At 36.0% G+C, this 72,089-nt stretch overlaps 2 protein-coding genes and 2 pseudogenes across 2 annotated transcripts; 3 read left to right on the top strand and 1 right to left on the bottom strand.

The window, feature by feature from the left end:
• The first annotated feature begins 14,437 nt into the window (after positions 1 to 14,437).
• Positions 14,438 to 16,648, top strand: LOC130737887 (UDP-glycosyltransferase 74G1-like). The gene is made up of 2 exons (XM_057589743.1): positions 14,438 to 15,227; positions 15,826 to 16,648. The coding sequence occupies exons 1-2, from the start codon at positions 14,571 to 14,573 to the stop codon at positions 16,543 to 16,545; spliced, it is 1,377 nt and encodes a 458-aa protein (XP_057445726.1). The 5' UTR covers positions 14,438 to 14,570; the 3' UTR covers positions 16,546 to 16,648.
• A 13,722-nt stretch (positions 16,649 to 30,370) lies between these two features.
• Positions 30,371 to 31,090, top strand: LOC130735342 (uncharacterized). Its single transcript, XM_057587381.1, has 2 exons — positions 30,371 to 30,686; positions 30,771 to 31,090. The coding sequence occupies exons 1-2, from the start codon at positions 30,387 to 30,389 to the stop codon at positions 30,837 to 30,839; spliced, it is 369 nt and encodes a 122-aa protein (XP_057443364.1). The 5' UTR covers positions 30,371 to 30,386; the 3' UTR covers positions 30,840 to 31,090.
• A 1,203-nt stretch (positions 31,091 to 32,293) lies between these two features.
• LOC130736338 (uncharacterized) lies at positions 32,294 to 45,697 on the bottom strand (annotated as a pseudogene).
• Positions 45,698 to 47,932: 2,235 nt separating this feature from the next.
• On the top strand, positions 47,933 to 62,428 carry LOC130736337 (uncharacterized; annotated as a pseudogene).
• Positions 62,429 to 72,089: the final 9,661 nt, after the last annotated feature.

Raw genomic sequence — 72,089 nt, 5'->3', positions numbered from 1 at the left:
CATCTCAATCTCTTTAGATCTACAACTAAAAGTATTTCTTAAGAGTCATATCAACTTCAATACTTTAATTTGTAGTTCATGTGCTTAGAAACTTTCTACTATCACTCTTGTGAGAACAGAACTTTGTAGAAGAAAACAATTTTAAAAAAGATTGTAGGAGAAGTCCTTCATAATACTTGTTTAGGATAAGTCCATGAGAGTACTTGTAAAGGAGAAGTCATTGATAATACTTGGATTAGAAGAAGTCCTTGAGAATACTTGTAAAGGAGAGGTCCTTGATACTTGGTGGTAGTGAAATCTTGGTAAAGCCAAGGACTTGACGTAGCCCCACTGTTTAAGGGTGAACCAGGATAAAAAGATCGTGTCTCTATCGTTTACTATTATGTTATTTTATCCACTATACTAAACGTTTTCCAAAAGATCTTTAAAACTGATAATTGTTTGAAAACCAAAGCTTTAACACAACACAATTCAAACCCTCATTTCTTGTGTTATTGTAGTACATCTCACTCATGAGTCTGAAACCTTTGCGAAAATCTAAGTCTTAGATTCACCAAAGCCTAAACTTCATGAGCTATCACCGAATAATGAAGTGGTTTTCTAAACTCAATCTTTTTGGAAAATAATACAATTTCAAACTGCATTTCAAAAAACAATTGCATATGAGAACTAATAAGTCACTAAATAAAAAGTGTCCACACTTCAAGACCTTATCTAAGTCCTAGATTGATCTTTGGATCCATTTGTTTGTGCAGAAAGTACATGGTGCAATTTTCCCGCATAAACAAATGCCTCATACCCACCAACTCTAAGACCCTCAAGCTACAAATAAAAGACTCTAACTCATCATCTGAAGTAATATTGTCAAATGGATCATCATTTTCACAACGATTGACTAAATTTGAATGATTAGTATCAATTTTCTATCCTAGTAATTAGCGTTGGACTAGCGATGACTTCACGCATGATTAATCAACTTCGACCTTAAGGAAGACACTAATATGTTCGTTTTGACTAGGTTAGGGTAAGCCATGACACCGCACTAAATATTGCGTTTTGCGTCAGATATTACCTCATCAGCGTATGAGCTGAAGCTAATGGAACTTATATAATGCTAACAAGACAGTCTTTTAAAAATTCTCCCAAACACACTTCATGTGATTGGTTTATTTTGAAATGTTAACATTTTTTTAATAAATGAGAGAAAAATGTTAGTGTTTTAAAGAATAAATCCATCACATGCAAAACCATGAAGAAAATGTTTAAAAGAGTGTATAATAGCACTCATTGGAAACATATTCTTGTAGTGTGTGCTATCTATCTATATATTATATAAAAGTAAAGTTTGGCAACAAGGGGGTAAAATAGTCATGCAATAGACTATGACTCATGAATGAATATTTTACCATGGATCTTTATGTAATTTTGTAGAATAATTTTCTGGAAATCAATCATGACCGTTGATTAGTTTTGATCTTGACCGTCCTTACAATTTTAAATGTACTTATTATTATGTAGATGTTATTAGTTATGGAATTTCATAGGGCAAACATACTTAGTTTTCATTTATTGAATTATTAATTCAATCTTAATTAATATTAATAATCCTTTAGAAGAGAAGTTAGAGGATTTTTTGCAACTTTAAGGATAAGATAGTAATTCAATGAATCAATGCACATGAGTGAATATTTTTTCATAGGCATATATGTAGATTTGTGAATAATTAATTATGAATTCAATCTTGACCGTTGTTTGCTTCTTATCCTAACCGTGCATCATTTTCTTACAAAACCCTTTGAGAAACCTTTTCACATTCTTGGTTGTTTTCTTTATTGCTTTTGTAACTATTGAATGTGGTTACAAAAATATCAAGAGTCTCTTCCTTTTTCTCACATATATGAAACACATTTTCATTCCACTTTCATATTCCTTTCATCTTTCCCATCTTGATCTTCATAACCTCTATTCATTTGGAAGAAATCTCTCACATTTGGATTCTCCAACAGCTCCATCCCTACACAAGAAGATCTTCTGTCAGGTTAGAAAATTTTCTACTTCATCTCTTCTTTTTTATAAGCCACTTCTTCTTCATCATCATTTTTCATTCTTAAGCATTGATGTTCTTCTCCATCATCATCGTCCATCCGGTAAGAGTTCTCTATGGATTAATAACATTATTATGATATTTTCTTAACTTCTATTCCGTTTTCTCCTTTTTCATTTCTTTATTTGTGTTTCATTGTTTTTCATGCACAATTTTAGGATGTTGCTTCCATTTCTTTGACAGTTCAATCTTCAGTTAAAGTAAGTTTCTTACTTTTTTTCGCATTTTCATTATCAACTAAATCGACCAAATGATTTTTTTTTTCTAATCTAACACAATGAAGTATTTGTTCTTATTTTACATTTAATTGATTTCGTTTCAATTTTTTCTTCTTTCATGTTTTATTGTTATTGTTTCTGTTTTTCCAATATACTATCTTTAAAATATGAAAGTTTCTTGCATCTGTTGTACTTTTTAATTGTTTGATTGTCAACTTGGTCTACTGAATGAGAGTCATCTTTATTTTATTTCACTTTATGTGGTGTTGTCATCTTCATCGTCCTTCTTCTCTTTCAATACATTAGGTTTAATTTATTTTTTGTCATTTTTAGGTGTCACTTACACTACAATGCACTAATTTTACATTATTTGTTTAATTTTCGGTTTTGTTCTGCCTTCTTATTTCTTTTATCTATCAATTCTATTGGTCGATTGTACTTCATTTTTTTTCATTTCCCTATTGAAATGAAATCCTTAATTTTTGATTGAAATTGAAGGATGAATGACATTCAAGTTAAATTATTTGAATCTTAATTTTTTTATTCTATAACTCAATCATAAGATAAATAGATTAAATGTTATTTAAATACTAACTTTCGGTTTCAATTTAAATTCATTTCTTCGTTATTATAGTTTTAGCAGCTTTAAAAATAAACTTTATAATTTTTTATTGGTGATTATTGTTGTTTGATATTTCATTTTCAATTTAAATTTTGTTTCTTTCATTTCATTCGTAATGAATTTAAACATGGATCTTATTATTCTTTAAATGATATTGTAGTTGTTATAAGACAATTAGTAACGATGACTATTTTATATGAGTAAGAAAAATGTTAAAATATTTTTAAGCACATTATTATCTGAATTGTCTATCTATATCTAAATCTATATCTACATCTATATCTATATCTATCTATCTATATCTATATCTATATCTATATCTATATCTATCTATATATAATATAAAGGAGAAGTTTAGCAGCTTTAAGGGTAAGATAGTTAATTAATAAATAATGTTTCATGTGTTTGTTTTTAACTATGAGCTTTTAAGTAATTGTGAACATTATTTCATATGAGGTTTATTACAGTCTTTCAATATTCAGCAAACTTTTAATCTCAACCGTCCTTTATGAAAATTATTTCAAATAAATTTATTATTATGTAATTCATATGAGCTATGGAATGCTATAGGACAAAATTGTTTAGCAACTTCAAGGGTAAAATAGTCTATCAATAAATAATGTTTCATGTGTTTGTTTTTAATGGTGAACATTATTTCATATGAGATTTATCAGAGCCGTTCAATATTCAACAAACTTTTAATCTCAATCGTCCTTTATGAAAATTATTTCAAATAATTTTATTATTATTTAATTCATATAAACGATGGAATGCTATAGGACAACATTAATATTAAATATGATATCACTAAAAAAGCATAGGGAATTCTATGAGACACATACTATTAGTTTAGCTTTGTTCAAACATTAATCAACTAATAATTAATATTAATATAAACCTTAAAAGTTAAATGTCATTCAATAAACAAAAACTCTCATATATCCCTTCCTCTTTAACTTCATTCATCAATGTAATTCTATGGACTTCGACTATTAACTTCAAAATTATTTTAAATATATTTATCATTATTTATTTCTTATGAGTTATGAAATTCAAAACGAAAAACTTAATATTAAATAAAAAGATACATAATTACACAAATAAATATCTCAAACATGCGATGAAAAAAATATAAAAACCATCCCTATTAAACTCATCCATCAATGTTATTTTCAAAATATTTATTACTATTTAATTCATATTAGTTATGAAATTTCATAAGACAAAATTAATATTAAATATAATATCACTAAAAAATATAGGGAATTCCATAACATACATTTTATTAGTTTTGATTTGTTTAAGTTCTAATCAACTAATAATTAATAGTAATAATAAACCTTAAAAGTTGAAGATTATACCATAAAAAAACTCCTCTATCTATATACTTCTACTATTAACTTTAAAAATATTTAAATAAATTTATTATTATTTATTTTTTATGAGTTATGAAATTTAAAAAGACAAACTTAATATTAAATAACATCTTAAAAAAAAACTCTCACTAACCTTTATCTCTACAAGTATATAAATAAGACATGTGCTATTCATATAAGCTTTGTTTATGTAATTGCTTTTATTTTTTCAAAAGTTCAAGCTTCAAGACATTTTTCCAGGTACATATATTCAAATGGTAACTATTGATGTACTAGCCTAGAATGTTTACATGTGTTCTCACATGTTTTTTTTCTATGATGATCTTCAACTTGATTTCATCATGTAAAATTGAAACGCCTAACAAAATATTTCCTTTTTGATATTCTCAACATTTTGTTAAGTAGGATGGCCCAAACTTTGCATAAGGTGTCCGATATTTTCGCAGGAAAGATCGAATGAAAGATCAAAGTTTGTGTGCTCCATGTGTGAGAAATAAGAGATTTCAAAAAACATCAAGTTGTTAATAGTGTTAAGTTGCTACTGATGAACAAGTATTCTATTTCCATAGTTTTTTCCATTTCCATGGTACCTAATTCAAATTATTTATTGTTACCATAAAAAACATGAATTTTTATAATTGAAATTTTTTGTTTTGAAAATAAAACAGCACTCGAAGATCCATGCAACCATTAGCCGGAGTCAAATGACACAGATTAGTGATACATTGTGTGAATGACAAGTTTCTGTGATTCAGAATTTTATGGTTCAAACATCTGCGAAGAAATGTAGAGTCATGAAGCATAAATACAAGATTACTTTAATGAGCATCTCAAAAGTTTAAGAGACTACAAGTGACACAATTCCTAGAGAAAAATATGATTTTATACAATTTCCTAAAATTCAGACTTGCTAATGACTAATACTTGCTAGGTTATTTTTCATACATTGATTGATTATATTAAATTTTTTTGGGTTTCCTAAAACATTAGGCTTACTTTATTAAAATTAGAATAAAAATTGCGAAGACAATCAACTGGTGTGTACACTTTGAGGCTTATACGCAGACCCGATGGTGGCGTACTTAAGCCAAGAAAATAACGAAGAAAATTTATTTATGATAGTTCATCTGTGTAAGACCAAAAACTTGGGATGCTGATGATGAAGATTGAGATTGGGTGCACAGTTGAAAAGAACCGTGTTTGATGGAAGCATACTAGGAATTGAGCGTTAAGTAGCTTAGCTTACGTGTAAGTTGTGAAGACCTTGCAACTAAGAGCAATTCAATATGCAACGATGGAAATATCAAGTGTACAAATTATTTTGGGACTCGGCCAGTCAAGGGCGCCAATTTGTTCTAGGTTAGCTCTTCTTTCCTCTGTGAGATTCATATACATACTGCATAGTAAAGTTATTTGAATATCTAAGTAAAAACCTTTTCTTGACTTAAAAAAAATACGCAAAACCGATCCGTCAAAACTCCAAGATGCATAAACTCCCAAAAACCTCCACTAAACTCATCGGCTTCAGGCATGATAGCACCGGTGTGAAGCAGATTCAACAATTCTTATAATTAAAATGAATTTTATTCTTTTAATTTATTATTCTTCTTTTATTAAATCTATAAAAAATAACTAAGAATATGAAAAAATACACATTACGAACAAAAATTAATATCTCCGTGTATTTCACGGGTCACAATACAAGGACTTGAATTGAAACTTTCCGAGTCAAAATCTGGTTATATTTTCCATTTTTTTATGTTTTTGTGCTCAATAAACAATTATTCTATATGAAAACTATTGTTACCTCCATAAAAATGAAAATTATTTTCTTTTTGGATGAGATGTCTTTCTTTGAGGGAAATTATGTTCGAGTCGTGAATATTCATGTTATTGTGAGGTTATCTCTCTTAAGGGGGAAAGTTACTTTCATTCCACATGAAACAAAAATTAAAAATCTATATGAAAATTACCTAAATACACATCAAATTTACCTCACATAATTTGCAGTTTAAAACTCTCACGTATTTTCATTTTTTTTTACTCCCTTTTATTTCTTCGATTTCTTTTTATATGTTTATTGATTAAAAAAAATAAGGATGAAAAGACACACACACACATATATATATATATATATATATATAATAGTTTCCTTTCTGCAAAACAAAAACAAACACATTTTTCATGAAAAAATACTTACAAACTAATATTTTCTTATATCTAAAATTAAAATTTATCCTTTATTAATTCGTAAATTATCTTTGGCCATTGTTAAATATACTACACACATCGTTATTAATACCAACCACCCTAATGTGTAGCGGTAGTGAAAATCTAACACACTTTAAAGTGTGGTATACCTTGGGGGATGATAATGATAGGTGTGAGTGATAGTAATATGAATGTCCATTATCTTTTAATACATATAATAAAAATAACACATATTTTAAAATTTTACGCAAAAAACAAAAAATGAATATCCCCCGTGCATCGCACGGGTAAAAAGTACTAGTTTTCAAATAAAAAACAAAGTACACATATTAAAATAAGGAATCAAAAGGAGAGATAATCTACTTTTGGAGCTAAAGATATATATTTATATCTATAATTTAGGTATATAGGAATTTTTTTATACACATTTTTTTTTTTTTAGAATACAGGAGATATTTTTATTCATTAAATAATAATTTAAAAATATTAAATTCTAGTAGAAATTTTTACACTACCCAGGTTTTTGGTTAATTCTAATTTATTTCTTAGAACAAAAGAAAGCTTTAAGAAAATAAATTTTCACATGTTCATACTCATATTACTAGGATTATACCCGTGCGTTGCACGAAGGATACCGGGATTTCATTTTGAACATGATTATTTTGATACACACGACTTAATAGTTCATTTATTGGAAAAAAAAATAATGTTACGATGAGTGAAAATTAAGTTGAAATGGATTAGTAGTACAAGATTGTTAAATGGATCAAAATTCTAAAATTGTTTCCTAATTTATCCGCATAAGATATTTATTCCAAATTGGCTTAATTATGTTTTTGGTTCCTCTAAAATTAGGGTCTTTTGGTTTAGGCCCCTCTAAATATTTTTCTTTGGTATACACCCCTAAATGCAAAATAATACTGAGCCCTTCCCGTCACCTTACGTCATTTAGAGGGGCCCAAACCAAAGAACAATAATTTTAAAGGGACCTAAGACACGATAACAATTGAGTTTTAGGTCCCTCCAAAATCACGATTCTTTGGTTTAGGTCTCTCTAAAATCATGATTCTTCGGTTTAGATGCCTCTAAAATATGTCACGTCAGCGTCCGTTAACGGCAGAGGCTTATCCCTCTATATTATTTTCAAAATAAGGGTGTATTCTAAAGAAAAATAATTTGATGGGCCAAAACTTAGAGGGAACAAAAACATATTTAAGCCTTCCAAATTTAAGTATCTCTAATCTATATTTTAATCAGCAATTGATTTGATCAATTTTAAAAAAATGGTTTTTTTTTGGTCAAGAATTTTAAAACACATGCTTCGTAACACACAATTGAAATTAGAAGCTATATTATATTAAAAAGTTTCATGTATACTCAAGTGTCCTCTCACGTGCCTGTGCTAAATTACTCATCCACAACTAATTTTCATTCATCCCATTGCACTTGCTTTTTTTTTTTCAGTTGGGATCTAATCCAATAAGCCCATGATCCAATCACACAACCCAAGCAACAAATAAGATGCAAATTTCGAAAGCTTCTTACCTGCATTATTTCAAAGACACAACCCCTCCACTGAAGAGAATAAGATGGAGAAAGGGTGAGGTTTCCAAGCAGATGGAGCAGGAATGCCAAAGATAGAAATTTCAGTTGTAGTTGGGACATAGGTTGTACATAAGATATCATTTGAGACTCATCGTAGGATAGGAACAGATTGCAATAGCAGGTGTTGATGACCAAAGTGAAGGATTCCAATTATATTTAGTCTATACCACATCTAAATTAAATTGAAACTCCCAGGTGTGTTGATGTTCGGGAAGATCAGTGTTATCACGAGTTTAATATTCCACAAAAAAAATTGTGCACTTCCATCTTTGTTTACACACATTACTAAGAAAGTTTCACATTTTAAATTTTAAATAGTTAAATCATAGTCTTTTAATGAAGTGATAATAATAAAAAACCAAAATATAACATTTTATACCTTACTCTTATTAATGAAAAGAAAATTTCAAAACAGTCTCATCCAACCCTCTTTGATTCGTATCTTCTAGTTGATAACTCCACATAGTTAAAGTAAACATTAAAATGCCAGCCCTTGAGTGATAAAGATAATAATGAGGCTATGTCCTTCCATTGAATGCTTGATGGAATTGTCACCACATTAGTTGAGAAGCAAACCTACGATTATGAAGGAAAAGAATGAATAAAGGAAACTAAACTGCAAAAAAAAAGTGAATGGAGAAAATGGAAGATACAAGGAAAAACACAAGAAATACTGAGTAGGAACAGTAACAAAATACAAATCAACGAAGCAAATAGCACATATTCTCTACCTTCTGCTCCTCTACCTTCTGCTCCCTCTTTCTCAAGACCAAGCATAAGGAGAATGAGGATAATATGAGCCATTTAGCCAGTACTCTTAAAGAAAACTCAAAATAAAGCGAAACATTGATGGTCGTACCTTCAGCCAAGCCTCTCTCCTTTGAAATTGGAATTTCAAAATCAGGTCGAGACTTCAAAGTTCAAATCATCAAAGACTGGACAGCAACAGGGAATAAAACTCAAATCAGAGTAATAGAAATAATAATGTGAAGAAAAATAAGGAAATGATTTAAAAAATAGTGAGCTATCAAAAACTATTTTCACATCAGTAGCTGCATCCAAATCATCATACAAAGGTTTCTTACTGGATTTAGTCTACCGTCTATAAAGTTTGAACTGCATTTAGAATCATGTCATTAAATAATATGATTTTTTTTTCTGGTTCCACCACCTCTTTTCTCAAGATCAAGATTGGTGTTATACGCGAAGGATTACCCTTAGCAAAATTGAGACCAAAGAGCCAATAAATTTTCAGCCAAAAGCAACTACGAATAATAATAACTACCAAAAATAGGAGTGATAATCCCAGCCTTATCTTGGAGACAATGAAATCTAAAGTCACTGAAATAACACTTTACTACATGGTCCTGCTAGAAATAGAGTGAAGAGTGAAGGTCTCCCAAGCCAAAATGTGTAGAAGAAGTGATTTTTAGATAAGGGATAAATAGGTACCCCCAATTGCAGCACATACCAAACATTTCTGTAGTTTAAAATCTAGAGGAACTTGAAAATGACACAATCATACTAATTTATGATGTATTTAATTTGTTCTTAGAGTATTTAAATGTTTTCCCTGAATTAGAACCCTCAAATGTTGTTAAAGCTTCAGAAATTACATGTAAAGGCTCTATTAACCATACCACCCAACAAACTTAAGACTAAGAATCAATGAATGCATTAATGCTAAACAATGTAGAACAAAAATAATTCATTCACATGATATGAGATACGAATGTTGAGCAATAGCATAAAGTGGAGAATATGATAGAGCACTCTCCCTTCCAAGTTCTGAGTCTCACAAAAATTTCTGAAAGGAATGCAGAGATTTTTAACTCTGGCAGCGCCCACACTGTTAATCAAAATAATTTCTCAAATAATCAGAACTTCTTCTAGGAACATATATTTGCAGGTCACAGCAACAATCAATACACAAAGACAATCAATCAAATAAAGTATTAATATTATTATACCTAGCACTGCTTCCTTTGTACTGATGCTCATGAACATCTACTTGTTTGAAATCCACAGGTACTTGTGGTAATGAGAAACCTGTATTGGCTCAGTGAAACCTGTACAAAGAATGTTTAAAAATGACTGACCATGACAAAAGAGAATAACAGTAATGGACGATAAGCAAGCACTTTAAACTAAGATAACAACAACTTTTTTTACTAAAAACACAAAAGATAAATGTCAAAAACCAACCTCAAAGCCAAAACCCCACCAATCACTATCTATTTGAGCAAGCACCTCACCATTAATATCTTTCAAGGTGAATGTCCAATTCCATAAGCCAGGATTCTCAACCACCGCAAATTGCTTATTCTTGCAAATCTTATTCTTTTAGACTTGCATTTCATACAAAAGGCAAACTTATGAGAAAATAAAAGAGAGTGAATTTAAGAGAATAATAAAAAAAAAGCCAGGATCACTTGTGCATGCATGTTCAAATAAATGTTTATATACATCATCATATCTATTCATGAGCACAACCACATATTAATAGAACTGCATAATGAATTGAACCTGTCAAGGAGAGACTCAGACCAAGTGATAAAAATATTAACTATTTGATGATCTCTGTGTTACTTTATGGATGCAATAAATGGTTAAAGAAAGAGAAAATTAAAAAAACTTAGTGAAACAGGAAAAAAAATAAGGATGCTAGAATAAAACTCTTAAGGATGCCTCTGCTTTAATAGTTGATACAGAACACTCAATATCCTGATTATGTAAAAGCATTCACACAGCCCTTGAAAAAACTCTTTCACAAAGGTACAAGTGATAATGAGAAACCTGTATTGGCTCAGTGAAATGCTCTGATTTTCCATATAGTTTGCAATTCATTCTTCTTTTTCTTCTTCCATTTTCTTCCAATTCCTCTTAGTAGCTTTTGACTCACCCTCCAAAACCTTAGCTCTTCTTCTGGTGAAATACAATATGCTTGGACCTGAGAAGAATAAGACAATCTTTCATACACAAATAACTTTTGGTTATTACAGCTATAATAGATTAAGAAGTCCAGACATCTCAGCCATATTTCTATAACTCAAATCTACAAATTCATAACTAAAAAACCACCCCCAATTATAAGAACTACTCAGACTTCAGACTGCAGGAAACCAACCCAGTAAAAACCTAAGAACTCAGAAACATGACTAAAAGAGGAGAAAGTGAAGGAGGAAGGTTCATGACATCGGAGATGAGAATTGCAAGAAGGGAAGAGAAGAAAATTCACTCACCTTGTTCTGATTATGACAACGATCTTTCCCTTCCTCACAGACAATGGTTAAATTTATAGGCACAAATTTCTCCCTGCATCAAATCAGTGAAGCTGTAAAGCAAAATGGACAGTTGGCTTTGAGAGCTTGAACGTACCTTTGGAAGATAGAGGAGAACAGGTGCTAGATAACATTCTAGGGGTATAGATCCAACTTTATGCGAGAATTCAGGTAAAGAAGATATGGAAAGTAACAAACATGTAACTTGATGCTCATGGGCATAGATCATAGATTCTCTTTTAGGGTTCAAGCATCAAGAACAACCATGAAACAACTGGAGTATGTAGCTGTCAATGACTAAGAAATTGCTGGAAATCACGTGAAGAGACAGACGGAAATCATGTAGCCAAGGAGGTAGTAGATCAACTCCTTAGGGATCGGCCTTCGATGCACCAGCCTCGCAACAGCTGGCCGGTGGGACGTCTGAGCTGCTACCTCGGTGACAGAGGGCTATGGAGGGAAATCACGGGAAGAGGGAAGGAGGTTTCAAGTGGCTACTACTCCTAGCCATACGCAGCCCACGAAACCAACAGGCCCAACAGCAAACGCAGTGGTAACGAAAAAAAAATGGCACGGGTGAACAGTAAAAAACCTTGAAACTTAAGTTAGAAGATTCAACTCTAACTAGTATGGATAGCCTAAATGGTACTTGATGGATTAAAATTTCCCAAGTCCTGGGTTCAAATCCTACTGGTACCTAGATACCAAAAAAAAAAAATATTATTCAACTCTAAAGCATTCACACATTTCTCTATCATTTCAATTTCAAATATTTTTTTCTTTTTATCTTTTTCATTTTTAATCATATTATTTATCTTATTTCTTATTTCTCTCATTCATTTGTTTCTCACTTTTGGATTTGGATGGAAATAAAGTGTGAAAATATAACTAGTGCATTTTGTTTTCATTCCAAGTTCATTCTTTTATCTCTTAAATTTTTCTCATGATGTCATTTCTCACATTTTACATCCAAACTTTGATAAATATTTACATCTTCTTTCTCTTAGATCTTATTTCCACCAACATTTTCTTTATACCTCTCTCTTCTTTTCCTATGACATAATCACATCTTTCTTTTTTCTCTTTTATATTCTTATTGATCTCATGTGGGTGAAGGTGAAATGAGTGTTAGCTAATTATTTTTCTTTCTAATCTTTATACTCTAATGCTCTATTTTGATGTAAGGTTAAAAAAAGGTAAAAATTAGATGAAAGAAAATAAGAGGAAAGAATATGAGAGGAAATAACATAAAAGAAAAATGAGGTTATTTTTAAGTCATTTAGATTAAAAGAAAAATAAGTAAGTATAAAAAAAGTGAAATAATGATTAATTTTTTTGGTGCACCGAAAAATTAACAACTAGTAACAAATAATCTAGGGGACCACGAGAGAGTCTTTCAACAACAAAACCTCATTCCTTGACCACTTCAAGACAGATTGATCTTATTAAGAAGATCATTACTTACTTCCCAGTAGCCCATATGAATCTCGTGACTATTGGTATGTTTAGCGGGTGGCAGCCGTTAGGTCACCTATTTTTAGTTATGGACACAAAAGACAAGGCCAAAACATGTGTGTCGGGCGTGCGCCCCAACAATGGCGGAGAAAACATAGTATGTCGCAACACTTGATTCAAGGCGTCAGCAAAACATTACCATCTATAGCGATGAAGCTCTATGCGCAAGTCAATCCGCTGAAGCATTTCCATCTCTATTTATTATGTTATCCTTTATATATACTTTTTTTTAGATAATTTATAGAATTAAAGGGACGTGCACGGTCAATGTAAAGAGATTTTACACAGTCATCCAATTGAATTCCGTCAAATCAGAAAATATATTTTTGTTTTAATTAAAATTTTAAATGAAATTTATTATTCCTCTTACCGTCTTACGTGACATGTTGTGATTCGTTGTCAATGTAAAACTATTTTACACTTACCGTGCATATCTATTAAACTCTAATTTATATCTAAAATTTTAAATATATATTAAACTTTTGGGTTGTCTAAATGACCCAATAAAAGTTTTGGTTAAATAACCCATCATCCAATCACATTGAAAATATGTGAGTTAGAATTTTTATATTTTATTTATTAATTTATTTCAACTCACTTATCTCCAATATGATCGGATGATGAGTTATTTAACCCAAACTTCTTATGAGTCATTTAGACAACCCGAAACTTTTAAGCGATTTTTAAAATAAATTTAATAAAATAGTTTCTTAGAGTATCGTTCCATCGGAGAAAAAACCAAATCCGTCTTACAACCTGCTTCAACAATAATAGAATATTCTTAAATTATATAAATCTGAGTCAAAAGCATCAAAGATTGGTTCTCGTGGGATGCAAGCTAGTTAAATTAAAAAATGTTGTTCAGTACTGCCGGAAAGATATCTTTGGTGACATAATTGCATACGGCCATATGCTAGCTACTTGTCAATAATATTAACACTTGTCAATAATATTAAGTTATTAACACGAGATCTCTCAAGATTTTCTTTACAGAAAAAAAAATTATTACTATTGAATGAAATAAAATTCATGCATACAACCCTCTCATAATTGACGCTAATCAACCCGTGAAAGAACACACCTAACAATCGTGTCTCGTTAAAACCTTTGTAAAAAAAATACAGTATGAAAAAGAGTGCTACAATCACTAAGATGTTCCCGAGGGTTAGCTCAAGTGGTAAGAACTAGGGACATAAGGGTGGGGAGGGAAAAGTCCAGGGTTCGAATCCTGAAAGGGAACTTTGAAAGGAATTTTTAACTTACTAACAACTAACCACTAATATTTACCTATAAAAAAAAAAACTAAGATGCCTTTACATATTCTCCCTTTACAGTTTACATACTCAAACCAACCCAAAAGAGACAAAACAAATCAATACGACAAGACACCCTTACTAATGCAGCAACAGCACCTCGAACCAATACTAGCACCCTTGGGTTCCAACACCTACATTTGTGACCATTTTAATGTGTTTTAATGTAACTTTCTACTTTATGACACTTTAAAACATGAACAAAAGTGAGTATCCTAACACCTTTATGTGTGTATTTCACACATCACCACTACATCTATAAATATATCATTCCACAATTACAGATTCTGTCAGGAAAAAGAATTCATACAGAGAAATCCGAGAAATGGAGGTGAAAAAGAAAAATAACCATACACCTCACTATCTGGTCCTGCCTTATCCAGCACAAGGCCACATGAATCCCATGATCCAGTTCTCAAAGCGGTTGGTGCAGAGAGGAGTTAAAGTCACACTGGTGACTATAGTTTCCCTTTGGAAAACCATCACCAACAAAAACCTCACTTCCATTGAAATTGAGAGCATCTCAGATGGCTATGATGAAGGAGGGTTTGCAGCAGCAGAGAGCACAGAAATTTATTTAGAAACCTTCTGGCGTGTGGGGTCACAAACTCTTTCTGAGCTTATTCACAAGCTTTCAAGCTCAAATAATCACCCTCCAATTTGTGTTATCTATGATGCTTTCTTGCCTTGGGCCCTTGATGTTGCCAAGGAATTTGGCCTCCTTGGTGCTGCTTTCTTCACCCAATCTTGTTCTGTTAACAACATATACTTCCATGCTCAACAGAATTTGATTGAGTTGCCTCTTTCACAGACAGAGATTGTCATACCAGGGTTGCCAAAACTAGGACCTAGGGACTTGCCTTCTTTCTTGTATAAGTATGGATCCTACCCAGGGTGGTTTAATGTAGTTGTGGATCAGTTTTCCAACATTGGTAAAGCAGATTGGATCCTTGCAAACACATTTTATGAACTGGAACAAGAGGTAAGTTACTCAAGAGTATGTTTGGATCAGTTTCTTTTTTCTTCAGAATCACTTATGACATCTAAAAGCTAGTCACAAAATCTTCTCACTAAAATTGATTTTGCTTTTTATATCAAATATAGAAAAAATTTCAAAAACATGCACTGAATAGCTGGAAATTTCATTGCTGAATCTGATTTGTTCTAATCTATTGTTACATATGGTTGAAATTTGAAATTAAATTCCAATTAGGTGGTGAATATTTTGGTGGATTGCTGAAAATCAGATTGATTAATATCATGTTTGGATCAATTTCTTTTTCATCAGAATCAATTTTGAAAATAAAAAGCTATTATGTGCATGTTTACGGTGGAAGCCATGGACCATGTTGTGCCAAAATCACAAAATAACTTCCCTTGACTTTTGGGGTTGTTCACCGTAATTTTAGCTTCGCTATTGTTTTTTACTGTATATCTAAACATAATCTAACAAAAGCTTTTTACTAAGAATTTATTCTGGCTTTAGAATGAATTATAAAATGATTGGTAACCATACACTAATATGATTTGTTCTTATCTTTTGGAACATATGATTGAAATCTGAATGAATTTCCAATTAGGTGGTGGATTGGTTGGTGAAAACTTGGCCATTAAAGACAGTAGGACCATCCCTGCCATCAATGTTTTTGGACAAGAGACTCCAAGATGACCAGGACTATGGTCTTAGCCTCTTAGATCCCAATACAGAAGCTTGCACCAAGTGGCTTGATGAAAAGCCTAAAGAGTCAGTTGTGTATGTCTCTTTTGGGAGCATGGCAGGTCTTAGTGAGCAGCAAACTGAGGAAGTAGCTTGGGGTTTGAGAGATAGTGGTAGCTATTTCATATGGGTGGTTAGAGCTTCTGAACAAGATAAGCTTCCAAAGGGATTTGTGGAGACAACAGAGAAGGGTTTAATAGTCACATGGTGTCCTCAGTTACTGGTCTTGAAACATCAAGCTTTGGGGTGCTTTCTCACACACTGTGGTTGGAACTCCACATTGGAATCTGTGAGCTTAGGGGTTCCAGTGATTGCAATGCCACTGTGGACTGACCAAGTCACAAATGGGAAGCTGATTGTTGATTTGTGGAAAACTGGAGTCAGAGCTGTTGCTGATGAGAAAGAGATAGTGAGAAGAGAAACAATTAAGAATTGCATAAAGGAAATTATTGAGACTGAAAAGATAAATGAAATAAAGAGCAATGCCATCAAATGGATGAATCTGGCCAAGGATTCTCTTGCTGAGGGAGGAAGATCTGATAAAAATATTGCAGAGTTTGTTGCTGCACTGGATCACTTCTGAGCTGCTTTATATTAATATATTCTGTTATGCTTATATTCTGTTCAGAACTGTTCTTGGTGGCTTCTGAATCTGTGTTACTATCAATAAATTGTTTAATTTTCAATTATGTTTCTTTGAAGTTTGCATCAGTTGAGTTTAATCCATCTAAATAAGAAGAACTCACCTTTCATTTTCCGCTTTCATATTTTCTGGTGGATTAGCTTTTGAATCTTCCTAGAATAACTTACAGTGGCTGTTTGGGTGCAAGTGCACTCTAGGTCTTGCACCATGCAAGAGCAAAAATCACCCATAAAGGTTTAGTGACCTGCTGTTAAAAAAATTAAAAAATTAAGATTACATGAATATCCCTTTTCATTCTATCTTCTCTCTACCTTTCCCTCTCCTTTCTCTCTCCTCTCCCTTGTCCCTCGCCACCACCGGCGAAGAGGACCATCGGAGACCTGGATTTTTGCAGACTCAAGCGAGGTAATGGTGTTCGGATCTGATGGTGGTTCAGCGAAAGCGTTGAACAAAACCTTGCTTAGCCTTTGATCTGGTGGTGGTGTGGTTTATATCAGATCCAGTTTATTTCAGATTCGGAGAAACGCGATTGAGAGAGGGATCCAAGAGGAAGGGGAAGAAGTGTCAGCGGCATGGTGATACTCAACGGGTATATCATCTGCAATCCATGAAATGGCAGACATACATGAGTTTTTCCCTCCGGCGGTTTAGGAGAAGTAATCGACGGCGGTGAGCCGGTGATGAAAGCGTCTTCGAGAACCTTATTCCCCGTGGATGAACCAGAACCCAAAGGTAGAAGGAGGCTGAAATCGGTGGAAGCCCCTTCCTCTTCCTGTTTTGATTTTCCTTTTCCAGTCTGATTCAGGTTCTCTTCAATTGACTCTTCCTAATGGTGATTTTGTCATCTTATTCTGATTTTGGTTTCTGTTCTGATTTTTGTTTCCTTACTCTGATTCTAGGTCTTTAGCTTTCTCATATGTGGTTTGGAGACCTGTCGCCCACCACTGCGCCAGGAACCTGCGTCCGCCGCCACGGTGGCTAGCCGTGGTGCGGCGGATTGCTCGAGGATCTCTTTACGCGATGACAGAGGTTCAATGCTTGAGAATTGAGAGAGACTTCTTTCATCAAGGGCTTAAGTGTCATAACAACAATAAAATTAAAATTAAAAAATTAAAGAATTAAACAGGATCTATCGGTTCCCATTTCTAGATCCCACCGACTTACTTGAATCCAACGGTCAAAACTGGTATGGCACGGGTGCATGACCTAGAAGGTATTGCACCTTAGACAGCACCATAACTTACCCTCCCAAAAGTTACTCCTGATCATTTCTTTCAGAATTATTTTTCGTTCAAATATGAATAAAATGATCAGGAATGATTTATTCACACTTCAGTTTCTCTTACATTTCATTTTCACACTTTTTTTTTTCTTATCTCTCTGTGTTTTCTGTCACATCATATATCATATTAATTACTCATTTTTCTCTCTCCCTTCAAAATTCATTAAGGTTGAAGTGGATTTGGATTGTAAACAAGCAATTATTCTAACATTATAGTCTATAGAGATATTGAACAGGTTATTAGTGCAGCGGTGAAGGCTCTAGGAGAATACCAAGCAGGAAGATTACGGGAGTAGTGTGAGTCAGGAGCTCAAGGTAGGGACACCTAGCAACCTTGTCATATGGAATGGAAGCCACCTGCTCATCGCTTTCTTTTCTGATTTCTTCAGAGAATTCTTCTTCCTTCTACTTTCCTTTGAAATAAATAAAAGATAATACGAGGTCGATTTTTGTTATAAAAGTATAGAACTTTTTATAAAGTGAAGAGATATTCTTGTTTTAACAATAGCAAGTGGTGAAAGGTGACTAGGCCGGAAGCAAATTCTGAAAGCAAATACAAACTATAGAGGTTTAGGTGTTTAGCAACTGGGTGCAACCTTCAGAATTTTAACCGCGGAAAAAAACGAATAAAAAATACTTTTACCTCGAGATAGATGTTAAAAACAAAAAAAATATGACGAGTGATGTGATATAAATAGAAGTGAGAGAAAAAAAAATGTAAAAAAAGAATGAAAAGAAATAAGATATGAGTGAATTAAAACTCTATGAAAAAATTAAGTTGAAATGTTTGATCAGATATAGTTCAGCTTCTCTTTAAGGTTAGTAATTAATTAAAGACGGAAAATAAAGCAAATGAATAAACAAGATTTTTATACGAGTTTACCTCAAACCTTGGGCTACATCTAGTCTCTTACTCCTTAAGGAATTTTCACTCTTACAACCATGACTTTGCCTCTTTAGAGTAACCACTGAATAGTTCTTGAATTAGGCTTTCCAAGGTAACTACGAGTGGTTCTTTGAATAAATTCTCAAACTATATCCTTTATCAATAAAATATACAGAGACAAACTTCACCAATAAGATGCAAAGAAAAAACTTGTTTAGATGAAGCGTCGGCCAAATTGACGCTTACTCACGTCAGCTTTCTACAAATAAGCGTCGTTGCAAGTGAACACAAAAGTCACCGAAAATCATAGTGTTAGTCTTCCAGTGTTTAGCGTCGGTTGATGCTCAATGTTAAAATCATTGGCTAGCTTAGCGTTGATGTGAGACGACTCTAGTTTGTTAGAGTACGTGCCATTTCACAAGGCCTGAGGCATAGTGTCGGTTGATGCTATGTGTCATTGATTTCACCGCCCTTCTGTTAAAACAATCCCCTCTACCCTCATTCTCTCCATCCTCTGCAACCTCGCTCGTCCTTTATAACTGTCATTTTCGCCGCCTATCTTATTTTTAGCCATCACAACCCTCTCATCCCTCGATCGACCCTTATCTCCTCCTCCTTTGCCACCTTCATCCTCTTCTTCTTTCTTGCCCCTCCTTCCTCATCCTTCTCAGATATCAACCCTCGCTATCTCTCATCCACTTCTTCATACCTCTGTATCTGCCTCTTTCCTTTTTGTACCGCCCGATCTACTTGTTAAGTTCAAACGCTGAATACATCGTCTATCATATTTTGCATGATAACAATTTTCAAGAGCATAAGTGAATTGGTTAAATATTTCATGTAAACTGCATTTCTAGAATTAACCTCGACACTTCACATCCCCATTGTCTGATGATAACAAGACTATACCAGAAGATGCCAGCAAAGCATAGCTTGAAGACGGTCAAGGCACACTACACAAGCAAAGAATGCCAAATCAGCCAGATCGTCTTAACAAGAGAAGAGAAGACTGATCAAGATAGAAGGCAGTCCAAACAAGACAAGAAAGGTCAAAGCTGCAAAGACGAACCAAGCAAATAAAATGTCAAAAGTTGTCTGATGAAGAAAAGAGAAGGATGTTTGAAGAAAGAAGGAAACTCAGAGCTTCAGAACCATAAATGTGCAAGATATATCCAAGCTGACAGGTCGTCTAAGAAGACCTCGATTAAAGAAGATCTACATCGTCGATCTTAAAGGAAGAAGCAATGTCTAGAGAAAGAGCGGCATATTAAAATTGAAAGCTCTCTAACATTGTTGAAAGAGAAAGTCAAGTGCCAAGAATCACGTGATATCTCAGAAAGCACATTGAACAAGGAAACAAGTACAACATTGTCACCATCAACGTTTCATCTTTCTCTCACTAAAGGATTGGACCGTTGCTGCTTATGCTACCAACCAACTGAAAAGATACATTTTGTAGCAATTGGGTTCAGCAAAGGACACAATGCATTAATGCACCTGATAAGAATATGGTTTGATCCAACAACTAGTACTCAAGAGACTCTACACGCTCCAACGGTTCTCAACATATCCAAGAAGCTCTTGCAGTATAAAAGGAGAATGTGAAGATTTTCATATGTAAGAAATTGAGCTAGAACTTTCAACCAAGTCAAAAATCTTCTTCAGAAAGAAGCAACCTGAAAGACAAGCTTAAGAGTCAAGCCTTTAGACATCGTTTGCTTCAAAAAGAGAGATATTCTTAAGAGTCAAATCTTTATATCTCACTATCTCTAGATCAAGAACACAAAGTATACCTTAAAGTCAAATCCTCAAAAACTTTATATTTCCAAAGCTTTGTAATTTCTACTAGGCCTGTCCAAAAAGACCCGGCCCGATCCGGGCCCGACATAACCGAAGCCTTTTTTATCCAGATGGGACGGTCGAACCAGATTTCGGGTTCAACGGTTCATAAAAAGAGGTTTTGCTTGGTTTGGTCTAGTCGGTTTCGGTCTGGGCTCTATTCAAGTAAAAGAGATGGAAAAAAAACTTAGAACAGAAGGCCCAACCCACTCAAGTAAAAGAGAGAAATCCCACTTAACCCTAGCCTCCAACATCCTACCCTCATTCTCTCAACCGCCGCACAACAACCACAAACCCTAGTCCCTCTCCTTCTCTCTTTCCCGGTCGCAACGCCTACTCTCCCCCCACCAGCCACCAGCCATAAACACCAAGCCCCACCTCCTTCTCTTCTTTGTCCTCTCGATCATCCCCTCCGCCGAAGAAGACAGACTTTTCTTGCATGATCGACTTCATCCTCCACAGCTTCCTCGCATGCTTCATCGTTTACATAATCCCATGCGCAAGAAGAAGAAGATGAAGATGAAGCATCGAGCGCCAGTGAGGCTCCTCCGAGACTTGGATATGCTCGATCTCTCCTTTCTTACATCGCATGGTTCCTCCTCATCATCTATCTACTCCATTGTGACTTGAAAATCGCATCATAGCCTTCGATCTGCTCCACCGCCACTTGGAATGTCAGCAACCAAACTTTCTCACTCATCTCATTTTTTTATTTATTTATCGCATCTGTAATTTTTCATTTGAACGGAATTTGATTATTGAGAAGATTTTCTCTTTACCTTCTCTATTTCTCTATTTCTGTTTTTGCTATTTGCGATTTTTTTACAAAATATCTGGCTGTGTAACCGACTGAACCCATCTGACTGAACCCGAATCCGTTCAACTCGCAACCCGTCAAAACCGATATGTTCAACGGACGGTTGCGGGCTTGAGTTTGATGCATTTTTCACCCGCCGAAAATGACGTCGGTGGTCCGAAACCGCCCGATGGACACCCCTAATTTCTACTATCCCTCTTGTGAGAAGAGAACCTTGTAGAGCCAAAAGATCTTAGGAGAAGTCCTGAAAAATACTTGGTGAAGGAGGAATCGTGTTTAATATTCGTTAGGAGAAGTCATGTAGAATACTTGTAGGGAGAAGTCCTTTTGAATACTAGCTTGTTGGGAGAAGTCTTGTCTAATACTTGTTAGTGGAAATCTTGGTTAATTCAAGGATTGGACGTAGCCCCATCGCTTGTGGGTGAACCAGGATATATCGTTGTGTGCACATCGTCTACTCTTTCTCTTTTTATATCCGCTACACTAAACGATTGCAAAAACTTTTTCATAAACTTATAATTATTTGGAAAAATTATTATTTTAACCGAACACAATTCAAACCCTCTTTCTTGTATTACTTTTCTGATATCACTACTGTTGTAAGACCTGAATTTTCAGAACAAGCTAGTTTCCGACTCACGCGTAGGATCAGTGTAAGCGTGACAGGAGTTTGATATTTGAGGAAGATTAATGAAGAAGAAAGTTCAGGAATTGCTTGAGGAATGTTGCGTAGTCGTTTTCGGAGTTAGTGCGAGTCGTCTGCACACTTGCCTTAGGGCGAGCGTGTCCAGAATAGGCTATTTCGCTCTTAAAGCAACGTTTTAAGTGAGATTTCGAACTCTGGGAAAATTTAAAGATTCTCTTTATTTTTCCATCGACCAGCGTTTCATTTCGGACCTCTGGACTGTACGCACGATAGGTTTCACTTTTCGGATGTCCGCCGACGCTAATTTCTTTGCTTCGAAACCCTAGTTTTGAGCGATGGATGAAGACTTTTTCTATTCGGGACTTCTAACGAAGATTCCGTCCGCGCTGCCAGACTTGTTTCGACATTTCCAATCTTTCTTCAGTAGGGAGTTTTGTCGTCTGAGCATCACAGCAAAAAGTAGTTTTTCGGGGCAGATTAACCGACACCGCTTTTGAGTTTTTCGATATCGTTTTTCCCAAATCTTAGATGTTTGTTTTGAGTTCTGGAATTCTGACGCCAGAATCTCTCTTAGAATTCCACGGTGATCGTGCTGCAAAAATCGGAATCGCGAAATTTTCATTTTCCCGCGATTTCACCCGCCTATAAATAGGCGAAAAAGCAAAAATCTTGCCATTTCACCCATTCAAGGCCGCGGTTTGTGGAGAGAGAGGGAGAGGAGAGATTTTCGCGAAATCTTGACCAATCTTCGTGCAGTTCGTCCCTGCTTCTAGGTATCGAGGTAACTATCATGAATCCTGCCTCTGATTTCTGTTTCTGCTGAGTTTCTGAAGTCGTTTCTGTGCTCTAAGTTTTGAGCTTTTCTAAAATTGTCTGATTTCTCTGATTTCTCGCTTGGGTTATGTTCCTTATGTTCCCCTGAGTCTAAAACCTCTGTCAGTAAACTCTGATTGCGATTCATTTGTCCAGGATCTGAAAAATTGACTCAAAACTCTTTTTGTCTCACATTTCGAAACTTTATTGTCGAAAAGACTTAATCTGACTTCGTGCCTTTAGGATTTGTTGTCACGAATGTCATGAGGATCGTTGCTGTCAAATTTGTTTTCAGAACTGATAACTTTGAAGTTTTGAGCCTTTATTTTGGACCAAAATGCCCCTGGATAGTCATATTTCGACCCGATTGTCCGAAAATTGTTCCGACAGTTTCTTTGCCTTAGTTTTATCCTAAAACTACCTTGTGAATTGATTTGATCAAAGAAAAAGAGCCGAAGCCCTTTTTCCTTTGAGGCCGTGGACTATTTCCTTTAGGGGGGAGTTTTTCGGTTTCGAAAACTTGTCTTTTCGTACCTGATTGTCCTATTCTGAAGCTTTAATGCTTTGTCTATCGTTTATGTATTGTTTTGCGATCGAACTAATCGATTTTGTTTGGATTCTGCTTTGTTTTTCTCCGAGGTTCAGTTGAAGGAACTTTGGAATACTCAGAGCAATTGTTTGAGGAGAACTTTGTTTGCGAAGCTGGAACAGCTCGAGGTTAGGGCAACTTACATATATATTAGCTATGATTGCATGATAGGCATCGATAAATTCGACTTATGCTTTGCTATGATATTGATTATGATGATGGTTTATTGTTATGAATGTTTTCATAACTTATGATGTGATGTTGTGTTGAATTGAGCGTTTTGACGCGACTTCGGAGTGGAGATTCATTGATCTGGTGATCTTTGATATTTTGGGTTGGATGAGCAACCCTAGGCAAGTCCAAATGAGGGGTTTGAGACCTAGCCTGGTTGGTATTTGTTGGTTTACTTAGACTTTCCCCGGGAAACTTCTTTTGGGTGGTTGGTTTTCGGAAAACGTAGAAGGATTAGAATTTCGAAAACTAAAGACTTGGGAAACCTAGATTTTGAGAAATAAACTCATAACCTGACTAATCTGAATTGAAATCATTTTTATTAACGTTTAAGTATAGGAAAACTGAAGGGGAAAATATTTACGAAAGACGGGGAAAAGTCGACCTTTGTTGTGAGTTATTGGAATTGGGGAAAGCCACTAAGGTGAGCTATGGTGATGATTGAAAGTCACCGAGTACTTTACGTACTCTTGTTGATGGGGTTGTGTTGTATTGACCGACACTAATCCCTTGGGTTCTCTTGTTGTTGGAGCGGTGTTGTATTGACCGATAATTAGCGCTCTTGTTGTTTGGGCTGTGTTGTATTGACCGACACTAGACCCTTGTGTATTCTTGTTGGTGGAGCTGTGTTGTATTGACCGACACTTACTCCGAGTTGTGTTGTATTGACCGACACTAACTCATGGGTTTGTTGAGATTGGGTTGTGAGCTAAACACTTTCGTGGTAAGGGCGATTCGTTGTTTGGCTAACCACGTTGCATTCGATCGGGTGAATAACGGGAATGGTTCACCTGTGCATATCATGGTGAATAACGGGAATGGTTCACCTTGCATAAATGATGAATAACGGGAATGGTTCATCATATGGTGAATAACGGGAATGGTTCACCAAGGATGAATAACGGGAATGGTTCATCCAGGATGGATTTCATCCAGGATGGATAACGGGAATGGTCCATCCATAGTGAAGAACGGGAATGCTTCACTTGTGGCGAACGGGAACGCGTCACAAATCCGGATTCATATTGTGCATTTCACGCATACATTCATGCTGACTGAGACTGTGTGCTGTTTGTTTATTGAAGCAATGTTAGAGCCATAACATGCTAGGATTACTTATATGCTTATATAACAACTTATATATATACCCTGTCACATGTTGAGTGTATATGTACTTATTGCTGTGAGTTGACCCTAGCGCCTTGGCTTTGTTTGTATGTTTGTGTTTGGGCGGTCGGCCTGCTGCCAGATGTCGATGGCCGACTGGTTCTCGGTGGTCTCTCCCTCGGGGGGGGATCAGATATGAGCTGCAGGATCGGCATGCCCCACTGCTTGGGTGATCGATGTTGCTGGTCACCGGGCGACGTATCGGGGAAGGGTCGTGGAGGACCGGACTGACGAGCGTGGACGTCTGACGAAAGGAGTTCTATGGCGCATGGAGTTGAGCTTCAACTTGCCGACTTCAGATCGTGTTGGGTTTGGCACTGGGAGGTTAGGTTTGGGCAGGCGTCATGTTTTGTGTAGAGCTCTGATTCGTTTTGCTTTTGGGATCGGGTAGGTTTCCGACGCATGACTTTTCGTGTGGTTCTCTTACTGAGGGATCACAGTGAGTCAGTTGGACCATAGGGGTCTTTGCTTAGGCCATATTGAGGCCGACTTTCTCCTAGTGGTTTGTAATTATAATTTTCTCACTTACACTTCTGGGTCTGTATATATTTGCCTACGGGCACACTGCTTTGGAGTCATTGCGAGTGCGCGTGACATGGAGTGCAGCTGAGGCTGTACCTGTATATATGTTGTATATCGGTTAGTTTAGTAGTTGGGTTTTGTCTTTACTTCCTTATCGTTTTGATTTAAAGGAAAGAAAACGAAAAAAAAATTACCTGTTTTCCGCGTAAAGATTATTTTTGGTTACTAAAGTGACACCTGAAAATCGGGGTGTTACAACTGTCACCCTTCTTGTGCAACTACATTGCCAATTGTCTCATATTTGTAGGCCTTAGTATCATTGTCACCCCTTTGTCACTGTTATTGCCGTTACATTGTTGGTGTGCCTTCACTACCCGCCCACATCCACCTTAATAAGTACGGCTAATAATTTACGTTTGTGACTTTTTTTTATTTGTATTAGATGTATTTGTCTTATGATAGACGTATTTGTGATCTATGAAATTAAATTATTTGTTACTAATAGTTCAAATACCTTTGGAGGATATTGAGAAAGAGTATTAGATTATTTGTAGAGTTCTGGAAGACCTTAATAGAGGAACTCCAGAAATTTTTGTTTCGAGAGAAAGTGTTTCTATGACAATAATGGATTTGGAGAGATTGTTGAATGAGAGATCTGATGGAAGGAAATAGATGAATGATACGAGATACATGGACGAATTGATGATAGATTTGGGGAGAGTTTGAGTGGCTGTTAGATGCAAGGGAGTGAAAGGATAATAAAATGAAATAATTTGGAAAGATTGAATGAAACTTTGATTTTGGGTGAGTGAGTTAAAGAGTTTTTATTGAGATTAAAGAGTTTTGGCTAAAAAGCACTTTTGGCCCCTGATGTTTCAACTTTGTGCAAATTCTGCCCCTACTCTATTTTTGTCGATGTTTCTACCCCTCATGTTTTCAAACAGTGCATTGTCTACCCCTCATGTTTTCAAACAGTGCACCGTCTACCCCTGACGGAGGGGTAGACGGTGCACTATTTGAAAACATGAGGGGTAGAAACATCAACAAAAATAGATAGGGGCAGAACTTGCATAAACTTGAAACATCAGGGGCCAAAAATGCTTTTTAGCCAAGAGTTTTTTATTAAGATATTTGAAAACATAAAGAGTTTCCTTCCATGTTTAAGCCCATGCCATGATTGGCTAACGCATCAGCAATCAAATTCGCCTCTTTGAAGGCAGGATCCTAAACGATCTGAGCAAACCGACTTAGTAATCTACGAATCTGGAGAGCCAATGGAGCACAGGGGTGCGAGTCAAGACACCCGGAATTTAGAAACTGGATACAACCCGAGTCTAAAAACTAGGATACAACATGTGGTGATTTAATAACTACACAACTACCATGAAAACACATTTTTATTTATTTCTAAAAGAAAGGTTAGATTCCCATAGTTTTGATTTCTGCAGTGGTAATAGTTAAGATGGTTCACAGTTACACTTCACGAAAGTGAAAAAAAAAAAAAAAATTAGGGCCTATTTGATTGAACTGTCTTAAGAAAATTTTTTTCAAAATAAAAGAAGGAAAAAAATGTTTAAAAGAAATATTTTTTAACTATAAAAAATTGTAATGTGTAGAAAACACATAAATAGAAAATATCTCTAAGCTATTCTTGTATTTTAGTTTCAAAAACTGAAAATGAGAACTGTCTTGAAAAACAGTTTTTGAAAACAAGTTGTGGCAAACAAATTTTTAAGTTTTCCAATTTTTATAAACAGAAAATAATTTTCTAGAATTGTAATAAAACATTCCCATAGGAATCCCAATAGTTTTGATTTACTGTTGGAGGGTTAGGGAAAATAAAAAAATATGTATTCAAAAATATATTATATTGAGTATATATATATTAACTTAGTTTGAATGGATCTACATGCGAACTCAATACGTGAACCGGACATGGATGGATTGCCTCCAAATCCATCCGATTATATCTATTTGTCCAATCTAATTCACAATTTCACCATGGGGTCGGGTTGGATTAAAAGACTCATGTGCACCTCTAATTAATGAATTAAATTACACTGATTTTTAAGAGAAGATTCATTTAAAAATATTTAAATATTAGTTTACCAATTGATAGAAAAAAAAATTCTAGATCAAAAGACTAATATAAACATTTTTTAAAATTTTCTCAGAATTTAGTTTATTTTATAGAAAATTAATTTTAGTGAAGGTTGAATGAATCAATTTCATTTCATTAAAGAAATAAGTGTCTAACTTACCCATTTATTTAACCCCATTTTAGTGGACCAATATGATTTTGTAAAAACGTTAAGCATTAGTCCGATTAGAACCCATCATTTGTCATGTCATAATTAAACTTTAGAGAATAGATTGAATCCATGTGTAAAATTCTTTATGCATATTAGAAATAAACATTATCACTGGTAGGTTGTTATATTTGACCTAATAATATGTTTTTCCAGGGTTTCGTCACTCTAGCAGCCTTGCCATAATTGACGTTGTTACAGCCACTGGGGCGGGTCCTGTTGTTCCTTTTGGCATCCACCGTTCGCGACCTAGACATTGGAGGCGAGGAGAGGTTGGCTTCTTTCGTTGAAGGAAAAACATACTTTGTGCTATCAAGATAAGAAGGGTCGATTTCAAGTCGAGGAGGGAGTGGAACGATCTGAGGTGCTCTTTGTTTGTCGATGGCATCTCGGATAAGTTTCTTTTTCGCATATTCGTGATCTATTTTCTCAGCACGATCATATAAGAAAGATGTATGTGCAAGGCCATAGGATGCCAAGGAGAAGGTGATGCTTTGGCTTTGTGCATATAACTTCTGTCAACGACGCTATTGCAGCTCGATCTAAGCTTGATGGCATTCGGATCGGAGGTGCTTACTTAGCCATGACAGAGGCTAAGTCTTCTCGTAGGAAGGGTGGGTCTTTAAGGCTTTGCAGCGGTTCTGGTTTCACATCTAAGTGGTCTCCTCTCAAGCTTTCCTCGGGAACCATGACGCATGGGACTGCAACTCTTTTCTCTACAGTGGAGGGTCATGGTTGTATGCACCCTGATGAGGTTTTGTTCCCAAAGGTTTTTGGGAAAGTCGCGCATGTTAGCTGCAATGTGTCGCTGTTTCAAGGGGAGCCTTCAGGGTCTGTTATTTTTTTCCTTGTTGGGTATGCTAATTATGATTCATCCACACCTTTGTCTATTGGCACCTTGGTCGTTTTAGATCAATCACAATTTGTTGGGAGGAGTTTAATAGTCGCTTCACTTAGAGAGGATTTTAATGTATACGTTGTTGATGATTTGAAGTTTTGCATGAAAACTTGTTCTGTTTGCGGAATGGATGAGTTGGACTGGGATACGTCTAGCGATGGGATTCTCCGTGCTATTATTTCTGATTTTGATGTGAGGATGGATGAGTTGAGGGTCACACCAGTAGTTGGATTTCCTTGCTAGATCGAAATTTGTGGTATGTGTTGCTAGTAAACCCAAGATCGATCGTGAGCACGGTGAATCTTTGGATGTTCATCCGGTGGAGCCTGAAGCCCCTAATAGGGATGTTGTGTCTGTATGTGCTGGTAAGGAGTTAGAGATGATGAAGAATGTCATTGGCTCTCAGAGCAATGTGGTGATCCGATCCTTCATATGTGCCGCTTCATGTTGTTGTTTCTCGTTTTGACGCATTGTCATGTGAAGGACAGTACAATGACAATTTACCGGGAGCACAGGATGATTTCAAGACTCCACCACGCCACACGAGAGGCCGCACAAAGAAGATTATTGGTCGTTGAAGGAACAAAAATGTCCTTGGTTTCTCTAGGCGTCGGTGGAAGAAGAAGGTGTTTGAGCTTATCATTTCTGAGGATTTGCAGTTGTCAGCTCTATCAGATGCCACACCCACTAGTATGGAGAGTGAAAGATTGTCTAATGTTAGTAGCGATGAGTTTGTGGACATGAGAACGGCTAATGTTTGAAAAATTGGAAAATCTTGCGACTTGGTCTTCCCAAGCACCGAGGAGGCTATTGAAACTGTTGTGATCCACCCAGGGGCGGATTTAAGGCCCGGCTCGCCGGGGCAGTTGCCCAGGCTCCGGGCGAAAAAAAAATTCATTTGGGCCGTTTGTTAAAAAACTGGTATTTTTTAGGTAAACCTGGGCAAAAACATAAAGGTTCTCTTTTTTTTGTTAACCACTTAAGCTGGCCCATCCCATCCCAGCATCTCTCAACCAAAAACAAAAAAAAAACTACCCCACCGGCCCACCTCTCTCACATTCTCTTACCCATGACCCACCTCTCTCACTTTCACCGTTTCACGATTTCATCATCTTCTTCAGCCGTATAGACATTGTTCAAATTTCCACATTCCTTGTGTTCTTTTTATTTTATTTTTATATTACTCATTTTGATTTTTATAATTTCCATAAGCAAATTTATATTCATTATACTGTTGAAATATATTAAATTAATTAAATCAAGTTAAATTTTCTCTAGAATCTACACTTTCTCTCTAATCTGCAATCAATTAAATCGTTAAATATTTTTGGCACAAACTATATATATTTATAATGATAATCATATCATATCCTTTTGTTCATTATACACTCAAAAGTCCACAACTCCGCCCCAACCGCAATTTAAAACCCTGGATCAAGTGTCAGGTGTGGGCAATTAGGCTTGAGCTTAATCTTGCCCAAACTCTACAAAATTTATGGCTCCGCCGCTCGATCCACCTTAAGATGTCTCATCCGGAGAGGTTTATGTATGAAATTGTTTATTAAATCGTTTATTCAAATATCATGTTTCGAGAGTTTTACTTCTCTTGGTGGAGTTATAGTTGTCAAGTTTTTTGTAGTAATACCCTAGACAAAGGGTAATATTGACAAGACAAGGTGGTGACTGGTGAGGCACACATTCATTAATAAGCTCGGCAACCCACCTGAAACAAGAATTAATAGCGGCTTTAAAGCACAAGACTGACACACAGAGTGAGCAAGAATGGAAGAACCATCATCAACAAAGGAAGAGGGAATGGAGGTGTTTACTGAAAGGACCGCCACGTTTTACCTTCACCATCCATGCTGTTTTCTTGTAGAAGCACTCGGGTCTCTCTTGAAATGTCTAGGTTTTGAGATTGGAACAAGCAGCAGAAGAAAACATGGAAACTGCGTGGATAAAACTTCTCCTGCAGATTCAGAAGAGGTTCCTCTAATAACAGGAAACACCGCATGCAACTGCCACAAAAGCTGTGCTGAAGACTCTTCAGACCAAGAAGATTCAACTAGTACTCAAAGCTTTGTAAGTGTTCCTTTCTTTTCCATTAAATCACACAACACTTAAATCTTTTTTCAATTGTGTTCACTTTTTCTTTTTAATCTTCAGGAACTTATCAGAATCAGGCCAGGTCGAAGGTCAGATCCTACTCAAGGATCCGGTCCTGGAACTAATTAATGCTTACTCACAAAGTCATAATTGCTCAGAGTTGTTTTGAGTAGTAGCTGTATAGAAGTAATTTCCATAATGTACTTTTTCTACCTTTTCTTTTCTTTTCATTTTACTTTTGCTTTCTCGTTTGATGCTAGCTAGTATAACTAACAATGGTGTATGTGTGAAAAGTCATAAGTTATAACCATACTTTTGTATCTATGCACTAATTAAGAGAATCATATCCATGCCAGGCTTGTGCTTTGGCATTCTGCTACTGTGCTACATATGATAAAGCTGTTGGGGGTAAATAGAGACTAACACACATAAAGATTTACTGCATAGCTTAGCAGAAAATTAAAATAAGAACAAGTTTGTGGCTGAATGTCTTCTATATTTCTATTATTATTTTCTCCAACTCGTACACATGTGCTTATAGCATAGTGAGTGAGAGTTATAATTATCAAAGAGTTATCACTAGTTGCTTAATGCCTAGTTAATCACTTTACTAAGCACTAAGCATCTTCACTAACATCAAACACATAACTCTCCATTTTCAATAATTACTCTCCACTAACTTATCACCACATTACTTAATTAACATATAGTCCCTCTTAATGTGTTGTTCTTGAGCTCTCATTACTTCTCTAAGTTGCTTAAATCTTCATCTTGGTAGTGCTTTAGTGAAAATGTGTGCTAGTTGCTCTTCTGAACTGCATAAAGCAATTCACACATCTTCTTCAGTTACACATCAAATGAAGTGATACTTGATAATAATGTGTTTGGGCCGGCTATGAAAAAAAGGATTATTTGTCATGGCGTTAGCTAATTTGTCGTCACAATGAAGCTGGAGACTTCCCTCTTGCTTCTCTTCAAGGTCTTCTAATATTCTTCTCAACTAAAGTGTATGTTGTGTAGTCAAACCATCTGATTAATACTAAGCTCCAGCTGAAGATTGCGCCTCTATATCCTGCCCTTGTGAGCACAAAGAAATCAAACCCGAACTAAGGTTAAACACATAATCTAAAGTACTCCTGACATCATAAGGGCTTGGTGTACATCAGGGCTGGTAGCCTTACTTTCATCTAAAAGCCACGTTTAAAGTTCACTTTCCTTTCGAAACTTTAAAGAATGTCACTACAATAAATGTCCATTTTAAAGTAAAAAATTTAGCGCCACGCTTATGCCAATGGTTTAAACTTTTATTAACCCACAACTCAAGGATCCTCAATTGGGTATCTCATCTTTGTGCTTCTCTTTCACCCTTGAGGGCATGCTTCTAAGTTTGTCTAAAATCGAGATATGATACTTATAAGGGTTGTGTAAATGATCATGTGGTTTACTCAATGGCGGAACTAGAATATATTATTTGGTGGAGCTGAAAATAAAATTTTAGTGCATAAACTAAACATATAATATATTTTAAATTTAAGTGCAATGTTAACATATTGTTTGCCATAAATATTAAAAGTCACCTTCAATTAAAGTGCCGCTCTGCGCTCTTTTAGTGACTTGAAATCATCAATAAGTGAATCGGAGCTAAAACTTGTTGCAATATCCCTTTCAATGTGAACTATCATGATGTCGGCTAGATAATCAGCTTCCATCTTGTTTCTCAACCTAGTCTTGATGATTTTAATTGCTGAAAAAAATCTTTCAGATGTAGCTGTAGAAACTGGAAGAGTCATGATAAGACGAAGCAATCTATCAAACAAGTAATAAACTTCTGATTTTTTTGTTGCTGCCAAACATGAACACAATTCTTGAATAGTTGACAAGTTCTTCAAATTTGATTCTTGACGAGCATCAGTGATGAAAAGTTGAAGTTGAAATCTCAAATTAATCTTCTCCTGATCACTAAAATCTATAGGATAAAATTTCTCCACAATAGTGCAAATGCTATCAATATCAAAGGATTTTTAAGCATCCCTAGGAACCAAAGATGAGCTTAGAGTTAACAACTCCATTGCTTGCTCATTAAACCGGCTATTCAACTCTTGCAACTGCTTATCAATTGTAACAACAAATATTTCCACCTTGAAATAATGCTCTACTGTAATGTGATCTTCATTGTGCCGAGAGCGCCCTTTTCTTGCTGCATAAAAAGAATTGAATTGAGGAACCTCAATATCACGTTTTTCACAGAAAGTAACCACATATTTCAATAAATCATCCCAACCATCTTCTCTCATGTTCTGAATGAGTGTTTTGGTTGTGCGAACTACATGCATAGCATAACTATATCCAGAGTTTGTCGTTGCAAAGCTTGACAAAGAACATATGTTATCCCCATAATTTTTTTCATCAAATGCAAGATCAATACAAACTCAAATGAGGTCAAGCTTTTGTAAGCACTATCAGCATCCCCCCGTTGAGAATACGTTGATCCATCAACAACAATATTTTCTAAAACACAATGGACTGATATGGGCGGACCGAATGGGCTAATCAATATCATGTAACTAATGGGCCGGGCAACCCATGGTCCGGCCGGACCAAAACCCAAGCTATAAATAAAAGAGGACCGCCCAAGCGGTGGGGACCTATCATTTCACGCATTTTTATTCACTTTGTTACTTTCGTTTGCTCTCTAAACTGGTTAGCCTTTAGTCTGTGGTTCCATACCGGAACATTGGCGCCCACCGTGGGGCCCTGGATACTTTCCTAGGCTTCAATTTTCACCGCAATGGTGACTCGATCCGGGGCGAACGGAGAGAGGAATCATATTCAACAAAATGATGTTCCTCCCGATGTTCTTCAGCGGATCATGGACGATCTCAATGAACTTCGTCAACATAATCAACAGTTACAGAATCAACTTACTGACATCAATCAGACTCAGGGTTTACAAGAGGGCGATCGAAGAATGGCTGAGACGGTGGTGGACTTTCAACCTTTTACAGAGGAAATAGCGAACACTGCCGTCCCAGACAATTTAAAGACATTGAAACTTGACTCGTACTATGGCGATTCAGACCCAAAGGACCATTTAGTGTATTTCAACACGAAAATGGTCATTGTAGGCGCATCAGACGCGTTGAAGTGCAAAATGTTGCCATCAACTTTTAAGAAATCAGCGATGATTTGGTTTACCACTCTACCGTCAAGGTCAATCGTCAATTTTACTGAATTATCTACAAAGTTCTTGTCTCAGTTTTCTACCAGTCGTGCACAAAAAGTAACTCCGGCGACATTATTTAATGTTCGTCAAGGACCAAATGAGACTTTGCAGTCTTACATGGGGCGTTTCAATCAATTATCTGTTCATTTGGAGGATAAAATGCCAGAAATTTGCATTGCAGCTTTTGAATTGGGCTTGAAGCCGGGTGGTTTGAACAGTAATTTGAGTAGAAAACCTGTGGAGACAATGGTGCATTTGCGCGAAAGGGTACAAGGATACATCAGGGAGGAGCAGAGTGATCGGATCAAGAACAACCGCCCGAATGCAGCGGTTCCAGGGCAGAAACAGCAGTTTGAGACGAAGAAGGGAGCGGTTACAGATCAATATTCGAAGGGATGGACCGAACGTGGCAATGCAGGGTATAATAATCGTAACCGTTATGACGGCCGATTTGATAACCGTTCTAATTTCAAAAATCGTGCTCAACCGTATGGAGTGCGTGGGCCAGGACATTCGATGACATGGACTCGGAACCAAAATGACCGTGCAGTACCTTTGGCGGTTAATTTGACTGAAGCTTTGCACACGTGTTTGGAGGCGAATGTTATTCGTTTTCCACGGCAGCCAAAGCCGTCAACGGGTTACGTGGACAAGAAGAAGTGGTGCGAGTATCATAGGATTTCAGGGCATAATACTGATGACTGTTTTACTTTGAAGAAGGAGATTGACAAATTGATAAAGGCTGGGTATATGAAGCAGCTTGAAGGGCGAAGCAATTCTGATGAAGCAGGAACTTCAACAAGACGAACTGAAGATGGAAAAGAGATTGAGGGCGATGGTCAAGATAGACAATCAGATGGAAAAGCAAAGGGGCGAATTCATTCTATTTTTGGTGGATTTCGTGGCGGAGGAATGACTAATTCAGCTCGTAAGAGGTACGTTCACTCCATTAATGCTGTTTACTCTAACGATTGGGGAAGTTGGGCAACCAATCAACCCGATATAACGTTTACTGTGCGAGATTTTGAGGGAATACAGCCTCACGAAGACGATCCAATTGTTGTAATGCTGAGGATTGCTGATTATGAAATTGAGAGGGTACTTCTGGATCAAGGAAGCTCGGCGGATTTGATTTATGGTGACGCTTTTGAAAAGTTGGGGCTAAATGAATCTGATTTGTTGCCTTATGATGGTTCTTTAGTGGGTTTTTCTGGAGAAAAAGTATTTGTTCGAGGATATGTGGAATTGAAAACTGTCTTTGGAGAAGGGAAGAATGCGGAGGCATTTGCTATTAAGTTTTTAGTAGTAAAATGTACTTCACCGTACAATGTACTTATTGGGAGGCCATCACTAAACAGATTGGGGGCGATCATTTCTACAAGACATTTAACGGCGAAGTATCCATTGAGCAAAGGAGGAGTTGGAATTTTAAAGGCTGATCAAATGGTTGCTCGAAAGTGTTATTCAGAAAGTTTTAAGCAGTATGGGCACATGGGTAAGAAAGCAGTGAAAGAAGGGCATCGAGTCTATGAGGTGGATTTAGAACAGTCAGAAATTATTTTGGATCCTCGAGAAGGATTCAGTGAGTACAAGATGAAATCAGAAGAGGAAACTAAGGCGATCCAAATTGGTGAGCGAAACTTGAAAGTTGGTGTCAATTTAACTACAAGTCAGGAAAACAGGTTGGTAAAATTATTATCTGAGAATATGGATTTGTTTGCATGGAGTGCAAGAGATTTACCAGGAATCGATCCGGAATTTATATGTCACAAATTGGCTTTAAATCCCGGGGTGAAACCTATTGTTCAGTTTAAAAGAAAGATGGGCGAAGAAAAGGCAGAGGCTGTAAAGGTGGAAACAAATAAGTTACTGGAGGCTGGATTCATTAGGGAAGTAAAGTATCCAACTTGGTTGGCGAATGTTGTTATGGTGAAGAAGGCTAATGGCAAGTGGCGAATGTGCACAGATTATACAGATTTGAACAAGCACTGTCCTAAGGATTCTTATCCTTTACCGAATATTGATAAGCTTGTGGATAGGGCATCTGGATTCGGAATGCTTAGCCTCATGGATGCATACTCAGGCTATCATCAAATAAGAATGTATCAGCCTGACGAGGAGAAAACAGCTTTCATGACAAATCAGGCGAACTATTGCTATCAGACTATGCCGTTTGGGCTGAAGAATGCGGGAGCAACATACCAAAGGTTGATGGATAAGGTGTTTGACAAGCAGGTGGGGCGGAACATGGAGATTTATGTAGACGACATGGTGGTCAAGTCAGAGGAAATGATGGCGCATTGTTCTGATCTCGAAGAAGCTTTTGGCGAACTAAGAAAGCATAACATGAGACTTAATCCGGAAAAGTGTTCGTTTGGAATTCAAAGCGGAAATTTTTTGGGTTTCATGATCACGAGGAGAGGAATTGAGGCGAACCCTGATAAGTGTAAGGCGATACTCGATATGCAGAGTCCAACCTCAGTTAAAGATGTGCAGAAGTTAACAGGAAGAATAGCAGCTTTATCCAGGTTTCTTCCGTGTTCTGGGGAAAAATCAGCACCATTTTTTCAATGCTTAAGGAAGAACAAAACTTTTCAGTGGACTGAAGAATGTGAGAGGGCGTTCCAAAGTTTGAAGGATCATTTGTCCAAGCCACCAATTTTAGCCAAACCAGTTCCAGATTTGCCACTTCGCCAAGTTTTGCAAAAGCCTGATCTGGCTGGACGAATGGTTTCTTGGGCTGTTGAATTGTCAGAATTTGAAATCACTTTTGACAGGAAAGGTCTAGTTAAAGCACAGGTATTGGTGGATTTTGTTAATGAAATGTCTTCCAGTGAGAAAAATATGGAAGTTGGCGAATGGAGTTTGTCTGTAGATGGTTCGTCTAATGTCAAGGGAAGTGGAGCTGGCATAATCTTAGAAGGACCAGGTGGCGTGACAGTTGAGCAGTCACTCAAGTTTGACTTTAAAGCAAGCAATAATCAGGCAGAGTATGAAGCTATAATTGCAGGTTTGAAGTTGGCGATCGAGATGGGGGTCAAGAGCATAATGATTAAAACAGATTCTCAGATAGTTTCCAGGCAAATTCAGGGTGAATATCAGGCGAGGGACGCACAGCTGGCTAAGTATTTATTGAAAGCTCAGGGATTGATAAAGCAGATAGGCACAGTGCAGGTCAATTATGTTCCGCGGGAGGAGAATACAAGGGCGGATATTCTATCAAAGTTAGCAAGCACCAAGAAGCCGGGAAACAATAAGTCAGTTATCCAGGAAGTCTTAAGTAGCCCAAGTATCGAAGAAGATGAGACAATGATGGTGTTAAATTTAGCGAATTCAGATTGGATGGGGCATATCAAACAGTGTTTGGAGGCAGAAGGCTCTAATGTGTTGACATTCTCTAAGGATCAAATTCGCGAGGCGAGTCGTTACACATTGTTGGGCGATCAATTGTACAGAAGAGGGATTGGAGTTCCTTTATTGAGATGTGTTTCTAAGGATGAAGCGGAAAGAATTATGTTTGAAGTTCACGAAGGTGTGTGTGCAAGTCATGTAGGGGGAAGATCTTTGGCGGCGAAAGTGCTCAGGGCAGGGTTCTATTGGCGAACTTTACGAGGGGATTGTATGGAATATGTGAAGAAGTGTGGTAAATGTCAAATTTATGCAGATTTACATAAGGCGCCGCCTGAGACTCTTAGCTCAATGAGTTCATCGTGGCCATTTGCAATGTGGGGAGTAGATATTCTGGGACCGTTCACTCCAGCAGGTTCTCAAATTTGATTTATTTTGGTGGCGGTGGACTATTTTACTAAGTGGATTGAGGCGGAATCAATGGCGAAAATAACAGCAGAAAAAGTCAAAAAGTTTTATTGGAGAAAATTGGTTTGCAGATTTGGCGTTCCAGCAACTATCGTCTCAGATAATGGAACACAGTTTACAAGCAGGAGTGTGAAGGATTTTTGTGCAGGAATGGGGATTGAGATGCGTTTCGCCTCAGTTGAGCACCCTCAGACAAATGGACAAGTGGAGTCAGCGAATAAAGTCATTCTCAATGGAATTAGAAAGCGTCTAGGCGAAGCTAAGGGATTATGGGCTGAAGAGTTAATCACGGTCATTTGGGCGTACAACACTACTCCTCAATCAACTACTGGCGAATCACCTTTTAAGTTGACTTACGGGGTAGATGCGATGATACCAGCAGAATTACAAGATGTAACTTTCAGGGTGGCAACTTATAATGAAGAGCAGAACGACATGAATAGAGTGGTTGATCTCAATTTAGCAGAGGAAACGCAAGCAGAGGTTCGTTTGAGGCAGGCAATGGTAAAACAGAGGTCGGAAAGACGATACAATTCTAGAGTGGTTCCGAGGCAAATGAGAGTTGGTGATTTGGTTCTGCGTAGGAAGGCAAAGGGGCCTGATGATTCGAAGTTATCACCTAATTGGGAAGGACCTTATAGGATTCTGCGTGAGCTTGGTCAAGGGGCGTATCATTTGGAGGATTTATCGGGGCGAAGGGTCCCAAGGGCTTGGAATGCACAGCATCTCCGTTATTATTACAGTTGAAGTGAAAAGTGGTTCGTTCGGTTTGTTTGGTTTTGTACAGTTTGTTTCAGTGTATGTTTGTCCAAGACTATGTTTCGTTGTTTCAGTTTGTGTGTGTTGAAGTCTACGTTTGTTGGTTGTATTGTTTAAGACTATGTTTGTTGTGTAAGACTAAATTCGATGCACTCTTTTCTCTACCCCAGGCGGGAGAGTTTTTAACGAGGCATCAATTATTAATGAATAACAGGTATGCACTCTTTTCTCTACCCCAGGCGGGAGAGTTTTTAACGAGGCATAACCTTTTTAAAATGATCAAGGGCTTATCATTTTACTTATTTCTTTTACCCATAGCGGAAACTTATCAACTAAGGTCTATCAATTGGGCGACGTCAGACAATTGAGAAAAAAGTAAGTCTCTTAAAACAAGAGCATTCGGCCACGAATTCATAAGCACAGTCTTAAATTGGATTTAAGCTTGTCCAAACTAAGCACAAGTCTCCACGCGAGCATACTAATGAAATCAAATATGTTGACTTTGATTTCCATGAGTAACTATGTCAAAAATGAAAAATTTGACTAAGTTATGTTCACAAAGGCCTTATGATTCCAAAGTAGTTGGTTAAGTTTAAACTTTACGACATTTAAAGAGATTCATTCAAGGGTATTTTACTATGTACAGTAAAATGTGGGCGTAACATACTCGACTAAACGACGAAGGCGGATCAAATTTGGTTAAAGGTTAGTAAATGTTATTCATGCTAAGTTATACTCTGAAATTTTTGATTAAAAGATTGGTAAAGCGCAGTATTATTAATTATTTTGATTGTCTAATTGATATAGTTGTTATTAAATGGATCATGTTCTTAAGTTAGAAGGAATAACATAGTAATTTTTGTATTAAGTTAAGATTTGATGTTTTCATTGAGAATGGATAGTGACAACAATAATTTAAGGATAGAAATTATAAATTTAAGTATTACAGTTATCTAAGTATGATGCAGAGCCATCAGGATTAACCAATTTGCAGCCAATGATATATAGAAAACATATTACCTTAATAGTACTTAATAAAACATTACATAATATTTTAAGACAAACTGTGGAGCTACTCGCTCAACACTTACAAATACAAAAGACAAACTATAAACGAGTTTAAACTAACTTAGGAAATAAAAGAGAGCTAAAGGATGGATTAGAACGGTAGTCATTCTTAAACAGAGACAGAACTAATGGTTTTCCCCTTCGCCTTCGTTGTCGTTGACATTTTCATCTTCTTCATTTTTATCTTCTTCTCCTTCGTCTTCCTCATCACCAGTGTCAGGGCTGATCAACTTGCCATCGACAATCCTAGCATAAGGATCGGAACCGGCAAGGTTGATGGAAACTTGAGGATTTAGGAAAAGAATTTGTTCTTTGGCTTTTGCAAATCCGGCTTCAAATTGATCAAGGACAGAATTCTTCAGTTCAGAAACTTCTGAATGCAATTTAGAATTTTCATTTTTCAATTCAGCATTGGAGGAATTGAGATGAGTGATTTCCGCTTTGGATTTCACAAGTTCTTCCTCTTTAGCTTTCTGAGTGATGTTTAAGTCTTCAGCATGCTTCTTTAAGCGTTCATTTTCTAGGGCTAAATCTGCGGCTTTCTTCTCATTCACTTTGTTGGCAGAATCCAACAATTTCATAGTAGCTTTCATCTTCAGGATCTCTCTTTCTTTCTCTTCTAACTGTTTGGCGGAATTAATCCCATCAAAGTCAGCGCTCTCCAGGTCAATCATCTTGGAAATCGCCTCAATTTCAAGTCCTTTCGTCATGATGGCTTGACAAGCTTCCTTTAATCCGATCTTCTTAACCTTTTCCCGATCCGCCTCAAACACCAAATTTGTTTCCACCAGCGAATTAAAGTCAATTTTGGAGTCCCATAGCGAGGTCACTTCTTCAGAAGTGAGTTCTTCAAATTCTTTCAGCACGCTTTTCCATGAAGGGGGCGGAGCACTTGAAGACCCAGCTTTGAGTGTCATATGTTGAGGATTACCCTTCACCATAAATTTTTCCATTGAGGGCTGAGAAGAGTCTTTTCCTTTCGCCGATTCAGGTGTTTCATTCTTTCTCTTCTTCTTTTGAGGGCGATTCGATTCGGTGCCTGAGTGACTAGCATCGGCATCTAACAGAGTCTTCGCTGGGTTTCTTTTTTCCCTTGCAGCCTGTTGTTCTCGACGGAAACGGAGGATATCATCATCAGAGAGGCGAGTCATTTTTGCTGAAACAAAATTGTAGGGTTAGAAATAAAATAAATACTCGAGATACAAAGATGTGGAAATTTAAGAATCTTACCCACATATTCACCCAATCTGTTTTCATAATGGGCATCTAGAAATTCGGTGAGATTCAAGTCAATGCTAGATAGAAAGGTGCAATCCACCATTTCCTCAGGGGTGAGGGAGTCATCAGGAAGTTTGATGATAGCCTCATAACGGGCGGTCCAGTAGAAAGGGAACTTTGGGCTTCCATCATTGAAATAAAATACATCCTTGCACTTCTCTGTTTCGTTTAGCCTAAAGAATTTCCCTTTAAACTGTTTGTAATGGCTTCTAAATAAGGTAAATAGGCCTTTTCCCCTAGCGGCGGCTAAAGAAAGATATTCGCCTTTTATGCTTCTACCACTAGTTTCAAAGAAGTAAAAAAACTTATTGCTAGTGGGTTCGATACCTAACACTTGACACAGAAGTTCGAACGCCCTCAGGTATGCCCAGCTATTACAATGGAGTTGTGTTGGTGCAACATTTAGTAAGGTTAAAACGGAGCAAGTGAAATCTGAGAGAGGGAGTTTACATTTTAGATCGGTGAAAATGATTTCAAAGAAATAGGTGTGGTTTTTGCCGGTAGGGTCAGGAGCCCCAAAACAACAAGGTTCAGTAGGTAAACAGGGGACTATGTCAAGGTACACATCTTGGCCATCAGAGCGAAAAGTGTTTTCAGTGATTAAATCCATTACAGTTTTAACATTGCAGAATTTAGTGAACCTAGTTTTAACTTTGCTAGTGACCCATGTATCGACTGCAATGGAAGAAGTTTTAGGAGCTTTAGAGGTCCTACGGGTGTGTTTTGCATCCATTTTCAAAAGAATTCCTGAAATTATAAAGGATCCAGGGTTATGAAATATAAAAGGGTAAAATGTAAGTTGGAATTGTGGGGAAGAATAGATTTTAAGTAGAGTTTGGTTTGGATAAACAAGCGAATGAGGAAGAAGAAGAATTTAGATGAAACCTTTTAGTGTAAAAGGAAGTAAGATTTCATGAATAAACAGAGTGAAGAATGCTTACCAGTGAAAAAGGCTGTGATGAACTCGGTTAAATCTGGAGGACTTCTGGTAATGTGCAAGAACACTTGTAGTTAAATGCAAGAAATTTGGTAATTGCGGAGGAATGGTGAAAATTTTGAAATGCAAGAGTGAAGTGGTTTGGGGGTAAAAAGGATTGCTATATATAGAGAGAAGGTAGAAGATGAAAAGGTGTGTCAAAAAGGTGTGGTTAAAAATACTTGAGGCAAACTGTGAGCATGCGTGTGGTTTGTGTGAATCCACGCGTTCATTCAGGCCACACATTTGAATTTGTTGAGGCGGTGAACCGGCGCGTCATTAAGAGGTGACGTTTGGAAAAAGTAACGCTTGAGCAGAGAGGGGTGTCAGTTGGCAGGTAAACGTCGTTTCGAAGAAGAAGAGTCGTTTCAGAGAAAAGTTATCCCATGAGTGGATTTTAAATGCACATTTCAATTAATGCGAATAGCATAGCTTAGGTAGGTTTTTTACATTACAAGTTCCAAGATATCTGTAGTATATTTGTGATGATTATTGCAGGTACAAAAATCCGGAAGGGGATTGATATGGTGCATAGTGATTGAGGTGATGGGCAAAGCGTCACTTAGACATCACGTGTCACGCAGAAAGAATTATTTTATAATGATTAGCCTAGTATATTTTTACTTTGTTGATTAGCCTTATTTCATTGAAGCCTGCGTGCTCACAAATTGGTTCACATTGTACACGGGCGTACCAGAAGTTGTAAGCCTCAATAAGACACTTTCGTTTTAGTTCTAAAACATCAGTGTCTTGTGGGCCTGTGGACTGATATGGGCGGACCGAATGGGCTAATCAATATCATGTAACTAATGGGCCGGGCAACCCATGGTCCGGCCGGACCAAAACCCAAGCTATAAATAAAAGAGGACCGCCCAAGCGGTGGGGACCTATCATTTCACGCATTTTTATTCACTTTGTTACTTTCGTTTGCTCTCTAAACTGGTTAGCCTTTAGTCTGTGGTTCCATACCGGAACACATAACAAGTTACATAATACAAATCTATCAATCTACAAACAGAAGAGAAATGTGAGCTCCAACGAGTATCACAAGCTCGTTTCAAAGTACCAATCTGATTTGCTCCTCTACCAGTTTCAAGTTCATCAATCTCTAGCAAATGTGAAATTTCATCTAACTTGGCATCATGCAACTCATCATGCCTCTTACTAGAAGAGCAAAAAATATTGACAATAAAAGTCAGCTTTGAAAAAAACTGATGAATTGGAATCACTTCTCTTGATGCAGCAACCAAGGCAAGTTGTAACCTATGAGCAAAACAATGAATATAATATGCATAAGGACAATCATTCAAAAATAGTGCTTGTAATCCATTCCATTCCCCTCTCATATTTCTAGCACCATCATACCCTTGACCACGAATGTTGGAAACATCAAGATCATGTTGAGAAAGAATAGCCCGTAATTCTTGCTTAAGAGTTATAGCCTTAGCTAGTGTCTTTAATATGAACAATATGAAAAAATCTTTCTTGAATAAAACCATTTTTATCAACAAATCTCAAGACAAAAGCCATTTGTTCCTTTTTGGCTTAAAAGCATTTCATGCCCCTGATGTATTACAGTTGTGCAAATGTTGCCCCTACTCTTTTTTTGTCTACGTTTGTACCCTCCATGTTTCTGAAAAGTGCAACGAATGCCCCTCCGTCACTCTGACGTTAAAAATGGATGATGTGGCTGTTAAATGCCACATCAGCATCCTACGTGGCGTGACACGTCATTAAATAAAAATCAGAATTTGGAAAGGTGGGTGGGGGGGGTTCGAACCCGGGACTTCAAAGTGGCAAAACAAGCCCTTAACCAGTTGAGCTACTTGGATAATTGTAATATTTAGCAACATAATTTTATTTATAGAATTTATCTTATTCATCTTCTTCCCTCACCATCATCATGCCTTTTTCTTCCTCTTCCCTCATTATCACCATGCCTTTTTCTTCCTCTTCTTCCCTCACCATCACCATGGAGCAACCACTGCATTTTACCTTCCTCTTCTTCCCTCACCATCATCATGGAACAACCAGTAAAGCTCTCTTCATCGTGCTTTCTTTTCCATGGCTGAGAAGCCTTACCCACCATAGCTGCCTTACACACCATGGTTGAGTCATCACCACCCTCAACCTTCATCATTTTCCCAACCTTAGTTCTTCGAATTTCTTCACTAAACCCTCTCCGGATTACCTTAAAAACGTTTTTGGGTGAGTAAAGAACAATTCAGGAAAGTTTGGGAGAATTCTGGAGATTTCCCGGCGAAGGTCTCGCTGGAGAAGGTGGCGGTTCACGGCGGTCTATGATGGAGTTTCGCCGGAGGAGGAAAGGAATAGTGGGTCTTCATCCTTTCGCGGCCAGGAACACGATGGTGGTGTCCGTTTCTCCAAAAGCTTTACCGTTTGTTTGGAAACCTCATTTGCAGGTCGGGTGGCTCGCTGGAAAAGCTCTCAGATCTCGTTGATACTGGTTAAGTACCTCAACTGGTTAATGGTTGTTTTGAATCCCCAAACGCAGCCTAAATTTCAATCCTCATACCCAAACAGAACACCCCAAAAAAATAAAAACCGGAACTTTGAATCTCCTTCTTTAGAAATCGTAATTCCAATTTCTTCGATAGCAAACGCAACTCCAACGACAATTGCACTGAGAACCTCAACCAGTGTTATATATTACATTGTTATATATTACATTGTGTTACAATATTTCAAATTAAGGGAATAAAACAAAATCATTTTCTATATCCTTAAATTGAGTTTGTCAGATTCACGTGGAGTGGGGTTGAGTTTGAGAAATTGCTGAAAATGTGAGTTTGTTCATGTAGGAAATTTGTCAGAGTGAGGGAAGAAGATGAATAAGATAAATGCTATAAATATAATTCTGTTGCTAAATAAAACAATTATTTAAGTAGCTCAACTGGTTAAGGGCTTGTTTTGCCACTTTGAAGTCCCGGGTTCGAAACTCCCCCCCACCTTTCCAATTTCTGATTTTTATTTAATGACGTGTCACGCCACGTAGGATGCTGATGTGGCATTTAACGGCCACGTCATCCATTTTTAACATCAGAGTGACGGAGGGGCATTCGTTGCACTTTTCAGAAACATGAAGGGTACAAACGTAGACAAAAAAAGAGTAGGGGCGACATTTGCACAACTGTAATACATCAGGGGCATGAAATGCTTTTAAGCCCTTTTTTGACTCGTCACGGGCTTCATCAACAACAATACAAAACTTAGAATCCCCAATTTCCTCACGAATATGTTTTCTCACTTTGCTAGCAAGAATATGCAAGATCTCTTTTTGAATTAGATGTGAAGTACACTTGCAATTTTTTGGAGCATTATCCAACACAACTTTTGCAACTTCATCATTGTATGATGCAAGGAGTTTTAGCATCTCAAGAAAATTACCTTGATTTTTGGATCCACTAGTTTCATCATGACCTCTAAAAACACAAGCTTGAAGTGTTAAATAACGAACCGTGTCAATTGAAGTCTTGAGACGCAAACGATTCTTAGTAATTTGATCCAAGCTTTGCACATGAATAACATTCCTAATATGTCCATCTTGATTTAACAAGTCTTGACAAGATCTCATTGCATTATTGTGTGGTGAGCAAGGATCTGTCCCAATGTGTTTAAGAAAAGCACATCTCTTTCCATCATGAACTTTCTTCCAATTTTTAAAACCTGTAGCAATAAAGATATTTGACCTAGGTCATCCACTTGACTTTTTGCTAAAAAGATAACAAGGTAAGCAATATGCTAGATAACAAGGTAAGCAATATGCAGCATCTGTTGAAGGTGAATACTTCAACCATGAAGGGAAGATGCTAAACCAACTGTATTGAAAGCGTCTTTGACGGTCATCCTTACCAGACAAAGGATAATTTTGTAGATGTATTTGATATGACCCGTTTTCAAATAGAAACTTCGTATTTCATCAACTTGATTTGGTGGGTATTGCCAAATTTGTAGGCATTTTCCTGGATCACGTTCTAACGAATTTTCAAATTCCTCACATGTAACTCTAGGTAACTTGGAAACTTCTCTTCTTCTAATCTTGGATTTTGAGGGCTCTTTCCATGTTCATCTAAAATGGGAGTAACATTTTGTTCATCTTCCTCACAAGCTTTCCTCTTAAAAAAAAGAATCAATTCTTCTAGTTTTACTCATTGTTATCACCTACATATTAAAATAGAAATACCAAATACAAAATTGAATAAGATAAATAAATTAAGAAAAGTAGGAATTGAACTACCAAAATAGTTATCAGTCAACAAAACAAGCTTATAATGTCACTTCACTTGTGTGATACCCAAACTTAAAACAAAGTAACAAACCCAATAGTAAGTTAGAAAAATCATAAAATTCCCCAATTTTATAGATACGCAGCAACCCCCATTTTCCCCAATTTTGTAGATACGTAAGTAGCAACCCTAATTTTTTATGCAAAGCACTCACTTTCAAAGAAGAATCTAATCACAAAACAAAATCATGTACTACTTTTGAGGTAAAATAGAAAATAAATAGGTAAAAGTTGTCTTCTAAAGGGATTGTCAAAATAAGCAATTAAATCCAATTGTGGTGAGAAAAAAAATCAAGTTCATATATTTAATCTACATGAGATAGAGACTAGAGAGAAAAGGCAACGTACTGTGAAGTGTCAATGCCAAAGCCAATTAGAAAATTCTTCATTTCTGAGTGTTAATTGATTGTTGCTGCCACTATTGAAGCACTTGTTTCTTTGCTGTAAAAGAAAGGGGATAAAATGTGAATATGGAGTGTGCGAGACTGCGAGGCGGTGAGAGAATGAGAACGAGAGATGAGCTGTAGTCTGCAGAAGTTTCTAAAAGTAAAAAAATGCCAAGCGTGTGACCTAAGCTATATAGGTACTACATTAAAAAAGTATAAAATATATTACTCCCTCCGTTCCTATATATAAGTCACAAATAACTAATTATCTTAGATTAAGAAAAGTAGTTATTAGTAATAAATTTGTAAAAAAAATGATTTACTTTCCTAGATTACCCTTATTTACTTTCCTATGATTTTCTCTCTCCAAGTTAATACTTCTAAAGTTTATCATCTCTTTCATATTAAATATGAGGGTGAACTTGGAAAAAATTATTTAATGCTTCCTAGATATTAGAAAGTGACTTATATTTTGTAACAAAAAATTTTCAAAAAATGTGACTTATAATAGGGAACGGAGGGAGTAGTAATTATTATATATGGTACCTATCGGTGATTTTTTAATTTGGGGGGTGCAGCAGCCCTCCCCTGTCTCAAGTCTCAACTACGTACCGCCACTGGGTTTACTAACCCACAACTCGATGGACCAATATAATTTTTTTAAAATAAACTAATAAATAAAATATAAAAATTCTAAAACCTACTTATCTTAATCTTAATAATATATAAAGCCCATCCTCCAAAGTGGACCATGTTGCAGACTAATTTCCAAATGTCACATTTTCATTGGTTGATTTCACTTAATTTCCACATGTCAATTTTTTATTGGTCCAAGTCATTTAAATCGGCACATTTAATTCACACGGTTTTGTCCATAATTAATGCACATGGTTTTGTTCATACAAGATTCACACGGTTTTGACAATATACATAAATTAAAAATTGTCAATGACAATTAACAGAACTAAAAAATAGGCTTAATTGGTGATATGCTATAAAGATTCACACCGTTTTGACAATAAACATAAATTAAAAATAGTCAATGACAATAAACAGACATCTTAATAATATTAAAAGAAATCAGCCAATAAATGCTATTTTAAAAACGTTAATTTAACATAATAACGTTAATTTGACAATAAATGCTATTTTCTTTATTTTTTTATGAAATTCAATAGACATTTAATGGCCGAACCATTTGTCTTCTTTCATATTGACTACACACAAGTTTTAAATGTAAATTTGTGTATTCTTTCAAAATAAGTCAATGATTAATTTTCCCTCAAATCACTGACTTATTTATTGAAAAAATTAAATTATTTCATTTCAAATTCCCCCCCCCCCCCCTTTTTACTCTGCATTGTATTTGTTTTAATCATTGAGATGCAGAATTTTGTTGTTCTACATCAAATGGGGAAGGTTTGTACTTTACCTACAATTATTTATAAAAATTGTCTTATATATTTTGTATTATGTACGATATTATTAAAGTTTTCTTTTTGATTTACAGGACTTTGGGTTGATCAGTGAATATGATTCCATGAGGCTAAAGTTTCAGACTGCTGGGACATTGTACATTGTAGACCCTTTGGGAAAAACGAAAGTTTTGAGGTTCGAAGTTCATGAGGTTATACTGTAATAACCGATGGATGGACTAGCCTCCGTTCATTCTACAATTTCAATTACAATTGTTGGGTACTTTTTTGTCAAATAAGAAAGTTCACTTTTAATATATCTATCTATACTGAAACTTTTGACGAAATTAAGTACCATGGTTGGCCTGTTGTCACAAATCATACAAATCTTATGTTTCTTCGTGCTTTAGTTCCTTTCACTGACAACAGAGACATTCCTACTATAACAAAAGTGGGTAGCGGTCGCCGAGTTCTTATCACATATAAGAGAAAACTTCCTGAAATTGTTGTTAGACTTTCGGCTTATGAGGCTTCAGGAGTCCAGTTCGTAAGTTCAAATTCTCCCTTTCATTATTTGTCAGCTATTTATATTTTTATTTTAAATATTTCGTCCTCTTGATTGTTGGTTGTCTAATAATGATAATCCATTATTTATAACAGACTTTTCCATCCACCATTGCTTCATTCCTCTTGGAATTTGGGCCAGCCCCGATTATATTGCGCACACAAATTTGCAAAGATGTTTGCTGCAATCTTGTGTCAACCAAAAGCGGTGAAATCAGACTTGGAGCCGGTTGGAATGAGTTTTGTTACCTCATGAACGTCCGTGAAGGCGACTTTTGCTGTTTTAATTTTTCAAATATTATGTACCGAACCATTGGTTTGAAATTTTACAATGGTAGTCGCATTGTTTAGGTTTTCTACGAGATTGCAAATATTATGTACCGAGAGCGTTAAGTTGGTCGCAATTAAGAAAGAACCAGGGACTTGACGTGAGGACTCACGTCAAGTAGCAAAAAGCTGTGATCCAATTATCATGTTTTGAGTACCTTATTATTTGTGTTTTGCAATTACCATGGATCTTTTGATTTTTATATGTTTGAACCTCTCAGACAATTTTGATGTTTCATTTAAGTTCAAGTATCTCCATTGCTACACTTTTTTTTACATTAGACAAAATTTGATAAAACATCACAAGAAGTTTGTACGTTCTATTCGTCCTAATGTGTTGTTCATTTGATAAAACACACACATCCATTAACTCAAGGTTCTAACCCAATCCAAATGTAATGATGAGTTAGGTTTGCTAAAATAATGCAGGAACAAAATTTGAAAAAAGGAGATTGATATAGCAATTGACCAATGTTGAATTAACGATGATTCAAAAGGAGAATAAAGTGGATTTCAATGATATCTATACAATGTGGAGTCCTTGATTTGTATATGAGCATCGGAAAAAAAAACAAGAGAATAAAAATTAAAAATAGTGGCCACTTCAACTAATTTGTTTAACTGTGGTTTGTAATCACAAACAACACACATAGTATTGACCATAACATTATAAAAATATAAAATTATAAAAATTTTAAAAATAAAAAAAGATTATATACCAGAAAAATAAGATTTCGAATATAAAATAATATTGCTTAAGATTTCGAAAATAAAAATTTAATTGCTTTTATTAATTACCATATATACGATGATTTTTTAAGATTTTTTTCCGTTTCCTTTAAGCATTATTAATTACTGTAAATCAACAAATATTTTATTCACTCTTATGGTTTGACTTAATGTAAACAACAACATAAGATGATAGAATCAAAACTGAACTAAATCAAATAAGTCAATAAAATAACTAATCTAAAAATATCTACATTTAAAATACTAATTTATTCCTTCCTTTTAAATTTTTGAAAACCTAAAAATAGCTATATATACACACCAGACTGCACTACACCACACACATAACACGTTTTCAGAGTTTGGCTTCCTACTCTTTCAAAATCTGCTCTCTTTCGTTACATGTTTTTTTTAATCAAAGGCCAAATTAGAGCAAACAAGGTTGTTATTTCCTCTTATAAGAAAAATAGCAACAGCGACAGAAAGAAGGTTAGGAGCGAATCAAGGTAGCCTTCTGATAGATATCACAGTTGTCAGTAACACTGCCTCATCAATCCTGCATCCTTCTTCACATGGATAATACTGCAGGTGCATCTTCCAAAACAGGAAGAAGAAAAAGACATCATTCACAGCAAGGTAGGGCATAAAAAAAAGGTTGATTTTTGGTAGTGTGACATGCATCTGTATTCAAGTGTATTAAGTTTCCTTTTGTTGTAGATGAGAACAATCCTCCTCTATCTAATAGTCAAGCCAGTGTACCATTCACTACAACGCCATGTTTACGCCCTCCCCCAAGACAAATAATTGCAAAAGGTGAGAACAACCTTCACATCCCTCTATATTTCACTTCACGAAAAATATTACATTATATCTAACCATTGTTGCCTCTGCTTGGTGTCCTTTAAGGTCAAGTTCCTGACACATCAAACAGGTTTCCATTTCAACCAATCATAGGGACTCCTTCTACTGGACAAACGTATACGACAAGATTTGCATCTCATCCAGTGCAATTTTCACCTATTCAGGTTCCAATCGCTGGACTTCCAGATCCACAACTACTGATTTCGCCTAACACCGCAACGCTGACGGGAGGCACATTTCAATCGGCCCTGATTTCGCCATCTCATGCTCAAATTTATCCAAGTATGTGCATATGATTTGATACTATTAAATTAGAATTTCAATCGATATAATGAAAATTTAAACCTTCAGCTTTGTTATTATTTTTTTTGCACATGTTGCTTTTACTGTACGTGAAAATTTCCATTACAAAGCTTAGTATTTAATATGATATTTAATATTCATTTTTTACTCAAAAAACGAAATCAGGTAGGTTGATGCTTTTTTTTTTAACGTAGGTAGGTAGATGCTTGAGTTTTGTACAATATAATATAAGTTTGATACTATAAAATTCAATTTCTTTTTTTCTCCCTTAAATTGTTTACTTTTTTCACTAAGATACTAAAACATAATCACCATTTTTAAATTTTAATCCAAATGAAATTGGCAAAGTTATTCGAAAGTTACATTAAAGATAGCTATTTTATATCACATGATATTATTAATTATATGTTTAATTTGTGTTTATTTTTTCTCTAGAAATATTTAAATGGTCTCTGCTCTTTGTTTTGAAACACGAAATCTCACAAATATAACATTGCCATGTAAAATATTTTTCACATGACCAAAGCTATTGGACTCACCAAATCAAAGATAAAAATGCACGACAAGTTAATTAGACAGTGGAAATTTATCAACAAAGTTGGAAATCAAATCAACATGCTTAAAATTTACATAGGGTCGTACATTTTCGTTGTGCCATCCCTTGTGCCATATAGTTTTTTTCTTTTCACGTAAGCAAATGTAAATCCGTATCGTATGGTCTTATATTCATTATTTCTTAATTATACTAGCGGAATTACCCGTGCAATGCACGGGTTACTTTACTGTATAGTAATATCTAAAATTTGTATAATATTATATTTATGAAATTTTGTATAACTTTATATTATATATATATATGGTTGATTATTGAATAAATTTTATATATTAATGTTTTCTAAACAATTAAGAGATGTTAATGTCAATTGAGAAAAATCTTTTATATGACAATTTTACATAAGATCATATTTCATATTCATTTTGCTTTCTATTCTAGAACTCTCAAGCATATTTTTCCTTCATATGTTTGTAATTGGCCTAATTCATCACTCCTTTATTAAAATAAGACATCTTATGTCTTCCCTTGAACTGGCCTCACTACCTGTCCATCCTCAATATATTTTGCAACATTTGACTGAGTGTCTCGTATACTCATTCCCTTGCTTCCCAAATGATTGAGAAAAATACCAAAGCAAAGTTAAATTAGAGAAGAAAGAAGAAAAGAACTCCACATAAAATAGAAGAAAATTAGCAAATCATGCACAATTTTAAGGAAATTATCGTTGACAAAGTCATGCATGGTCGGTTAAAAAAATAAGAAAATGGGAAATAGAAATCATGAAGAAGAAGATAACACACGATATATCATGGAAAAGTGAAGAGAAGAAGTGTATACATGCCTGCGCAAATGATGAATGTCTCTGGAGAAGTAAAATCCTCGGAGGAAAAAAAATCAGGGGAAGATTAGATGAAATCATGGAGAAAAGATAGCACACTTTTTTTTGGTACATCGAAAAGATAAATTGGACCCGCAAGGAATCGATCCCTGGACCTCTCCCAACCCAACCCATATGTCCCTCAGCTCCTACCACTTGAGCTATCCTACGGGGACAAAGATAACACAATTAATTATAGTAGGGAAAAGAGAAGAGGAGAATAACTTTAAATGATAGAATACATTATCTCATGGGTAAAGAGATTAAAAGTAGTGTACAATGCACCAAGTGAAATTGAAAAAAATATAAGGATTGAGTGTTATTTTTCCATAGAAAAGGAGAAGAGGAGGAGAAAAAAGTGTGTGTGGTAGAAAATGACGTGAAAGTCTCTATCTATATAGTGAATTTGTGTTGTAAACGTGTATAGAATTGAAGATTCATGATTGTTGAGATTTCTCTAGTTCCAAATTATATGTTTTGAATTGAAATTGAAATTTCGGAATTTTTGTGAAATTTGAGAGCCAACCACTATGATTCATTATGTTAAAACCTTAGAAAAGTTAGAAATCACTTTGTTTGATTGCTAATTATTAAGAAATAAATTAGTATAATTTGAATCATAGTAGTTTGTCAAAACTACAATAGCCCAGTAACTCGAGATGTCAGCCATATATATAAAAGATTCTACACCTTTCACGAAATTAATGTCCAAAAGTTATCCAGTACTAATGTAGTGACCTACTGCATAAATATGTGCCAATATTCTTGATTAATTAACCGGAGGTAACCATTATTTCATATTGTTTGACGTTGAATTAATTGCTAATTCTAACCCCTATAGAATGATATAATAATATACGTAAAAGAAGAAGAAAAAAAGATTAGGGAAAAAAAAAAAATTAAACCCAAAATAAGATCATTGGTAATGATATGGTTAAATCTAGTGATTCACACATGATAGCGTAGAATAAGAAAAAAATAAAGTAAAGTCGAAGAACATAACATAGCAACACACTTCCAGTAAATTTTGAGAGGTATGAACTGTGTCTTATCTGCACGTGGAAAAAAAAAACAAATAACAACACATTAGTAAATTAGCAAAGTGAATATGGACATACAATAGAAATTTTCAAATAGGCATATTATACGATTGCAAAAGAAGAAAAACATTGACAATGAATATAACAAAACAACCCTAATTGTATCATTGCATGTGGTATATGATTAGAAATAACAAACATTTGAACCGAAGATATTTTTAAAGAAGATTGATGAAACAAAATAAGATATTGAACTGCGCAGTGTAAACAAAAAAGAAATTAAAATCTTAATTGTCAAGATGTAGGAATAAAAAGAACAAACCATTGATCATTGGATGTTGATGAGGCAAAAATGAGTGAGGAATATAATTTTCTTCTTCATGTTATGAGAGAAAAGAATGTTGAAAACGTGAATATGAGAAAATAAATATATTGCAAAACATAAAAAAAAGAGAAAACTGACAAAATAATCACATGAGAATAATCCTAATTGATTGCGAACATAATATTTATATGACAAATTTGTGGAATATTCCATTTCTTGGAGAAAATTTTCCAGAATATGCTCTAGATTTTTGGAGAGAAATAGAATAATAAGGATCGCTAATGGAAAAAAACTTGGGAATTTGTTTAGTAATGAAATATTTAGTAATGATGTGTGTCTAAAATATAAATTATTTGTTTGATTTGTAGAAGTTTTAGCAACAAAAAAAAAAGCAAAATTTTTAAAAAATTGATTTTTTTCATTTTTGAATTTGGAAAGGTAATTAATTATATTCATTAACTTTAGGTATTAATTAGAGTCATTAATAACTATTATAAGGGATAAAATGTTTAATATAGATTAAAATTTCGGAAAAATAAATCAAACTTAATAAAAACATGATGCTTATTTTATGATTTACCAAAAAAATCATGATGCTGGAAAAAAATATTTATTTGATTTGAAAACATTCATTTTCTCATCTTACTCATTCTACAACCAATTATTAATTAGATTTTCAACAATTATTATAATTAAGAAAGTTCAAATTTAAAATTTAAAATTAATATGATATTTCCTTCCAATATATTTTTAAAAACGTGTTAAAGACATAAATTATAGGTTAGAAAATAATGATATTTTAAATTAAAAGTTTCAATATTTATTATCAACACTGCTGTTGGAGTTGCACATATAAAGGATTCCAATTTTCGGTGTGTATCATATTTTTGAATTTGTAATAAAAAATTTATGTTAGATTTATTTTTAAAATAATTTCAAGTTATTTTTATATTTAAAATTTTAAAAAAAAGATTCTTAATAATACTTGAATTGTTACAAACTTTCATAAATATAACATTTAAAAATATACATTCAAGTGTATCATATGGAATAATGAATTATTAATAATAAATGAAATTAAATAGGGTGAGAGATGAAATATGTTGTAACAAAAAAAGTGGGATGTCTTTTTTTTTTCTTGGAGGGAAAATGAATTATTTAGGAAGGGACATGTGGCATAGGCTTCTAGAAGGAAACATTATTTTCATATATATATATAGATTGAGAAGCATAATCAAAGTACGTACTCCCTCATTATGTTTGTAGTTAAATAATTGATTCAATTTTTCTTCTTGACACAGAGGCATCAACAGGTTCAACTTCTAAGAGGGGACGAGGAAGACCAAGGAAAGACTCACAACCTGTTACCTCACCCTCTACGCGTTCTAATGAAGTTCCTATGGTCACACCTATTTTTCACGGTCTGCATTGGACAGAAGTGTACCTTTCACTTTGAGTTTGACTTAATTGTTACAATTTCATGTTTATATTTATGATACTTTTTTACGTGGTTGTAGGGATAATTGTATCTCCGATTTCCTCAATGCATGTGTCACCTGTTACTCCTGTAGTTCAAGGTATGTAGCTCCATTGTCCTAAGCGCATGTATCATGGAAGTTAAATTAAGGCAGAAGCTCTCTAATGAGCCCATCATGCTCTATCTATTTTCCCCCAGCAAACTCCCCCTTTATGTTAGTACTTAAATAATTGATTCATTTTTTCTTCTTCACATAGAGGCTCCAACAAATCCAACTTCTAAGAGGGGACGAGGAAGGCCAAGGAAAGACTCACAACCTGTTACCTCACCCTATCTGAGTTCTAACGAAATCCCTTTGGTTACACCTGTTTTTCAAGGTCTCCATTTGACACAAATATACCTTTCACATTAAGTTTGGCCTAATTGTTACTAATTTAAATTTCATTTTATGATACTTTTTAAGGGGGCGAATGCATTGCATCATCTTCAACTACTGCAATTAAAGATGCTAGGATTCCACTTCAACCAATACAAAGTAAGTTTGTTTGCCCATATTAGACGATTTCCTTTAATTTTTTCATCATAAGCTGACAGCTCAAAAGTTCCATTGAGTTTTTGGTTTAAAAAAAATCTAGATATAAAGCATACCTTTAATTCTCTGTATGTCATATTTAGTATTTTGGAAGGTTCCAGCTCTCCATTTAATAGAATGTGAGCTAGGAATGCATTGTTCTGCCAAGAACCCAATAAAAAGATAGAATAATATAATCAATTCATCATTGTCTAATGTAACGAATCATATCTAAATTTTCAAGCTAAGAACAATATAGTTATCACCATGATGCTGCTATATTGATTTCTCACGCCAAAATCACCCAAGAGGATTGGTTGTGCTGAAGTGAAGATATAGATAAAAGATTGAGGAAATTTACAGCAAGACAGTTTTTCCCTCTCATTCCATGATAGGCATTACACTTAAACTGAACATACATGTTGTGTGTTTTGTGCACATATAAATTACGTAGTATGCAACAGCATGGTCTTCCAACATTCTGATTTATCTTCTATCCATTATGAATAGAGACAATACTTTTGTTTCAGACTTTTAACCTTCTAGACATAGCTTTAATTAGAAAATATGAACAAAAATCACAAGTTCAAAAGTCCGGCTTCTAGACGTAGAAGCAATATGTAGTATTTTTTTTTACGAAATACAATAATTAGGTACAATGTAGAAGGCCAGCATCTTACCTTGAGATTAAAAGTTAATTGCCGTAACTTCTCCCGCACCAAACTGATGAAGAGTATCCACTCACCGGATGAACTGGTTGATGACTGTTAGTTTAAATGAGATGGTTGGATAGTTTTTGAAGTTATACAAATACATAGTATTCATATCAATGAACGTTTGATGGCTGTAAGAAAAAAAAAACACATTGATACGGAATGAAATTAGTAAGGAATGGATTCATTAGATTATTCTCTAATGAGCCCATCATGCTCTATCTATTTTCCCCCAGCAAACTCCCCCTTTATGTTAGTAGTTAAATAATTGATTCATTTTTTCTTCTTCACATAGAGGCTCCAACAAATTCAACTTCTAAGAGGGGACAAGGAAGGCCAAGGAAAGACTCACAACCTGTTACCTCACCCTATCTGAGTTCTAAAGAAATCCCTTTGGTTACACCTGTTTTTCAAGGTCTCCATTTGACACAAATATACCTTTCGCATTAAGTTTGGCCTAATTGTTACTAATTTAAATTTCATTTTATGATACTTTTTAAGGGGGCGAATGCATTGCATCATCTTCAACTACTGCAATTAAAGATGCTAGGATTCCACTTCAACCAATACAAAGTAAGTTTGTTTGCCCATATTAGACGATTTCCTTTAATTTTTTCATGCTTAAAATCGAGATACATAAGATTTTGAAAATGTAGTGTTTACCGGAAAACATGAAATTAATTTGAGGTTTAATTTTAATGTACAAAACTCAGCGGCAAGGGAAATCAATGGCTATAATAATAACAATTCATTGCCCAGTTCCAGTAACCCTTCACGTGCACAATCAAGGAATGTTCTAACGACTTCAGGTAAGTAACTTCAAAAGTTACAAGAATTGTTGTATCTTTATATTCAAAATTTGGTTCGGTTAAAATAATTGCATGCTTTCAATCATTTTAGGATCAAGAAAAAGGAAAGCACCCCGAAAGGAGAATGAGACATTATCTTCATATAGTCAAACCCGTAGAGGGAAGACAAAGACCATTCACAAGACAATCGTCACATCCATTGCCGAGACTCAATATGCGTTTCAGAATAACATTGACGAACATGTTCATACTGGCACTATTCCAGGTATGCTAGAACCATAATTTGATGTAGGATGTTAATGCTTAAATATAGGTTCTCAATGCTTAAACATAGGATCTTAATGGTTAAATATGACATAGCAGATGATCCAACTCATGTGTACAATCCTGTTCATGCCAAAGGAGAAATTGAAGGTATTTAATATTGTTTTCATATTTTAAAATATATGTCATGAAATAATATAATAAGGAAATGATCCAAATTATATTTCCCTTTTGCAGAACTGTTGGACTTTGGTGAGCCAGAACATGAGTGTTCCTTCTGCTTTGCTACGATGTGGTATGAGGAAAGGAGTGAGAAATCTAAACATACTCCTAATCCGGAGTTTTCATTATGCTGCTTAAAAGGAAAAGTGCAACTACCTTTCTTGCAAAGACCACCTGATTTATTGTTTAATCTAATGAATGGAGTCGATCCAAGGTCTAAACACTTCAAAGAAAATATAAGATCATACAACAGTGCATTTTCTTTTACGTCAATGGGTGGTAAAGTTGAGTCTGCAATAAATGATGGAGGTGGACCCCCGCAATTCATTTTGAGTGGACAAAATTACCACAAGATTGGGAGCTTATTGCCTAACGAAGGACATGTGCCGAAGTTTGCACAGTTGTATATTTACGATACCCTTAACGAGACTTCAAACAGATTGCATCATTTTAGGTACGTTTCATACCTCCAAACATTAGATCAAAATTGAACAACTTCTTGGTCTTAATGTTGATGCCATAATATTTTCAGGAGGGACACAAACTGTTTAGACAAAATCTCTGATTGAGGATCTTACAAAAATGATTGATATTGAAAATGGACTTGCTCAATCTTTCAGAAGAGTTAGAGATTTCATTACAACAGGAGGGCCACAAAAATTTTGCCTTAGATTATTCAGAGGAAGAAATAAAGATGCACGGTTGTACAACATACCCACAGTTGATGAAGTGGCTGCCTTAATTGTGGGAGACTTTAATAATTTAGACTGCGAACAAGATGTTGTTGTCAAGGACACTACAGGCACATTCACAAGGTTGCACGAGAATCATGTTTCTTACATCCCCCTGCACTATCCTTTGTTATTTCCATATGGAGAAGATGGCTATCAAGAAGACATCCCATACAGGGAACCTGTCGTGGAGGATCAATATAACAAAAGAGACTCAGTTACTCTTAAAGACTTTGTTGCTTTTCGTATTCAGGATAGACGCATTGAATACGACAATGTAATTCGTGCTGGACGACTCTTTCAGCAATTTATCGTTGATGCATATACCATGATAGAATCTCAACGGTTAAATTGGGTGAGATTTAATCAAAATAAGATCAGAGTTGAGGTTTATTCTGGATTACATGACGCAGTAGCTAGGGGCGATACCGAAGCGACAACAACCGGAAAGCGCATCATATTGTCAGCTTCATATATGGGAAGCACACGATACATGTTCAATAATTGTCAGGACGCTATGGCAATTTGCAAGAGATTTGGATATCCAGATTTGTTCATAACTATGACATGCAACGCCAATTGGCCAGAAATCAAGTCGTTTGTTGAGTCGAGAGGATCTCGCCCAGATGAGCGTCCAGATATTTTAGTTCGCATTTTTAAGATGAAGGTGAATCAGCTGATGAAAGATTTCAAAAATGGTCATTTATTTGGAAAAGTGGATGCAAGTGCGTAATACATTCTCACTACATCACTATGCCTTACTTATGTTATTTAATTTATTGCTCAGTTATCATATTTCACGTCTCTAATCAAACAATTTTTTGAATTATTCTACTTTTTTGTTATCTTTTTAGAAGAAGAATATGTTTCTAATTTATAATAAGCTACGGAATATGTGAAGCTCTTACAGTAATTTTTTTAATCATTAATATGTTTTTTTAGGTATGTATACAATTGAATTTCAGAAAAGAGGACTTCCTCACGCGCACATACTGATTTGGTTGCAAGGAGAAAATAAGTTGAAGACTGGGAACGACATTGACAAAGTCATCTCTGCCGAGCTTCCTGATCCAGTGTTATATCCCAAATTGCACGTTGTAGTCTCTAACTTCATGATACATGGACAGTGTGGTAGTGCAAATAAAATATCACCATGCATGGAGAAGGGTAGATGCACTAAATTCTTTCCAAAAAAATTTCAAAACACCACAACGATTGACGAAGAAGGCTATTCGCAGTATAAAAGAAGGCAAACAGGGATTGTAATCAAGAAAAAAGACATTGAAATAGATAACAGGTATGCAATTTTTTACAAATGTAATATGCTTTCCGAATAAACTTAATTGATACCAATTTGAAAAAATATAACTACGTGGAAATATGAAAAATACATCAGATATGTTATTTAATACAATTGTAATCTATATTCGCCATAACCGACATTGCAGGTATGTTGTGCCTTACAATCCCACGCTCCTTATGAGGTATCAAGCTCACATAAATGTCGAGTATTGCAACAAGTCCAATGCTATAAAATATTTGTTCAAATATATAAACAAAGGGGCAGACCGAGCAATGCTTGAAATTTCACAGAAGGACAACGATGCTCAAGCGAAAGAGCCCGTGGATGAGGTAAAGCAATATTATGATTGTCGTTATCTATCTCCGTGTGAGGCAGCTTGGAGAACATTTGGCTTTACTATACACAAACGATGGCCGTCTGTGCAAAAACTAAATTTTCATCTCCCAAATGAATATTTGGTTTACTATAATGATGACGAAGACGTTGGAGATGTTCTAGAAAAGAGTGGTACAAAATCCACAATGTTTATGGCTTGGTTTGCAGCTAATGAAAAATACCGAGAAGGGCAGGATCTAACATATGCTGAATTTCCCAGTAGATTTGTTTATAATAAAAAAGATAGAATCTGGAAACCAAGAAAGAGGGGTTTTAAAATTGGCAGACTACAGTATATCCCTCCAGGCATCGGTGAGCTATATTACATGAGAATCCTACTAACTATGCAAAAGGGTTGTACATCATATAGAAGTATCAGAACAGTGAAGGGAGTAACATATGATACTTTTAAGGAAGCATGCGATCAATTGGGATTGCTAACAGATGACAAAGAATATATTGATGCAATTAAAGAAGTTTCTGATTTAGCTTCCGGAGAACAAATGAGGAAACTCTTTGTAAGAATGTTGATGATGAATTCAATATCAAAACCTACTGATGTTTGGGAATCATGCTGGCGACTCTTATCAGAAGGCATTCTACACCATAGAAGAAAAGAATTGCATAATCCAGGTACGAAATTTTACAAGTTATAATTAAGATTTTAAATGTTGTTATAATAAGTTAATTATTGCTTGGATTTAATTTAATTGAAATTCACAGCTTTAAAAAATTACACTGCGCAATATAATTAATGAGTTATCTGTGAACAACATAAGTTATATTCGTTACAGTTAAAAACAATTTGTTAATCTTTATTCTCGACTGTAGGCCTACGAATCGCAGATGCTGATTTGAAAAATTTATGTATCATTGAAATTGAGAAGTTGCTTCAAAGAAATGGTAGGTCATTAAATGATAACCCATGTTTGCCAACTCCAGAATATGATGAAGTCCTGCAATTTGACAATAGATTTATTGTTGATGAACTAAACTATGACAAAGATGCATTAAAGGTACAATATGAAGAGTTGCTTAGTATGCTTACACCTGAGCAAAAGTCTGTATATGAGAGGGTTGTCACATCTGTGTTGTCAAACTCAGGAGGCTTCTACTTTTTATATGGATATGGTGGAACTGGAAAGACTTTTGTATGGAACACTTTATCGGCGTCACTTAGATCCAAAGGACTAATTGTTCTTACCGTTGCTTCCAGTGGTATAGCATCATTACTCTTGCCTGGAGGCAGAACAGCTCATTCTAAATTCTGCATTCCATTAGATGCTACAGAGACCTCGACATGTAATATAAAGCAGGGAAGTCTACGAGCAAAGCTTCTACTTGAAACAAGTCTTATTATATGGGATGAAGCTCCAATGTTGAAAAAGTATTGTTTCGAAGCTTTAGACGTTACACTTCGAGATTTAATGAGGTCGAAAAATGAAGATAACGCCCATAAGCCTTTTGGAGGAAAAGTAGTAATACTTGGAGGTGATTTTAGACAAATACTACCTGTAATAACTAGAGGAAGCAGACAGGAAATCGTCGAATCTACTGTAAACTCTTCCTCATTGTGGAAACACTGCAAAGTTATGAAATTGACTAAGAACATGTGCCTAACCGCAGCTGAGACGGCTGATGAAGCAAAAGAAATCAAAGACTTTGCAGATTGGATTCTTAAAATTGGAAATGGTGACCATCCAGATTCCGGAGCAGGAGAGTACGAAGTCCAAATCCCGCCAGATCTGCTTATCCCAAATAGTCCTGACCCATTAATGGAATTGATTAGATATACATATCCTGACCTTGCGCACAAAATGAAAGACCCTCATTTCTTTCAAGATAGGGCAATATTGGCCCCTACACTAGAGGCTGTTGAAATGATAAACACATACATGCTTGAGATGATAGCTGCACCAGAGCATGAATATCTGAGCTCCGACTCTGCCTTGCGATCTGATGAGGATTCTGAAATCCAAGGTGAGTGGTTTACCACCGAATTTTTGAACGACACTAAAAGTTCAGGAATGCCTAACCACAAACTTTTATTGAAAGTTGGTACTCCAATAATGCTTTTGAGAAATATAGACCAAGCAGCAGGTTTATGCAATGGAACCAGGTTAATTGTGAACGAACTTGGTGAACGTTTTATTGGTGCAACTGTTATCACGGGAACAAATGTCAATGACAAAGTGCACATTTTAAGAATGGACTTGGTTCCTTCTGATTCCAAATTTCCAATTAAATTCAGAAGAAGACAGTTTCCAATTGCAATATGCTTTGCTATGACCATAAACAAGAGCCAAGGACAAACACTATCTCAGGTTGGCCTCTTCCTTCCGAGGCCCGTGTTCACTCATGGTCAGTTATATGTAGCTCTTTCTAGAGTACGCTCAAGAAAAGGTCTTAAACTTTGTATACTCGACCAGGGGGGCAAACAATAGACCAGTACTGTAAATGTAGTGTTTAAGGAAGTTTTTGGAAATGTTTGATGTACACAACACAATTACAATTACAATTATTTATTTCATTTTTCTCTTCATCTATCTTTACAGAGTTGTCTTATACAAGAATAGCTTATTTATTTATTAAAATATTACAACATAAAATTTCCGTGCAACGCACGGGTTACGGAACTAGTAATATATAAAGCTCATCCACCAAAGTAGGTCACATTGCTACATAATGCCCACATGTTTGCATTCTATTGGTGGTTTTCATTGAATTTCCAAATGTCATCGTCTGATTGGTCCACATTGTTTAATTTTCATTGGTCAAATTTAATGAGTCAATAAATCAATAATTAAATAAATCAATAAATCAATCAATCAATAAATAAATTAATGAATTAATAAATTCAAAAGTTGACATTCAAATTACAACATAAATTCATTTATTGAGATATGTTTAATTAGGAATATACTTCCCCATTCCTAAAAAAAATGAAAATACTTCCCCAAGTTGTTTTCTTCTTTTTTTTGAGGTTCAAGTTGGTTTCAAAAGAATGTTCCTTTGTAAAAAAAGGATGTTTTCAAAAGATGTTACATGTTAGTATATTCATACGTTTTCACTGGGTGCTCTCTCTCTCTCTCTCTCTCTCTCTCTCTCTCAACTCCTCTCCCTACTCTGCGTTTTCTCTCTGTGTCAATTCTTCAACTTCAATCCTCATCATCTAACCATGCTCCTCACTGCCATCATTGTTCTCTCCTCTTCGTCACCGCCATTACTGTTCTCTCCGCTTCGTCCTCTAATGCCTCAAATCCCTGATTTCGATTGTGGATGATAAGGTATGACTCTTTGTTGTTTGAAGTGTTAATTCTAATATCTTTATAATTTTTCAGATTTTAAGCTTTTGATAATTTTGAGTTCTTCCCTAATTTTCTAACAGCTTGGAGGTTGAAAAATGCAATCCGGTCGCTGCTTGCTCACAGTCACACTGAGTCGCTGCCATGTCCCTCAGAGTTCAGAGCTACTTCAAACCCTAATTTTGGAACTGTTTGAGGCTGAAAATAGAATCCCATTAGTTTCTCCGTTAAAACGCACAGGTACCATGGGAACATTACTAAGAATTCCTGTTATAACGCGCAGGAATCCCGTTAATTATTCTATACACACATTTCAAATATGGTCTCTTAATATATAATAGGAGTTGATTTCAATCTTGCCATGTTATTCCATCAAATTATCCTTATGATAGTTAATGTAGGAAATCAGACTGTTTATACATTGATACTCTTACACAATGTATTTAAATGACTATTAAATGTCACATTCAATAAACATTATTATTGTAACAATTTTTTTAGAAGGCAATTTCATGATAGAATCAAGGCCTGATTTAGTTTGAATTGAATTCAATAAATTGATTATCAGATGTGGTACGCTAGCCTATGAGCTATATATTTACATGAAAGAATCTTCTTTATTTGACTGTTTCAGATTTCTAGTGGTGGTGCTTGCTTCAATGAAAGGGCAAGGAAAAAGAAGAATTGATATAGCAGAGTGGCAGTTTAGCTGTTAGGAAAGAAGGTATGGCTATAACAAAATAATCTCAAAGCAAGCACTACCCCCTCCCTTCTTTCATGTGTTTTTTCTTTTATTTTCATAGCTGTATTTCTTCTCTGGCTAATCACCCCATGCGTATCTTGCTTTTCTGAAGCATTAGTTTTTCATGACAAATTATAATATGCAAAGTGCAATGTCACTGCAAAAGGAGAATGTGTTGGAAATATAGTGGGGTTTTTCATTTGTGATACAAAGAGACAACCCTATTTTAAATTTTATAGTGCTTTTTAATTGTTAGGCTATGAGTATTGGAGCCAGATTTGGTGGGAATATGAACTATCAGCACATTTGACGCTTCACAAGAATGGAGGGGGTGCTCAACGCCAAAGGTAATCAATCTTCCCTTTTCACAATATTGTATTTTGTTCGATAAGAATTCTCTTTTCACCCCATTGTTAGCCTCATAAGTATCATAACATTGTAGAACATTTGAACATTTTATGGTGTTGCATTTTTTTTTTGTTGCCTAGATCTTATTTTTGAATAAAACCACAATGTCCATCGTATGTCACCTCAGGCTTGACTTTTCCCTAAAAAGTAAAGCAAGAATTTCTTCCACAGCCTTTATTTTAGCATAATACTTTAAAATACCTAATAGTTCTTTAATTTTATAACTTCCATTTGATAAGGATTATTACTTGAATTTCACCTGTGCTTTTCCCGTGATGCAATATGCTACATGGAAGGAAGAATGCCGTGAATTGTTTCCTCTAACTGGAAGTGGTAGATTTATCACCATGGGATTGGTTGAATAGTCAACCAATTCAAGATCCATTAGTTCTGTCAGAAACAAATCAAGCGAAATTGGTGTCTATTTAGTAGGAGTTGCTCCTGATGTTGTTTTGGGGCTTAGACCTAGAAGCATTACAATCCAAAGTTTAAGGGAATGATTAGGAATTCTTTCTCAAGTTTCTTAAATGAGAATGAGTTTGAGAGAATTATTTTCTATTATAATAGATGCATCAAATGGTGTTTTGCAATACCCTGCTAAGTCTAGGCTATTTGTTTATTTAGCATATTATGATATTGCAGAAAACCAAAGAAGGGTTCATATTATCACGGGTGAGAGAAAAGAATTAACATTCTTTACTATATGTGTTTGAACTTTTGACTGAGAATTTAAGCTCATTTTTATGGTTATCTGTGTTGGGATTGTGGCTTAGGGACGGTTACGCCTGTTTCTGCTGCATGTGCATTTGGAGTTGGAGCTGGTATTAGGCACTGAAGAAAAGTGTGAGGTGAGAGCTAAAGCACCAGTCACATGTGTAGTTCAAAGCAACATCAGAGTAACTGACATAAATATAGATGATATGCTTCTTGAGCATTGTGTGCTATTTAAGTGGATGTTTTTCTTAGTAACTAAGTGTAGAAGGAAGAATGAGAGGAAATTTTTTTCATTGTGATAAAAGAACAAAGGATGATGTGGATGGTGCTTCTACTAGATTTTACTTATTTATTTCATTGTGATAGAATAAAATTAAATTTTATTTACTTTTGATAGAATAACAGAGGATCATGTTTTCATTTATAAGAATCATGATTTCACTTTATTATATTGGTTTGCTTTAGCTGATATTTCTTTATGTGTTGCTTGCTATTAATTCGGGGTGGATTTTCATTGAGGCCACCTAAATTTGAGTTAGCTGCTAACATCAACATTTGGTTCATGGCTATCCCAAGTAAGCCTATTCTCTCTTCTCTATTCGCTTCACCTATTGTGTTGCCCCTTTTTACATGATTTATTTCAATTTTTTGTATTTCACCAAGAGGAAAAAAATTATTCTGTTGTTTGATAATTTATTGTGTTTCATACTCTTCCATTTCATGATGCTTACGATTTGATGAGTTGCCACGCAGTCACAATATCTTTTCTCATGATTTTGTCATCTACTGATTTGAGCTTGAGGTTTTTTAAGGTTTGAAGCATGGAGTTGAGATAGCCTGAATGGATCATTGAAGATTGAGTACATTTTTTGGTAATTCTCATTATACCTTATTATTTCTTTTTATTTGGTTTTCAGCGGATGTTCTGTTTGGCCCGAGTATCGTTCAGGTGTTGCTTTCGAAAAATATAATGAATCTTCCAAGATATAAACTTTCTTTTTCCTTGCAAATTTCAGAGTAAGTTTCCTTGCTTTCAAAATTTTCAAATTTTAAATGAACAGACTTTCTAAATATATGTAAGACCCAAATTTCAGACTTGGATTTAAATAATTATTTTTCCAACCCACGAGTAGAATCGGTTTAACCGCAAAAGGACCTGGTAAAGGAGAATGCTGTTTTGGATGACTTAATGAAGAAGAACGTTCAGGAAATTGCTTGAGAATAGTATTGTAGTCGCTATAGATTATAGCACGAGCCTTATTTACGTCCGCCTTAGGGCGAAAGCGTTAGGTAAGGGCTAATCTGCTCTTAAAGCATTGTAGAAACGAAATTCAAAAATCTTTAGAGGAATATAAGAATTTTTCTTCTTCCTTTCCATGACAAGTGTTTCGACTCGAAACCCCGGAATGTACGAACGACCGATTCCAATTCTCGGAAGTTTGCTGAAACTAAGTTCCTGATAGCTCAAGAACCTTAAAATAAACTGTCGATGGAGACTTTTTCTATTCAGAGCTTCAAACGAAGATTTCACACGTGCGTACCGATTTCTTTTGATGTTTCTAATCTTTCTTCAGAAGGAAGTTTTCTCATCCCACATCAATTGCAAAAAGTAGTTCTGCGGCATTTTTGAAACAGACTGCGTTCAAGCCATTTTCTCATTTAAAATGAATCCAGAGCAAGTATCGGCCTTTTATGGAAGGATACTTAGCTTAATTGCATAATATGACAACGTCATATTTGTTCTAATTGTCTAATAATTACTCTTTAGCTTAATTCTTACTCATTTCTTTGTCTATGGATCATTTTTATTTGCTCAAAGTGATCCTAATTTATATTTTATCATTTCATTAAGCTCCTCATAATTTTTGGTATAATTATATATTATCTCTACATTTTTCTCTTAACTCTATGGGGTAAATCTTCCGGTGTCCAAATCAATTTGTACAAGTTTTAAAAATATCTTTTCAAAATATCTTTAGAAAATATCTAATTTATTCTTATCCTCCTCCTCTAACACTCGACTCACTCTCCTTCTATTTCACTCACGCACTCTCATTCTCGACCACTCACCCATTCACTCTCCTTTCTTTTCATTTTCTTTCTTTTGTTGCAGCAGACCCATTTTCATTTTCTTCTTCTGTTACGTCTCTTCCTCTTTGTGCAGCAAACACCACCACCAACATATATCAATTTTATCTCCATTCCCTCACAAAATATGTATCCTCACGCTGCTCTCTGTTTCTCTCACTCACGATTTCTTCTCCCATCATCACCAATATTTTCTTCTTCTTTTCTCCTCCTCCTTATTTCTCCCAAGTTGCAGCACCCACACCAACACCAACACCATGTTCATGCTTCTTCTTCCTCTATCAACCATGGCAGCACCCCATCATCAACATGTTCTTCTTCTTCTCCAACCATGGAACCATTACCTTCACTTCCTTCCCCCATGAGCAAGCCGTCACCACTCTTGTCTCCATGGATCTGAATCACGAGCTCCTCTCCTTGGCTGCGGCACCATCATGTCTTCTTCTTCTTTCTTCCTCACGAAGCCACCATCGATGGCCACCCACAACACCATCATGGACGCACCACATGAACCACCACCATGGGTCTCTCTTTCCAGCCGAGAGCACCACCTCCATGGCCACGAAGCAAGCAAAGAGAAACGACAAAGGAACCATGAAAGAAAACAGGGGAGAACGACGTGAAAACGCCACCGCCAACGTCGCCAGCGTCGCAAACTTCGACCTTCGATTCCGGTGTACTCGGAGTCTCGGACCTCCGTTCACAGCGAGGTTAGTACCGTTGGAACCCTTGCGGCTTTCACAACAAAACCCATATTCCGGATCATCGTTCCGTCGCCGTCGACCGCCGCCGCTGCCGCCTTCGGGAGCTTTTTCTGGTCAACTCCGGCGACCGATGGAAAAACGGAGTGTACTGCGGCGATCCTTGCCGCGAGGAGAGTAAAACCCTATTTTCAATTTCATATTTGGGACATTTTCTTGGACGACCCGACGACCACCGTCGACCTTCGGTTGAACTTTATGGGCAAACTGTCGACCCTTTGGGGAAACAGACAACGTCGTTGGGCTTCTGGTCACGAGAGGATGAAGGAACAACCTTTCTTTGTGTCTTCGGCGAAAGTTCCTTCGTTAACCCCGTGAGCCGCAACTTTCTCTGGAGACTCTTCGCCGACAAGTTTCTGAAACTTGATTTTCGGTACGAATATCGGAAACGCTTGGCGATGAAGCCAAAGGACAAAAGGAAGTAAGCTTACACGGGAAAACAAAGATGTGTTCGGATCGGAGTTGCACCACAGTATGGAAATTGGCTAAGGTGAGGGTAACTTACTTGCTAGCTAATGCCACTAAGCGTCCATCAATTCGACTTGGTTATTGTGTTGATATTGAATATTGCTTTGATTTTGATTATTGCTTGGAACTGAGTAAATGATTTCTGGAGACTTCGATCGAGTGAACTTATATGAAACGTGTGTCTCCGTTTTCTGAGAGGCTTCGGCCGTTTACTGGTTTCTGTCTTATCGCTTTCCAGTGGATAGGACAAGGTTATGTTTACAGCACTGCAATATTGATCCATTGCTCGATAGAGTTTGATGTATTTGCGTTTATGAATAAATTGTGCTGACTATATTCGTGCATTTGATGCCACTCTCGGAGTGTGGAATACACTTACCCTTGTCATGACAATGACGGATTTGTTTTGGGAATGTTTGTTAGGTCGAACCAAGGTTCATACCTCTATTGTTTTAGGGAATCGAGATCTTCTCGGGGAACTATTTGGGTTGATGAGAATTTTGACTTATAGAAGTTTTGGATCAAATGAACATAAACTGATTGGAAATAAAATTCATAATGTACTACCTAAAAACTAGAATGCTTTTAATTAATAAGAACCATTCAACGAAAAAGACTTAGGAATGAAAGTGAGTTTGGAAAACGGGAATGGGTCGGTGATCCTAGCCTTGGGAACTTTATTTTGAAAGGTGTTGGAAATGAAAACTGAACTTTGGAATTAAAGACATAATGCAACAACTTACGATGGAATACTTTACCTAATAAATATTGTTTTAAGGAAACTCATATTATGGAAAGAATTTGTAGACGGGCTTAGCGAAGGATCTGGGCGTTAGTGAGGTACCTAGTAGAGTACTCTTGGTGTAGCAGGATTTGACGGTCAACCGTGTAGAGTTGCATCGTCCCTGACTATACCCGGCACAACAGGAAGTGACGGTCAGCCGCGTAGAGTTGTATCGTTCCTGTTGATGTCTGGCATAGTGTTGGTCAATCTGCAAGTGTACAGAATCTACCCGGTTTTAATTTATCGAACCACAGGGAATTGGAATGCGAATTCGGTTTAAGAATCAAGTTCAAAGTTGGAAAGCAAATAAAATTCAGTTTTAAGGATTGGTTGTTGAGTTGATTAATTATAAAGCTAACAAAGATAAGTGTGTGAAGAACAATGGTGAGAATGCCTTGGGTTCTTGCTTAACTAATTCAGTTTTAGTCAACCTATTCTATCCACAGAACTCTGAGTCTCTCCTTGATGCTATAATCTAACCAACTACCTATCGATGCCTCGCATAGGTAATACTCTCAAATCAAAGGATAAGCTCAATTTCTTGTGTACTTAAACAATTGTTTGAGGCATTAGGTTTTCAATTTCATATCAACAAACTCCAACCCTTCCTCTATTCCTAGTAGCAAGCATAGAAGAGGTAATCCCACAACAAGTCCCTAATCTATAACAAACTTCCGTTCTATTATAGAAAAGAATAAAGCTAGCACGCGTTCTAACTTGAAACATAAAGCATGGATATGAGATTCAAGGGTTTACTCAGAGGATTCATGAATAGAAATAGGAATTAAGATTTAAACATCATAAGTCTTACAAAGAACCCAAAGCAAAAGGGGTTTAGCCAAGCATGGCTATGGAATCCATACAAGAAAAAAAGGATAAAACCTGGAAACATGGACTTGGAGAATGCTTCTCCTCAAGCTCCAGAGTCTAACCCTACTTCTAACTTATTTAGGAATGTATAGAAATGACCAAAGTTACAAAAGAAATGACAAAAGCCTATTTATAGGCAAAAAGGTCGAGTCTGGGTGCTCAGGCGCCAATTAAGCACGCCTGAGCGCCAATTCAAAGTGAAAACAACGCCTCTGAAAGGCAATTGGCGCTCAGGCGCTTAACAGGAGCGCTCAGACGCCAATTCCTTTCTAGCATCATGTAAACATCGATCCAATTGGCGCTCAAGCGCTCAACACGAGCGCCTGAGCGCTCTCTAGATGCTAGAAAGGTTCTTGAACTTCTTCTTAACTCCTCTTTATGCCTCCCTTCAATTCTCCAAGTCTCTTGACCTTCTTTCTTCATCAGTTTTCAGACCTAGCTGCTTGGGAACAAAGCAAGGAAAATATCTAGGATTTCCAAGAGTTTATTAGCATAAAAGACCATCAATTCAAGTAGAAAAGATATGCAAGTCATAAACTTACTTAAAATGCAAGAAAGGTCCCTATAAAACTATTAAATTACCAAAACAAAGTAAAAACTCAGAGAAAGATAAAAATGCATGATAATGCATGAAACACTACATGAGACTCAATAAAAAGATTCAAAATAAACTACAAAATGTCCCTAAAAACACTACTAAACTAGGGTCATCACATAGCAAGCAGGATGGTTAAACCCGTAGGGTCACAACCGACTTGACTATAGCCTAGGTTTCTCATTGTAGAAGCCTTTGGTCAATGAACCAATTTTTACCTGTGAGTCCCCTAACCTGAGAGGCCCGCCAGCCCACAAGTCCACAAGTCCCACAAGTCCACAAGTCCATGAAAGATGAGAAGCAGAGGTTGACAAAAGGCGAGAGTTCCATCAGCAATAGTGGCGATCGCCGTGATCAAACGGCCCTGATTGATCAACCCTTGCAATTCCATCACATGTCTTTTCAAAGTGGAAGTTGAGGGGACTTCCCACCTATCACGCGCATTTACTTCCACTAATGCGTCGGTTACACTCCCGAGGCAATCATTCGCTCCCATTGAATCATGGGTCATAACTCCTCATTAACTCCACATGTCCCCCACGCGTCGCACCCCAACCCCAAGGGTCTCCTCCTGCCTATAAAAACCCTGTACCTCCATCGTCCCTCTCTTTCAAAACTCCTCTCCTCTCAAACCCCCTCGAGCGATTTCCAAGCTTCTCCTTGCCCCGGCACCGCTACTTCGCATCCTTTCCCCAACCTCCTATTCGTTTTGTCATCCAGTGATTGCTCAACTTCCTTGTCCTTGTACGCTTCAGCATCAGCATTGCATTTCGTGCATCCTGCATCGCATTTCCATGTCTTCCTCCTCTCAAAATCCCCCTCACCGAGAGTTCCCCGGAGACCATTCTCCTGTTGGTGGGCTCCCACTTAAGCCTGCGGAGGTTGCTGGCTTTCGTTTGAAAACCTTTGACACACTTCCTGCTCTAGTTCAAGTCGCCCCTTCTCAGTCGGTAATCGATCAGCCTTCGGACTACGCCGATGTGGATGCGGTGACTGACCTTATCGAGGCGGTCAACGGGTTGTGCGTAGATGACGCACTGAACGAAAAACTGCGCGCCGCCGCCTGTAAAAATGACGAGCGCCCCGTGGTTTCACAAGGCTCATGGTGACATATCTCATTATCACGTTTTTTATGTGTATGGGTACCTTTTTACGGAACTGGGAATTAGATTCCCTTTGTCCGCCTTCTACTATGACGTTCTGTCCGATATCAACGCTGCCCCCAGCCAACTGCACCCCAATGCTTGGGCGTTCATGCGTTGCTTTCAGATTTTGTGCGACGCCATCAACATCACACCGCAAATTGTCCACTTCTTTTATTTGTACGATGTAGACGCCAAATCTCTAAAGGCTAGAGGTTGGATCTCTCT

This window comes from Lotus japonicus, chromosome 2 (genome assembly GCF_012489685.1).
Source record: "Lotus japonicus ecotype B-129 chromosome 2, LjGifu_v1.2".
NCBI classification, from domain to species: Eukaryota; Viridiplantae; Streptophyta; class Magnoliopsida; order Fabales; family Fabaceae; genus Lotus; species Lotus japonicus.
This window is presented reverse-complemented; position numbering and strand designations above follow the sequence as displayed.

What these genes read in the sequence shown, in the direction of transcription:
- LOC130737887 (XM_057589743.1), top strand. Translation starts at nt 14,571, where the DNA reads ATGGAGGTGAAAAAGAAAAATAACCATACACCTCACTATCTGGTCCTG. An exon ending in TTTATGAACTGGAACAAGAG is followed by an intron (nt 15,228 to 15,825) that starts GTAAGTTACTCA and finishes ATTTCCAATTAG; the next exon opens with GTGGTGGATTGGTTGGTGAA.
- LOC130735342 (XM_057587381.1), top strand. Translation starts at nt 30,387, where the DNA reads ATGGAAGAACCATCATCAACAAAGGAAGAGGGAATGGAGGTGTTTACT. An exon ending in CAACTAGTACTCAAAGCTTT is followed by an intron (nt 30,687 to 30,770) that starts GTAAGTGTTCCT and finishes TTTAATCTTCAG; the next exon opens with GAACTTATCAGAATCAGGCC.